At 35.1% G+C, this 72,089-nt stretch overlaps 3 protein-coding genes and 1 pseudogene across 3 annotated transcripts in view; 1 reads left to right on the forward strand and 3 right to left on the reverse strand.

Moving 5' to 3' along the window:
- The first annotated feature begins 676 nt into the window (after positions 1-676).
- Positions 677-31,645, forward strand: LOC129263908 (protein TAMALIN-like). Its single transcript, XM_054901857.2, has 6 exons — positions 677-1,170; positions 10,131-10,192; positions 17,720-17,874; positions 24,841-24,934; positions 26,860-26,926; positions 28,891-31,645. Exons 1-6 carry the CDS (start codon positions 1,105-1,107, stop codon positions 29,146-29,148), a joined length of 702 nt encoding a protein of 233 aa, XP_054757832.2. The 5' UTR covers positions 677-1,104; the 3' UTR covers positions 29,149-31,645.
- Positions 31,646-32,726: 1,081 nt separating this feature from the next.
- Positions 32,727-38,199, reverse strand: LOC129264001 (retinol dehydrogenase 11-like; annotated as a pseudogene).
- Positions 38,200-47,207: 9,008 nt separating this feature from the next.
- Positions 47,208-54,989, reverse strand: LOC129263942 (retinol dehydrogenase 12-like). Its single transcript, XM_054901859.2, has 5 exons — positions 54,704-54,989; positions 51,249-51,491; positions 50,657-50,857; positions 49,840-50,047; positions 47,208-49,066 (listed from the first exon to the last, which is right to left on the reverse strand). The coding sequence occupies exons 1-5, from the start codon at positions 54,933-54,935 to the stop codon at positions 48,859-48,861; spliced, it is 1,092 nt and encodes a 363-aa protein (XP_054757834.2). The 5' UTR covers positions 54,936-54,989; the 3' UTR covers positions 47,208-48,858.
- A 4,450-nt stretch (positions 54,990-59,439) lies between these two features.
- The window catches only part of LOC129264121 (retinol dehydrogenase 11-like), a 13,021-nt gene continuing 371 nt past the window's right edge, over positions 59,440-72,089 (reverse strand). Inside the window, exons 2-5 of the mRNA XM_064098311.1 lie at positions 71,418-71,660; positions 70,192-70,386; positions 65,083-65,290; positions 59,440-60,872 (exon numbers count right to left, since the gene is read on the reverse strand). Of these exons, the coding sequence (XP_063954381.1) occupies positions 60,665-60,872; positions 65,083-65,290; positions 70,192-70,386; positions 71,418-71,660 (854 nt within the window). The 3' untranslated portion in view covers positions 59,440-60,664. The remainder of the gene's footprint in view (positions 60,873-65,082; positions 65,291-70,191; positions 70,387-71,417; positions 71,661-72,089) is intronic.

A 72,089-nucleotide genomic window follows, 5' to 3' on the forward strand; every position in this document is an offset into this window, starting at 1 on the left:
ATTCATATGATTCACTGTAATCAGCTTAATCATTATCAACCGATAACATGAAAACAGTCCCGAATAATTCAGTTTATATGGTTTTTTAATTGTTTGATCGCTTCAGAGTGGATTGGGAATTTCAATTTCAAAAATGAAAAAAAAGTGATGAATGGCCGTATGATGATATATATTCATGATAAGAAACGTGGGTTTGTATTTTTTTTTCTAAAAGATTTTGTTTGCAACACTTACTGATTAAGCATCGAGATTTACCATTTAGCTTACGAAGTCCCTATTTTGTTGTTGCAACCAATTGCATTTCGATAGTTGTCATGGTTTTATGGCATGCGAACGACTTACGTGATTGTGGGGGCAGAAAACATTGTGTAATCGGAAACATTAATTTGTTTACTTCGTTGTGTTTATTTGTTTACGTATTTGATAAGGGCATTATCTTAAATATATTCATATATTGTGTTTATTTATACATATATATCATAAGATAGTAGATGAAAATAATAACTCTCCCTTTGGAATAAAACAAAATCTTTAACTTATATTTCTGCATGGCTTTGCACAAGAGTAAACTGCTTGCGCCCATGAAATGACGGCATCCATTCGATATCACATCCACCATTGTCCACTCACAGACAGATCAGTAAAATGACGTCATATCCTTTCATCATTCCACAGCACACATCCAGTACAGTCAAGGGGAAATACCGCTCCACGGCTCTCAATTTCCAAACACTTATTTTACATGCCGACTGAAAAGACGTGGAAAGCGCGGGAATTTTACTCCCTACCTGGATGCAGCACGATCTGAGCGAGGTTATCAAACACACGTTGTGTTGCATTCGATTTTGAAACCAACTCGGAAGGAAACTCGACCTATATCCGATACAACAACTATTGTTTTTGTCTTTTTATTGAAATAGAAAGGACAGCGGGAGAATATTATTTCGAGATTACATGTCAGTGACTGATATAGAATTTACAGTATCGCGATATCTAACGGCTATATTTCATCGTCAGCTTGATTTACATGAATTTATTGTACAGGGGTAATGTGAATCGTAATTTTGGAGGAATCAGAGGAATATTTTGAAGGTAGCTGTCACAATGAGAACTCTTGAGAGAAAGAAGAAAATTTGCCGGAAGGAATCTCTTTTAAATACGTCTGGGCTTGTAAGTATTTTAAAGTCATATTTTGTTTGTCTCAGCAGTACTTTTAATTTTATTGTAGTCATTCAGTCATTTGATTTCTGCCCTCCAGTATAATAGCCTGCTTAAAAATGTCATTTGATATAGGGGCCTGCTGAGATCAAAAAGTATTTGGTCCTTAACTGCGGTCCTTTATCATTTTCCAATTCTAAGCAGACAATTCACCGTATAGTTTTATGTTGCAATACTACTTTATACAATCTTATCAATGAATATAATTCTGACATTTTTCGATGATATATATGCACTGTACTTTACATGTTTTCTATGCTCCTGAATATTATTCTATATTTTCGTTGGAAAAGAGAGAAAAAAAACCACCTTTGAAACTGAGAAGTTATTTCGATGATAAAAGTTTTGTAACAAAATAAATATAGTTACTACTGGTATTCGAACCCTGGAGCCACCGTTTTTTCTTCCTTTTTTTTTAATTTGGGGGGGGGGTGTGACAACTGACAAGCAAACGCAAAAGCATGAAAATTCTGTCTGACAAGCAAAATGTTTTTGAAAGGAGGAGGTAACGAACGCGTCCGTAGGCTCCATTTCGTTTTTATCCAGTCATTAGTTTGGCCAGGGGCACTCTGAGATGCAAGGTGGTTATTTTGGATATTTATCGGTATGTTCTTATATTGACTAGCATTCCAAAACTAATTAAAGTAAAATTCGTTTTTGCATATGTTTCGGATAGGTCTGTGTGGAAATACAACCCAATGGATGAATATATGAAATTATTGCATAGTGTATACCAAAGGGCGATGTCACTCGTTAGTCATTATAGTGACGAACAGCTAATTCTTGTGTATGCCGATTTCGACATATACCTCTCTCCGACTCCATCATGTCCATGTTCACCTGTTAACGCCCATACCTCAATTAGTAAACAAGATCACCAAACTGTAGACCCTATAACATGATTAACCCACCCGCTGCCGTGAGAGAGGAAGGGGGGGGTGTCATCACTGAGTTGACGGTTGTCCTTTTTAACCCATGCGATGTGAGTTAGGACATCTTCTACACGACCCGACACTACTTTATATGTCCGTTGTGGTAGTCAGTGGGTTACCTGCCGAAGGTCGCCCTTACCTGGTGGGGGTAAATCACTCGTCGGATATTGTTTAGGGGTTGGTTGTTTTCAGGATGCGTGAATCATAAGGTGAAAAGTGAGGCCTGATTAGCGCCTTTTTACCCCAGTCTCCTGTTATTATAGTAGACGTCGAGGGATAGACATCCCCAAAACACACCTCACCTGTCTTCAGTGAAAGTCGGTCTCCTGCAGGTGATCTTCCTGCAGTAGCCATTTAGGGGCCCGTTTCATCAAGAACTTATACGATTATGTTATTTTTATCACCTATACCATAGCATTGCTTGATTTTGATTGGTAAAGCTGATCCATGTTACCATGTATACCATAATGTAAAATATCATAATCGAAATGCAATCATGGTTATTATGATACTAGGTATTAATATGCAATAATCATAAATCAGGACTATATTTATACTAGTGTAACAATAATCAAATCGAAATACCCTCTTTTGTCATTTTAAACTCAAAGTCAAGCAAGAGAGCAAACCAAATCTTTTTATGATTTATGGTTTAAACAAAGCATTCGTTCAAATCAATTTCTCAAATCTAATTCATACTCAATCCGGTACTAAATACAAAGGAAGCCTCCGATATTTGAATATACACACATGCGAAGGTCGAAAGATATTGTTCCTCACTACTCCATCTTATTTTTTTTTGAAGCTCAACCTTTCATTCACCCCGATTTCGCCGGTCCGTCTTTCTCTCGTGCTTCCCCCTCTCCCCCTCCCTATTTAAGCTCGTCTCACACTATATGCGATCCGGTGCGACGCGATTTTTTTTTCTTCAAGAAATCGCATTTTGCATTAGATATGAAAGTTCCAAGAAGTAAAATCATTTTATTTAAAGTTTGGCATATTGTTAAAAAAACAAATCATATTTTTACTTTGCGGCAAGCCCTATAATAGTCGGAGTAGAGTCCAAATCGGCTTCAAGTCGCAGCCGATGATGACGTCATTACGATTTGGAATTGAATTTGTTTTTATTCATCCAGGGAGGCTCTAACTGGACTGAATTTCGATTTCAGTAGTCCTACCACTATTTTGAACTCTGATCCGTAATATTTTATTAGTTGGAATATCAATATCAAATGTTATCATAATTAATTTGAAATTCGGATTGCAACGAATCCGGGAACGAATCGCATAGTGTGAGACTGGCTTTAAGGACATGCTCATGAAATACAGTGCGTATAAAAAAAACGGGACATATTTGAAAAGTCTATAAAATTTTTGTTTCGAATTATGATCTCTATATTTTGGTGTCAATAGGTGCTCTGAGGTCTTATCCTTCAAATGCCATTAAAATAATTTAGTTTCGTTCATGCTTGAGCGAACAGGGAATGTTTTTGTCTGGGGTTAAAAAGGAGGCTTGCGCCAAATGGCATAAAATGATTAATATGATGGTCGGTCTTCTTGCTAATGAACAGACTTCCTCTTAACCTTTTCATTATCTTTGCCATAATTTTCGAATTATGCGGTTAAAATTCATTTCCAACTCTACGTAATTGCTTGAATTGTTCTGTTGTTGTTCCTTTTTGATATGTTCTCTTTTAGCTTTAAATATTCCTTCTTTTTTTAACCGAAGTATGGGAGAGCGTGTTTTTTTTCTTAAAATCCTTTCATTATGTGCTACAAAGGTTATGGTGCCTTTGAACAGTGGCATACTGATGGGTGGGGGCTCGGGGTGCTCCCCCTCCCCCCCCCCCAACAAAAAAAATCATGACAAAGAAAAAAAAGTGGAAAGGAAAATAACAGAAAACATAGTAAGTGAAATGTAATATAATTTTCTGAATTTAAAAAAATTGATATTTTAATAAAAAAGTGGAATTTTTTGCTTGCTCGCTTCACAACTTTTTAATACATTTTACCAGATCTGCCATATCTTGCTCCTTCAAAATTGACTCAATACACCATTGCCATTGAAAGACATGAATCCTTTCCTGTTTGTCCTGTCAAGCACATAATTAAACTTCGTAAAGGATTCAATAACCCCTTGAAAATAGGATTCATATCTTTTTTAGGTACCATGACATAATTTGTTTCACATAATAAAAGGATTTGAATAATTACAAATTCTCCTAATTAATAATGCAAATCTTCTTACTTGGGTTGACAAAGAGTCTTCCTTTCTCACCTATGAAGGAAATTCCAAGGTAAAATAAGTTAAAATGAAAAACAAAATATTTCAGGTAAATAAATAAATTTGTAAATGAAATTTGACAGAATAATTCGAACATTATGGCAAAAATAATGAAAAGTTTAAGAGGAAGTCTGCTGATTAGCCAAAAATCTAATCATCAGATTTCTCATTTCTGCCATTTTGGCGCAAGCCTCTTTTTGAACACTCGACAAAAAACGTCCCGTGTTCGCTCAAGCATGAACAGAATTTATTTTTTTTAAATGGCATTTTAAAGATAAGATCTCAGAGCATCTATTAACATCAAAATATAGATATAATGATTTTAAACAAATTGTTTATAGACTTTTCAAAACTGTCCCGTTTTTTTATACGCACTGTATACTTAGTAATTATACTTGCTTGTAATGAGCTTGATCAATTTGTGACGAAAAAAACTGATAATTGATATTTAAAGAGAGGTGCACATAATCCTAGCCTATCAAAATCATATACGTTTTTTCATTGTATACAAAATTGAGGCAAAATGCATTATCATTAAGAACAATTATATAGATGAATTAGCATGAATAAATCTATATATACAAATAAACACATAGATAAATGAATAAATAAAGAAATAAAGAAACAACTAAACAAAAACATAATTGAATAGACTTTATACAACTGGTCAAATTTGATGAAAGAGAAAAAAATGTGTTCTTTTTTTTTTTTATTTCATTGGTTACATTTTGCCTCATATAGAGTGGCCAACACAATGTCTCTCTGAACTTTTGAACACAGCTCATTCAGTTAGTTGCCAGGAATCGGAAATCGTGTTTTGAAACGTGAAAACATTGATTTTATAGGCAGTTAAACTGAAATCGAAAGATGATATATAAAATAAAAACAACAATTACGAGTGTGTTCCATCGCAACATTTCCAAAAGGGACTGATTGCAAACGAAATGTTTGAAGGAGATAGCAACATATTTACAACATAATATGTTGCCATTTCCCACAAACATTAATACGTTCTACCATATCCTTCATACAAATTCATATATTAAGAACATTGGTGGAGATTAAACATTGGATAAGACGAAGGAATTAAGTTTTATAATTTCACTGCCAAAGAACGAATCCTTACAAGAAAACTTGACCTCAAAAATTTTCGAGTATCTGACGTCATATCCTGACTTGACGCATTAATTAATCATTTTACTCTCACAGATTTAGACAACATCTATTCTAGTGCTTAAGACGTTTCCATAGATATTTCTATACATTCATATTGTGTAATACATGTTTTTGTCGATGAATCAAAATAATTATTTATGCTTTGTACCCTTTGTTTATTACCATGCAGTTATGATATTGCAACGAATTTATACTGTGATTATTTTGAATTATTTTCTGTGGAAATGAATTCATATGAATCTTGAATCTTAAAGACTACAACATCGCTTGTAATGAGCTCGAAACGGTTTGTTACCCCTCCCCCAAAAAATAATAAGAAAGAAAATAAAAAAATGAAAAAATAAACAAACAACACAACGCCATTTACATGATTTAGCAATTATTGCCATAGCGGAATGGTATTCCCGATTATGTATTACATTTTTTTAATGGTGTTATAAATATCGGCGAATGATGGTTTCGGCTATCACGTTCTTGAATATATGTCGGATTTTTTTCATCATTTTTGTGTTGCAAGATTGAGATAATTCTATATATAGGTCGATGATACCGAAAAAAGTACACGCCCTATAAAGTCCGGTTTTAGGTCTACCTATTTTTCACAAACTAGTTTTTGCTAAAAATTCAATCAACAAAAGTATGTGATCGGTGTACTAGGTTTATAAAACCTTGTAACTTTGATCCAATCAAAATGTTGACCATGGGAACGTAAACCTAGATATAATAATCATCAGAAGTTGGGTTTTGAATCACTTTCGATATAATAATAACAGGTTATTCAAGTTCACGAGTACACACCTTTGACTGGAAAAGGAACGCCATCTAGAAAATAAGACTATCAAACACTTGCTGCTATATTATGGTAGTATAGTAGTTGTTGTTGTAGAAATAGGAGCAGAAGTAGTAGTGTAGCAGCAGCAGCAGCAGCAGTAGTATAGTAGTAGTAGTAGTAGTAGTAGTAGTAGTAGTAATAGTAGTAGAAGTAGTAGTAGTATTGTTGTTGTTGTAGTAGTAGTAGTAGTAGGAGTAGTATGAGTAGTAGTAGTAGTAGTATAGTAGTAGTAGTAGTAGTAGTAGTAGTAGTAGTAGTATTAGTAGTAGTAGTAGTATAGTAGTAGTAGTAGTAGTAGTAGGAGTAGCAGTAGTAGTATAGTAGTAGTAGTAGTAGTAGTAGTAGTAGTATTAGTAGTATTAGTAGTAGTAGTAGTAGTAGTAGTAGTAGTATAGTAGTAGTAGTAGTAGTAGTAGTAGTAGTAGTAGTAGTAGTAGTAGTATAGTAGTAGTAGTAGTAGTAGAAGTAGTAGTAGTAGTAGTAGTAGTAGTAGTAGTAGTAGTAGTAGTAGTAGTAGTAGCTGCAGTAGTAGTAGCAGTAGTAGTAGTAGTAGTAGTAGTAGTAGTAGTAGTAGTAGTAGTAGTAGTAGTAGTAGTAGTAGTAGTAGTAGTAGTAGTTGTAGTAGTATTAGTAGTAGTAGTAGTAGTAGTAGTAGTAGTAGTAGTAGTAGTAGTAGTAGTAGTAGTAGTAGTAGTAGTAGCAGTAGTAATATTGGTGTGGAAGGAGTTTCTGTAGAGGAAATGCAGTAAATATTAAACATTTTTGTGAGCAGCCAATATTTTCATTTATACTTTTCACACTTTTGTAATATTATATTGTCATGGCAACTATAACTCCTTACAATCACTCTTTATCCTAGTGAAATCTGGGTTTAACTATTTGTGACAAGTTCATGAAATTACTGTTTGAGTCTTGAAGGTCGATATTCATGCTGTCATGAATGTATGACATGCTGTTACTTGGGTGGAAGGTGTAATTAATGAGCTTTATTGAAACATTAACGTGCCTTAGAGAAAGAAGGATAAATATAATCTTATAATTGTATCCTAATCATAGCAATCGGTCTGACAGACAACAGAATACATGTCCAATTTTACATTGCCTAAGTCAAGGAACTATTACTCATCGAGTCTTAACCCCTCCTGCACCATCTTATTTGAAAACAGTTGTCTTATTTCCAGACCTTTCAGAAGGATTTCTATTAATGCCCCACCCTCTTTTTTCAATGATACGTTCAGTTGTTGTTGTTTCTCTTATATTGTGAATTCTGATAAGTTAAAACGTCAGTCTCTTAACTATATCCGAAATGATAATATCTAATAGTGCATTGTTCATATTGATGCGAGTAAAGAGAAATATAGAAATATAATCTGCAGTCATATTATTTTTGCACTGTTTGTAAAAATTGATTTTGAAAAAAAAAACATTTGGATATCCCAATTCCATGATTTCGAGTATTGGTTTTTGAAATTTCTTAGTATGAACACACCTTTTGTTAGTAATGTTTTACGCTTCTTTTCTTTATTCCTATAATCAATATTGATACACTCTTAAAATGTTGGGCAACATACTGTCCACACAACAATTGGTTAAAAATATTATCCAACTCTGGGTAGTTTTTATCCAATACTGTGTAGTTTTCACCCAAAGCACACATTATTGGTTTAAAACTTCCCAGAATTGGATAAAGTTTTAACCAATAATTGTTGTGTGGACAGTATGCTGCCCAACATTTTTAAGAGTGTAACGAATTATATTCCACTAAAAATAGCGTATCTGCAAAATGCAATACATTCCATGAACTGGCTTATAATTTACCTAATTTTTTAAAAAGAAAATGGCTTATAATCTATTACAATCGTCGTCTGAACTTTATTTTTGATTGAATCGAAAGTTAAAAAGAATCAAATCATGTGTTTCCTGTTGTAAAAAAGATGATATGAAAGTACGAAAAGAATGCAGAAAATACCCTTTCACTTTGTCTACCAGTCAACGACATGGAAGACCTTCATGCCCATCCTCCCTTCCTCTTGCAATCACCCCGGCGCTCATCTCTCATTAACTAAAAAAAATGTGATGGCAATTCACTTATCTATTATTACTCATACTTGCTATTTTGCAATGGTCATCTTAGGGTAGTCTGAATACGAGGAATAATAATAATAATAAAAAGATAATAACAATAACAATGATATCAATAATAATATCAATAATAATAATAATAATGATAATAATAATAATGATAATAACAACAATAATGATAATCATCATCATCATAATAATAATGATTATAATAATAATTTAAAAAAAAAAGAAGCAATCTGAACAGAACAAAACAAAAAATAAAAAATAAAAAAACCCTGATCACTTCTGTTCAATCAATCAAAAATTAATGGCAGCATGATCATTCATGATGTACAAAGTGGTCTCCAAATGTATTCAAAATGTGAAAGGGAAACATACGTAAAATGAACAGAACGTCAAAGCAACACAACAGTCGGCTTGAAATTGAAATATCATTATCTTCGAAGCCATATTTTGGCCTCTTTGTTTCTTCTGAGGAGTAAGAAAATGTGAAAAATGATATATGAGTGCATTTCATTGTAGACCGATGTGGGAATTTGCTTTACAAATAAGAGGGGGCACAAAATGGTGATTGATTTTGTCATGCATAATGTTTTGATAAACAAGCCCCCCCCCAAAAAAAAAAAAAAAATTCTCACTCCCGAAAGAGACCCCAATTGACTTTAAAACAAACAAAATATAATTTTCATCCTCACTTTATACAAAAGGCGGGTAAAGCAATGTTACTCCTAATTGGGGGCATGGTCCTAGGAAGCGGGGAGCTCGGACACCATACGCAGCACCCTCGGGAAAAAATGTTGATATGCTAATGTATATATATAAGACCAAAATCTCAAAATCCCCTTCATTTTGGAGAGAATTTTTATTTTTTATTGTCAAATTTTGCTTGTCACAATTTTTATTACCAAAATCCCCTTCATTTTGTAATGAACTCCCTCCCCCTTGTTTTTTAATTTTTTGTTTGCTTGTAACAAACCAGCACCCCCTCTTTTAAAACTTTCCCATGCCCTTGGGGATCATAATTTGACTATATTGGGGGCAAAATTGGGGCAGAAATACTCTTGTGCGCCCCCAATCCGCGCTTGGTATAAATTTATTATTGAAACCTCATAGCTATATCGCGCGCAATAATTTTGTTTTTAATGAAAGTGAAACTGTAGTTTTTTTTCCGATGCCAACTCTCAAATGAAACTGCCATTGAAATAATTATACTCAATTATACAAATGTCACGAGTAGAAATAAATTATTTATAATATCCAGACTGGCTGTAAATAGATACATCGCAACAATGTAATTGATAAGTGGATTTGATGATATTCAATCTTTTTTTCTGTTGTGCTATGTTTAGGCAGCATTGTGATATGAGTCATGTGAGTTGATAATGTCCCTGTTCATAAAACCATAGGTTGCACATATAGAATCATACAAGTCATGCTTAGGAATTTATGTGAATATGAAATTTATCTAGCTCGAAACCATTATGGTGTATATATTTAGAAAAATCTTCGTTTCACGAGTCAATTAATTTTAGTGTTTTATCTGAATGGTGACTTGGATTTCTCGTTTTCCTCCTTTCTTTCTTTGAAAATAATGGAACAACAGCTCACAGAGGAAACGTTACAGGACAGACTGATTAGAACAGACGAAAGGGAAAATTTCAAGAGGTAAGTGGAGTGTTCTAAAGCCAGTGTAATGATATCCAAGTCCTTAATCATTTGGGAGCGCATAGAGCCGTTATTTATAATGTGTTATGCACTATAAAAGAACTGACTGTTATTATTAGAATGTCATAGAAAATAATGGACAATTTTTTGACATGGAAATTTGATTACCTTTTCGGTTTTAATATGGATTGCACAACTGTGCACAACATACTACACGAAGCCTCTTAATGATACACAATTTAGGAGTTCAGTTCCGTTACGCTTATTGAACCACGTGATTGAACTATCTATATTACATCATGGGTATAGACTAGACACATTTCCATGGTCAGTTACCATGGTATCATAAATATTTCAGTCTCGCTGTTCCATTCTTTTAGAAAGAATAGGGGATAATCAGCCCTTCAAATGGCCTAGAAAGTGAAATAATTTCACAAAAGTGTGAAGAACGCAGTCACTTAGTGGCTATTTCTAGTCTTTTCCAAACTCGTCTGTTTTTTTTTTTTTTTTTTTAGTGTATAGTGCATATACAGCCCGATATCACAGCATTCCCAGCATTACAACTTATTTGGCCTGTGTTCATAGTAAAAAAAACAAGGATCGGGGACTTTGGCCAGTGACGACATAAAAGAACAATGATGGATTAATTCAAGCTTCTTTTAAAAGTAAATGCAGAGAAAAGAGAAAGATGGTGCCTCAGAGACAAAGAATACTCGATCCGTTAATTAAGCATAATTAATCGGACATGCTCTTCTAATGGGCTAAATTTTATAGGGACGACATGGTTAGCATGGTTTAGAAGCGTCAAACCTCGACCCAACCGCAACATAATGAATGAAAGAAGAATGTAATATGTAGAAATAAGGAGACATCATAAGAGAGAGAGAGAGAGAGAGAGAGAGAGAAAGACGCTCAGAGAACGGAAAGGAGGGAGAGAGAGAGGTGGAAGAAGGAGGAGAAAAAGGTGGAGAAGAAGAAGAACAAGAAGAACAAGAACAAGAAAAAAAAAAGAATTCAGATTATGAATGACGTATTTTAAGAATAGTGGTCCTTATGACATTCCCTTTCTGTTGTATGGCCTGCGTCCCTAATGACTAGGGGGCTACACCATTATAGCTCAAAACTTAAAAATAAAGTAATAATGATGAACTAGAGATTACGATTTCACCAACTTGCGATTTGGGAAACAGAACATGTCATTTGTTTTTAAATTGTATGGCGTAATATGCTGCCCACCTCTTCATAATTACGTAAAAAAGGTTTATAAATGTCTAGCAGAAAAAGAACAATATACAGTTAATGCAAATTCAATGTTCTGTTCCCATCCTGGCAAACTAATGAAATCATAATCCTCTTTATAATCGTTTCTTTATTGTTGCATTTTTCCATTGTAATGATTAGTCGCAATAGGGGAAACTCATTTTTTGAAACATCACTGAAATCATGGTATTTATAAACCATTTGTATTTAATAAGAGATAAAAGATAAAGTCTTCTCGTAATTTAACTAGACGGTATATAAAGACTCTCATGCAGAGAATGACATAATTAATGTTCGATGAATAGTAGACACCTGTGAGGCCGCGGAACCGGGGGGGGGGGGGGGCTTCAGCCCCCCACTTTTTTCCAAAACCGTGTACAAAAACGTAAAAATGACCATATGATTGTGATTTTTAGCATGGTCAGCCCCCCACTTTGAAAACCGTTCCGCGGCCCCTGCTGTCTATGTATTCATCAAACACATATAGCTTCTGTTATACTTGACAAATTTCTTTCCAACGTCTTAAGAAACCGCATGATGTTTTTTTTTTACTTGTTCATGGTTAAACAGTGGGCTTAATACGCCTATGATTACTTGTAGTTTGGTTAACCGCCATGTTTTAATTAGAAATGGAAAGGAAATGGGTGGAAATAGGCGGGTTGATAAGTGTGAGTAAACGAAGAAGAGAATGACAGATGTACAGAACCTTTCTTCTAAATGTGGGTTGGTATACTAAACCAATCATAAATGGCTATTTCCTGCATTTTCTAATGAAGCAGGGAAAGAAGAAGCCGAGGACAAAGCGGGATAATAATAATAATAATAAAATAATATTGATAATAATAAAAAGAAGGAGAAAAAAAAGAAGAAGTAGAAAGGGAAGAAGAAGAAAAAGAAGAAGAGAGAGGGAGAGTCTAAAAGCAAAAGAAGGCGAGAAAGAGAGATAAGAGAGAAATAAAGAGAAGCATCATCAACAAAAGAGGCATCGACTCCCCATCAGGTCTGGATGAGCACGACTTACAAAAAAAAATGTCATGTATATTGGGGTTATAAGGCTGGATGTCAAATATTATGTTTCAAAGATTATCATTGATCGCTTGTTTGTTCAAAGAGCGTTATCAAGGCCTGACATCTCACTCGAAATCCTCCTTAACATCTTCGATTCTTTTTTTAAGCGGAAGTTAATTGGTAACCATCACTCAAGAAATCCCTCCCCCAAAATAGTTTCTATCTTCAGCCTTGGGAATGATACATCTCGTCTGAACCCAAGCTCCCTGTCTCAAAGGTTTACCTGTCATAATATACTCAACCCGACCTCAATCTTAGTCCTATTGATAGATTTTCTTGTAAATCTATGGTCAGGAGACACTCTTTATTCCTCCCTTGCTGGGATAGAGATGGTTGATTCTAGATCATCCCATTGAGTCCTTGGGGTTTGGTAATACAATCCCATCATCAAGGAAAGATAGGACAGTCCCAGTGTGTAGGAGTGTCTAATGGTCTCATCTCAAAATCCGAAATATCTTAAGTTCACACCAAAAGTGACTAATCATAGCAAATTGCGCGTCTTTCCCTCTTGAAAGTCCATAAGACTATAATTTACCCTCTAAATGATATGGAGAATACAGTGCGATCCATTAATTTTGTCCTAAAATTCCCATGACCCGATGACGTTGTATAGTCACTAAGCTTTCTCATCACGAATCTTATATATAGTATATACTGCATGAATCCATTGTTTTGTGAATAACTAGAGTTTTGAACAAAAAGAAAAGAAAATAGATTATTCAAAACATTTTCTCCGTCTGAACGTGGGCTATACTGTAAAAAAATCACTTGTCTTATAATCGTATTTCACTATATCTTCTTCGACTTCTAATAAGAAAACGTTATTTGGCGCCACTTTGACGTTCATGGACCGTAGTTCTAATTGTCCCCCTGTCCCCAGCTGTTTTCCGAACAAAGAAAGACAGAAAAACCCCATTGTCCAATACATAGGTGTGAGACTAACAGCATACATATGGCATATTCTGCAATTTTACAAGATTTCAGAATATTATGTCTGCCTATGTCATCATTCTCTAACAGAGTTTAGTTGAATTAAAGTTAGTTGGAAGTTGTAGTATTCACCATAACATTTCATGAATCTATAGCTGAAACAGTTATTAACAGTCAATGTTGACCTATGGTAAATTTAAAAATATATATATTTGTATCGATCCTTCATCTGTTCTATTTTCATCACGAATGATGCAGCTACATCTTCTTTCCATTGAAGATGGAAATGAAATGCTAACTCATTCGTGCTGCTCGCAAACTCCCTTAGGAATAATTTCAGGGCTTTGGTTTATGAATGATTCATGCATCAAATCGAAAGACTGTTCTCTTCCTTCACCCGCAATCGTGACTATTTTGGATGTGACTGCACTAATTAATTTCTCAATTCATACCTCAGTCACATCTCCCCTATACGGCGGCGGTACAGCGAGTCGAAAACAGCCGTTTTAACATTTTTTTACCATACATATAGGTGGTTTGAATAAAAATTAATAAAACGGCTGTTTTCGACTCGCCTTACGGCCGCCGTAGGGGGAAATGTGACTGAAGTCCAAAGCGCTGTACTCAGAAGCGTATGGTGTGTTAATCACAGACTTTGATACATGCGTGCAAATTGAAGGCATGCGTACACTATTTACTGTAAGGCCAGGCAGTGATGACTCCCTATCATGTCTAATGTCCTTGGGGGATTTGTCACTTTTTATTTAATTTTACTGGGATTAATAACCTGGTTTGTACTCATAAACATGGATAACTAATGGTAATATTTAAAACAATGATGATTATGATGATGATGATGATGATGATGATGATGGTAATAATAATAATAATAATAATAATCATATTAATGATAATAGTAATAATGATAATAATAATAACTATAAACAATATATAACAAGATATAATGGAAAGAATAAGAGACTCCGAAGAATATGAATATTAAAACTATTGGAGTGATCACGTAATGTAAAATCTTAAAACAAACAACTCGGTAAAATTGACTAGACCAGTAGTCAGCTGGGTGTAACTGATATGTCTAGTCACACTTCTGAATTATATTCTAGTCAGAAATAATTCTGTTCTAGTAAAATACGACTAGAAAACAGTCAAATATGACTAGAATAACAGTTGCACACAGCTGAACCTATAAACTAATCGTTTTTTACTGATTTGTTTTTAGAGTGTATTTCGTTTTAAAACAAAAGTGATGCTACGAGAATTAATAATCACCATAATGAAAATAAGAAAATGCCCAATCATATCAACATCTTTTCCTGTCACCAGCATTAGTTGACCTTATAGAAGCGATCAAACCATGGAACAGAAAGTACTTTTGGTGTGGAGCTGATAACTCATTTTAGGTGTTTATCTGGTTCATTTGAAATAGATCCATCATGGTGCCAATATGGAAGATCAGAATGACAATCGTATAACGTCAGACACACAAAGACAAAATATTCGCCCGGTAATACTTCATAATCATAACAATTATTGATTGTGTCATGAAAAGTAGGGCATTTATGCGTTTCACTCATGCCAATCATAATATCAGTGGCGTCGAGTGACGTGAAAATGTGAGGGGATGAGTTTGGATGCTATTCGCTCTTCCATAAAAGTTTCGAGAAAGTGAAGCGAGTAAGCCAAACAAATAGACATTTCAGAATATTTTGCCAAAGCTTTGGAAGTCTACTGGGTATATTCAAAGAAATTTAATGATAATCATAATAATAATGCTAAAAAAAATGAATACATTGAGTAAAAAAAAGATTTTATGAAATATTTAGGGGTCTCCAGCCCCAAGCCCCACCAGTATTGACCAATGGTAGTTGGGAACGGTAGCTATAGCCCAAAGAATTTGAAATGTAGTTGTCAACATCACATTTCTTTGCTTTCTATTAAATTTCATTGAATATCCGGTTGATTCGACTCTTCATAATATAATATATCCTTTCTATACGTCATGTACATGTACATGATCTATGGCAAAATCGATTACTTGTTGATTGGAAGATGTTGTCCATGCTCTATAACCATAATAACCGCTCGCTTCGATCGCTTGCATTTTCATCGCAATAGTAAAACGTACAAAACCCCCGCTTTAACATCATTGCCTCATTTTGCCCCTGCAGACAGGATGCTAATACCCACCCCAACCCAAAGCATTACCAATCAGTCTGATCAAGGTTACTTCAAGTTTCGATTTTATCTGAATTTGAAATCTAGAGGGACTCGTGTGTACACTTAATAAATTTGACTAGGAAATTATAAGTCATGAATAATGTCTTTCTGTTTCCCATTAAGACATCCGTCGGATTTCTTGTTTTTTTTTCTTCCAATTTTCCTTTTGAGCTGTTGTATATAGATGACTAATAATTCCCACCAACAGCAGTCGTTTAAATGTTATGACTGTAGGCCTACCTAAACAGAAATAATACTAAGTTTAAAAACAACAAACTAATATTCGATATTACTTTTTTATGCTGCCAGTAATACTTCTTTTCGTACAGTCAATACAATGAAAATTTTATAAAAGTAAATGAAGATAAATACATAATTATGTTAATAGATGAATGGATGACATGACAAATGAATAAATAGATAAACAAAAATAGATAAGTAAGTAATGTAAAATTAACTGACATAGATGATTATACAAAAACTAAAACTAAATGAATAAATATGTAAATCAATAAATAGATAAACAAGCATAGATAAATGAATGAATGAATGAATAACAGCTAAATCGAGTGATAGATAAAAAAATATATATAAAAATAATGAATAAATATTTAGTATATAATTCAATAAATATATGAGTTTTCTCATTTATGAATAAATAAAACAATAATAATAAAAAACATTTCAGATTAAAAAATATACATGTAAATATTACATGAAAACAATATGAGAAAGCAGTTTCTCGTGTTGTTACTGTTGTGATTTCCTTCACGTCTTTGATTCATTCTGCATACAAAGACAGAGGGTAAAACCACGCCCTTTATGGACGTCGAGGGTATACACCCTGACATCTCGTGGATGGGACCTCTTATTACTGAACATGGGTGAATATCAGCAGGTTGCCCTGGCCTCGGAAGGGCACATTTTCCGTTACTATTATCTGCCCCCGTTGGGTATTCCGCCTTACCTGACGTTAACCCCTCCGATCTCCCTCTTATACTGGAAATAGGTGCACGCCAATGGCAAGAGTGCATCCTTGTATCTTTGTATTTCGAAAATTTGTGTATGACAAAATACATGCCCGACAATGCAACGAATTGATGTGACGTAGAGGAAAGTAATTCAAAGTAAAGGAGACCGTATGAAAAAAAATCAATCAGCGAAACCAATATTTTGATTATATATCTGTTTTTGTTTGGCTCAGTAATGATTTTGACTTTTAGTAGTTGTACAGAAGAAGAAGAAGAAGAAGAAGGAGGAGGAGAAGGAGGAAGAGAAGGTGAAGAAGAAGAAAGAAGAAGGAGGAGAAGGAAAATAAGAAGAAAAAGAAGAAAAGGGAAAAGAAGAAGAAGGAGAACAAGAATAATACAAAGAGGAAGAAGAAGAAGAAGACGGAGAGGAAGAAGAAGAAAGGGGAAAAGAAGAACAAGAAGAAGAAGAATGAGATCAAAGATTTTACCGCTATATTAATAACTGGTTGAGAGAGAGAGAATAAAAAAATTAAGAGCATTTGGAGATAGCGACCATATTACGGTCGTAATAAAGAGCAGGTGTTGCCAAATTACAAACAGGCCACATCCGTCCGAACAGGCTGGAGATCCACTGATTGATCTCGTTGTAGACTTGAATATGTTGGCTGTCTTCCCCGTATATCACATCATTGCTCATCCCAATATATCAACCTTAAATTTACTTGATATTTTCTTATATTTGTATAATTTATATAATGTCGGAAAGCAAAACAGTTTTGTACGGGTACAAGTGTGTGAAAGAGAGAGGGAGATCATTATACAATTCCTGTAAACAAGTTGATATAAGCCTCACATAATTATCATAAAGTGATTAGAAATTACCTGCTGAAGTGACAGACACAACACTATAGAGTTTACAATTAGGGCCTCTCTAAGAAAGTAATGCGACAATGTTATTTTTCCCCAATATTTTGATCATCATAATAGGTCAAAAGAACACTTTATTAAGACGCATTCATTTTATATCTCCAATTCGTTCCTATTTTTCTATTAATTCTAGGAGAACGATCATCGTCGAAAAGCAAGCAGGAACGTTTGGATTTGAGCTTCAGACCTATGCCATACATCACAAAGGACGAAATGAATTAGAGCTATGTACCTATGTATGCGACGTTCATCCCGATGGCCCAGCCTACCTAGCCGGAATGAGAGCAGGTAGGTATCGAGATACCATGAAGGGATTCTAAAATGTGATTTAGTCCATAATTATGATACACTCATTGCAATTTTATATCTTGGTGAGAATCATTTGTCTATTGACGCAAATTTTAATATTGCCAACTCTCTTATCAAATAGTGTACGATGCGAATAATGTAATAATATACTTTGCGTTCCTACTGGTGTCCCACAAGGTTCTATTGGTGGACCATTTTCACCGCCGCAACTGGTCCAAATATTTAATACGATGGAATGGAATATTTATACAGATTAATATGTGCGGAGTAGATCGAACTATATCGTCAAGTCAATAATAGTTGTATGAAAGCGTATTGATATTGTTCTAAACACAATTCTATACATTATTAAACATTAAATTTTCAACATTTAATCTTTAATCATGTTAATGCTAGATTATGCATGTAGTAACCCATACATACATGTATTCAATTTTGATTGTTATAGTAATACCATCTCATGTAATTATTCTAGACATATTCCACTTTGAAATCAAACATATCACATCATGTAATTATTCTAGACATATTCCACTTTGAAATCAAACATATCACATCGTTTTCATCTTACATAACTTACTTGTTGCTTTGAATATCGATGCCCATCGATGTGTTTGTGTTCAACAACAACATATTTTGTTATTGACAGCATACTTAGCGAGTTTTCTCATCACATTCACTTTATTCACATACTATTTGTACTTGAGAACATGTCAACGTAAGGGAAAGAAGACATTGTATTCATGTTTTTTGCGAGTGTTCCATTTTGTTGGAACATTTCGCACCAAGGACCAAACTGAATCATCCTCATGCTCGGATAGCCAACTTCCTGTAATATAACTCTTCATGCCTCGACTAATCTTTTGTCATGACACAGTTACCATGGTAACCACAATGAATTGTAATCAAACGCGACAGCTACTGTCTGCCCTATAGAATTTATCGAACCCGCCCAAATCAAACCATAGGCCTATCAAGTGACGCGGAATCGACTTCCATGTTGATTTCCACGCTGTTAGGTCCATAATTTACAAATTACAACTGATTTTGTATGTTGGTAAAATCGATAATTATTCCTGATTATTGATTTTGAACTATGAAATTTCTTAATGGGCGTCGAAAGGGGAGTCAAAACAAATATTATTTTCATTTCAAAGTATCAGAAAGACGCTTCCCTAGTTAGAAACATCTTTTCAAAAATGTCGTGTACAGTAACAGTCACATCCAATGATCGTCAACCTATCTGCTTTCAAAACCACTTAAACTTTCATCATCTTTCGAGGATGATTAGGCGAAAAGAGGTTCATTTAAAGATAATCTATAAGTAAAAGGTGGACGTTGAGAATATGTGGAGACGGTAAGGGCTTAATGATATGGGTCATCTTTATCGTCTTCAGACGGATATTGGACGATTTACAGGTCATTGGACCACTGCAAAATTAGGGCCTGAGTTTCTCTCCCTCATGTGCTGTTAAACAATAATTAGTCACTCCTCCCTCACTGTACGAGAATCTTCTGCATCGATTATTGATCTGGTAAAGATATAATGTGAGGAGAATAAGGCGAGACATGCGAGGACAACTTAGCACGAGAAACTTCGTCATTTGTTAATTGTTTGTCAAAGTTTTTAAAGTTTAGAAGAATCACGGCATATTTTCTTGCTGTGAAGGAGACTGAAGCTTTAGGCTTTGTCTTATCCAACTACATGCATCAAGAGTACACTTTACCCTATACCCACATCTGAAAGAGTTCCGATTGACTGTGACAAATATCACACTGTACAATCACTGTAGTGAGGTTGAAACGAAGAAGACCTTTTGCTTTAAAAATATATCTAGTTAAAAAATTAATTGATTAAATGCAGAAGATCTTAAGGAAGCATGATTAGAGAAAAATGAGAATATGCAGTTAAAATTTCCAGGTTCACCTATGCACGAGCTGTACATGCAGAACAAGATCTGTTTAAAACACCAAAAAGAAAGGACTCAAACTTCAAAGAAACTCTGCTTTGGGGGGGGGGGTGGTTAACGGCTTCAAATTCTGACAGTTTAGGAAATATCAATCGTTTAGATAAATCAGTGAGATATTAATGCATCATCATGGATAAGTAAATTTTCTTTTTACAAATATAAGTGATGGCCAAATCAGGGAGATATGAACCGGTCCTCCATGACCCTATTGTTAATTGAGCTTCTGCTGACAGAGAATCTTGCCTGTTCTGCATTCATTTCTTCGTTGACCAAAGCTCCGTTTGATAATTCTCATTAGATGAAGTGCAAAACTTTGTTTGAATGTTCAAAATACCAATCATTCTTTGGCAAGACGCTCGACTCCGAATGATATTCCTATCCTAACAAAAATAAAGCTCTCGAAGGTAGGTGGTGACGACGCCTTTGCCTATAATAGGTCAGTGAATGCTTGTTGATTCTTTCGAGGCATCGCTCCCAGGACTTCCGAAGGAAGGAAAACTGGCATCCAGATTGTGTCTACTCTCGCTGGCGGGTAACATTCGTGTAGGAAGATTTCAAGACTTTATAGGTTACAGACGTTCAGCTCATGACAGTAAGATGAATATAAGACGCATGATGTTTGCCTCGCTTGGAGAAACTCGGTCAATCTGGAACATGCTGGTTAAAATTATACTTGCGTGACAAGAGGAGTTCCTCAATATAATCATAAATTGGTAATAAATTATTACAGTGAGTTTAAATGGGTAATATAGGAAATAGGAATGAGTAGAGGGGGAGGGAGAGAGGGACGAACTGAAGGAGAAAGGAAAATAGTAGGTGAAGGTGAGATCCCGATGTATGCATGCCATCAGATAACATTGATGAAGACAAGTGAGAGGAAATGCACGGATGCTTACGAGGAAGATTACAGACTATTCTTCCTTGTCTTGAACCTTCTCAAAATGAAACGAAAAGCTGGAAGTAAGAGTTGAAGGCAAGAACTTGGTTATAAGAAGTTAATTTTGGTCTAGATGACACAGAATCCGATGTTAGTGAATTCCTGCTTCCTTCTCCACAAGCACTTGAGCCATGATCTCGTATCATTCATTGACAGAACTGGGTTAGACGAGTTGGAAATATGTTCCCAACCTGTCATACTGAAAACTTATGGAACTTCCATGCATCACGAAATGAACGTCTCGTCACATCGAAGATAGGCCTAAAGATCATCAGCAATTTTCCTGATATTGTCCAGGTATGGGCACTTCCGTATCACATCATTACTTCCGGTCCATCTCCATGATCTCAGTAACTGCTTATCAAAGTTACATGTTACTTGTTCCGGATTTCCACTAATATTTGACCAACATTTCGAAGGATGACGCGAAAGTTCCTTCAAGTGCAACTGGACAGGATCCAAGTTTTTCTTGCTTTCGTTGTGTCAAAGACTTCTTGATGAACTCTAGCAACGAATGTTTGCTCAACAAACACTATTCCCTCGTTAAGCCAGCTTGTGTGGTCTTGGCTAATATTCGGAAGTATAATGTTAAGTAGAAATTGACCATGACGTTGCATTTAAGGCGCAATTCTGTTAATTCAAACATTTCGATGGTTTGCATTGTCATGTTTTCGAATTACAATGAGTATAATATGTCGGAGTCTTGTATTCATGGCCCTGGAAAGCGGGGGTGCTGGCACCCCCAAAATTTTCCTTGGGGGTGCTTTGTGTGTTATTTTCCATAGGCAGCACCCCCTGGAAATCTGGTAGGTATGACAAATGACAGAAATGTAATGAAAATGAACGTTTTGTAGGAACCCCCCTTCAGAATTTTCCTACACAGTGTTGAAATAGTGCTTTAATTTTTTTTTTTTTTTTCAGATCGGAATATTAAATATTTTCAGCTTGCGCTCCGCGCTCGCATTATTGATTTTCTTGAGAAAAAAAAAAGTATTCTTTCTATCTTAATCTAAACAAGCGCATGCATGTTTATTCAAATATACGCCTTTTTTTATTTAAAACATGCTTAAATTATGAAGTTTCAGATCAGAATATCAATTTTTTTCTGCTCGTGCTTTGCGCTCACATTATTAATGTAGGAAGAAACTTAAATATGTTAAAACCCTCAATAATTTCAAACTCTCTGTTAAAAGACATTTCCTCAATCTTGCCTAGGCCGATCAACTGGGATGCAATACTATTCCCCTTTCAGGACTGATGCTATAAACTATCATCTCTTTTTTTATATATTACTTTATATAATACTGTTATCACTTTATACGTCTGTACTTTAACAATATCAAATGGACTGATGATTGTATATGTATTATCACCATTAATTGTTTTTAATTGTATATAATTGTATTGTTTGTTATCCAGGGCCTCATGGAAGATCAACTTTTGTTGAATGAGCTACCCTGGTGAAATATGAATAAATAAAAAAAAAAAAAAAAAAAAAAAAAAATACCCATCCTTTTCCTGATTCACAGAACTTGAATTGTTGAAATATGTATCGTCTTCATGGATAACTGCAGTCCTTATAACAGGTCCCTTTTCGATCAGGCCAGGACGTAGGCTGTATCAAAATTTTCTGCTCGCGGTAATCGTGCTCGCAGTAATTATTTGTTACATCTTGTTCAGGATCACAAACATTGCCCAAATTGTTCAATTATCAGCACAATATGAAATTTCCACAATTCTTGGTTCGCGCTTCGCGCTCGCATTATTCTACAGTTGAAATATGTATCGTCTTCATGGGTAACTGCAAACAGTCTTTATAACAGGTCCCTTTTCAATCAGGCCAGAACGTATATATTAAGAATTTCTGCTCGCGCTGATCGCGCTCGCAGTAAGTATTTGTTATACTGTATACGCTTCTTGCTCAGGATCACAAACATTGCTCAAAAAGTTCATCTGAATGCGCTATAAAACCATCAAACTTGACATGAAAATAATACTAAACATATAAAATTGTATTTTTCCGTATGCTTCACCTGAAAAGTTCTGTCTTATGTGTGTGTGTGTGTTTGAGGGGTACCCATGCATGTGTGTGTATATAAAAGAACAATGAAAAACTCAATTGTGCCTCCCCAACCTATGAGGAGAGATTTCAGCCCATTTCAGCACCCCAACTGAAAAAAATCGTTCCGAGGGCCCTGCGTGTATTTAAGAAAAAATAACCTCATTGACACCAAAAAGAATATATATGTCACTCTCTACAAAATTATGATATTTCTAAGTATGAATAACTTGAAGGATATGGAGAGCAACGTATACAATTCAAACCCAAGTTGCAGTGTTGTCTTATATATATATTTTCTTCTGATAATTGAAAAGAAATTCATAGTGGTAAGGCCATATCGGGTTAACTGTTTGGCTTTTATGAATATGGATGCTGCGGAGCAATGGTGCGAGTCCATGCTAAAATGAATTATGACTTTGTATGACACAAATAGTCCGATTGTATCTTTCCTCATAGCTTAAATAATTTATGTTAATTTACGATAACGGGTCCCATGAGCCATTAGGGGTCAACTTGTCTCGAACATGAACTCTATACCGTATCATTGCACATGCTGGAGAACATTAATTCTTCTAATATTTCCTCTTCTGATGGCTTGGAGATTCCGTGAATTTTTTTTTTACGAAATGACTGCGTATGGTCGTTAGAGAACTTATATCTGCCTCTAATATCATGAACATATTCCATATCGTGAGAAAGCTTCTCGGTCTCCATCATGGATACTACTATCGTGAGAGTGATTAGGAATTTATATGTCTCCAATAAACGAGGAATGGTCCATACGGAAGTGTTCAATGAGGAACACGATTTAGCAGTCTGATTCATGGTCCGCAACTCCAGTATTCATCGTTCTTGATTTGATTTGATTTGACAGCTACAGAAGGATGCTCTCATCTAACTTTATCCTTATTTATCTCCTACTTTTAGTTCTCTTTTGTACCTATATCCCCCTTGTCGTCCTCTTGACCCCACCCCTTACAAACTCTCTCTCTTGATAGATATACACTGTAAAAACTGTGGTGTTAAAACTGACACCAGTTGGTGTAAATAGAAGACCACACTCTGAGGTGTTAAAATTACACCTAAAGATTGAGCATAACACAAGAGAGTGTAAATGTAACAACCAAAGGTGTTGTAATAACACCTATAAGTGTTGAACTAACACTATAAATTTAACACAGGAGTAAAATAACTGGTGTGGTCCTCTGCGTATACCGGTTAACACCACAGTTTTCGCTGTATACTGTTGCGAGTAATCAACATAATCTTCTTTGACATTATGTTGATAAGATAGGAATGTAATATATTACTAGATAACTTTCACTTCAGTGTGCCATTTTATAAAGTTGTTCGTTCTTGTTGAGTATTGTCTATGCAGCAGGGTTCGCCCCTAAGAACATGACTTGTATCAATAAATTCATGCGTAACTTTAAAAACAACTTCATGAAACAACAACAACGGGCTTCGATGATTAAAAACAAACAATGGAATTGACGGTTAAACGTATTTCATGAAAGAGGGGAAAAGTACACTGTGAAAACTATTGGGTAAAATTTTAACCAGCACGAGGGTAATTATGTGTCCAACCAATTTTGGGCAGTATTTTACCCAATGCGAGAAGCATATTGTCCAGAAAGGTTAAAAATAAGCAGAAATTACTTTAGAATGGGCAAAATTCTCATCACACTGGATAAATGAAAATGCCCAATGTTCATGTAACGGTTGCACACATAATTACCCTTATGGAGCATTTTTACCCAATTATTTTTAGAGTGAACTTCATTTCAAAGCGATTCCTCAATTCTCATTGTACTGCTTCACATTTCTTCTCGCTATTTAATGTTAATTTTCTTAAAATTATAAAAGTATATATTCTATAAGAGTGAAAACAAAAATATGTATTAGCTATGATCTTTATACTCAGATGTCCATCTTAAATTGATTTTGTTGCCTTTTCCCCTTTTTTTCTGTTTCAGGTGACATTATTCTGTCGGTGAATGGTATATGTGTTGAAAGATCTTCGCATGAGATGATCGTCCATCTTATTACTGTTTCTCCAAACTCTCTAAGGTAAAATATCGACCCGTTTTTCAATAATAACCCCAATCACTTGACAATAGCTCCTTCTTAATTATTGCTACTTTCCTGTTAAGTATATAAAAATAGTTAATGGATGAAATTCATGTGGTGCGTTGATCATTTTGCTTGTGACATATGCACTAAATGTTGTAAAAAATACAACTGGTGATGCAAAAATAGTAAGAATCAATATTTATTACTGATTAAGTAATAAAATGTTAAGTTTTCTCGGTCACTTTTGCCAAAGTCATCTAAACTATTATTACCTCAAAGGACCAAATTGTGTAAAAGAGTGTTATATACTTTCACCTCTGTATTTCGAACATAATTATGTAAGGATGTGTTACATACAGTGGCGGGTCCGGGGGGTACATCCGCCCCCCCCCCCCCTTGAGAGCCATAGTCAATTTTTCTGATTTAAATATGCCGCTCTTACACAAGTGCCCCTTGAAATTGAGAACTTGTTTTGCTTGTCAAATTGTACTTGGACGAAATTACCTTAACATTATGGTGAAAACCTTTTTTTTTCGCTTGTCAAATTTTTCTCGAAAAATGTGCCCCCTTTGGAATTTCCTGGATCCGCCCCTGGTTACATAGTATTTACAACAATGCTTTGAAGATTTCATATCACAGATGTTCTTATCTTGGGAATGAATACGTTCGATGTAAAATCAGTGGTTCATGTTTCGTCCTCACCATCTTTTCACGAAGATGTCATCTGGGCTTCCTGTGAAGGATTTTTCGCGCCAAATTGGCAGAGTATGAAATAAGGAAATGATCGTCTGCTCAGCCGATGTTGTCAACGTTCATTTAATGTTACCAGCTGAACATTGATTCAATGCCTCGCTCCGATGCGATTGTAATATTAAATCAAACATTATCGTGTGTATAACGTCTGCTTTTAACTATTGAAACGAAATGGGAAATAAGAATATACTAAAATAAATCATGATGGATATTACTGTAATTAGTACATACCAACTCACCTAATTATCAAGAAATTGGAATGGATATATAACAAGAATGATAAAGAAAATATGATTACACAGAAATAGCCAAGAAGTGAGTTCACGTTCGAAAAGATAAATCAACAAATTTTTCGTGGTGACTTCAATGGTAAAATTTAATAATGTTAATAAACATGTTGTAAGACTCTGCCCTTTATCTGCCTTGAAGATGACAATAGGCAGTAGCATATTAAATAAAATCAAATAAAAATAAAATATCAAGTTAAATAACATCATAAAACAAGCAAAACAGAAAGAACACAACTTCGATTGATTGAGCCTTTGATGACAAACATAAAATAAGTTTGTTCTCTCTTGTATTGTTTGTAGCTTTAACTTTCTTGGCGGGAAAATCCGCTATTTTTGCGGAATCATCCCTGCGCTGTCTGTGTTAATCGGATGAACACATGGTGAAGGTCGAACTGTCTGCTATACAATATCGTGAACCTTTTCCGATTGGAATCACGAGAACTTCTTCATGTTCTAGAAAGGGGTTGTGGATTGGGTGTGGCCGAGGAAGAGGGTTATATTCCACGAAGAGTCTATAGATAATATCATCATAAAACATCCTTCCTGATTGCTTTATAGAATTATTTTGCAAAAGAATCACAAAATTCGCATCATTCTTTATTTTTGCAAGCTTGAGAGCCATGAAGTCATGTAGTATTTAGAGTGAGGAAACAATCTGTGAAATTAATGCGTTTGGGAAGAGGTGATTTTAACCTATAAAGCGATAAAGACGAATTCCATTGATAAATCATATTTTTGATAAGTCGCTTATTTTAAGCGATAAGTCATTTTTTGATCGCCTGTCGAGGTGCATAATTTTAGGGTCAACACGCATGCTTATTATGTTTCGATCAAGTGCAATTTATGATATATTACTCTTCAATTACATTTTTTCTTTAGATTGGTACTTCTCTTCGAAGACTGTGTGAAGAAAGTGGAACACAACAAAAAGCTCGTCAAATTAAAGGTACGGTAAAATCCTATGAAATATGTATTTTAATTGAATATAGAGTGTACATTTACTCTAAAGCGTGTTGAATTTAAAGCCAAGATTTCCAAAAAACATCTATTGTCTATAAGACTGCGTTACAATCTTTGGTCTGAAAGATACATGATTTGGCATGTGCCAGGTCGCAAATGCATTAAATTAAAATTGTGTAGGTATATTTTTCATCAGCATTAAAAATAATATTTTATGTATCATTGTGAAAAGAAAGTGCCAAAGTTCGCAAATGTGCCCCTTTGAAAGTGAAGACATTTTTTTTAATTTTTTTTTTGGGGGGGGCTTTTAAACTTTTTTCGTGGACGAAATGTCCTTATTTTTTGTTGAAAATCTTTTTTTTTTTGCTTGTCAAATTTTTCCTAGGGAAAATGTGCCCCCCTCCCTTTGGAAAATCCTGGATCCGCTCCTGCATAGCATCCTGGCAAATCATTTGTAGTCTAAATCAATCCCAATTCTTACAATTGAAAATTTGCGATTGATTGCTCATGATCTGCTTTTTGCAAAAAATTGTTGAAATTCTTAAAGGTCAAGTCCACCCCAGAAAATTGTTAATTTGAATCAAGAAAGAAAAATCAAACAAGCATAACGATGAAAATTTCATCCAAATCGGGTGTAAAATAAAAGTTATGACATTTATATGTTGCGCTTATTTCTCAAAAAACAGTTATATGCACAACTCAGCGATATGTAAATGAGAGAGTCGATGATGTCCTTCTCTCACTATTTCTTTTGCTTTTTATTGTTTGAATTATATAATATTTCAATTTTTACAGATTTGACAATAAGCTTAGACCAATTTGACTTAACAATAAAACTGTTGAAATAATGATAATTTCATATGTTCAGGGAGGAATACAATTTTGTTTCACATGACAAGGAGGACAAATCAGATTTTTTAAAATAATAAAATACAAAAAATAGTAAGTGGGTGACGTCATTAGTCTGCTCATTTGCATACCGATCAGGATGTGCATATAACTGTTTTGTGAAATTAGGCGAAACTTTAAAATGTCATAACTTTCTTATTTTACATCCGATTTTGATGAAATTTTCAGTGTTTATGCTTGGTGGATTTTTCTCATTTTATTCAAATTGGCTCTTTGTTGCGGTGGATTTGTCCTTTAACCAGATCCATAAATATAAGCAAAATTTTGGTCCAAAATTACTTTTGATTGCAATTTACAAGAGTGGCACTTTTTATAAGCCTATACATATTGCCACACTATTTCTTCTTTCTTTCTTTTTGAGGGGGGGGGGGGTATAACATAACATTAAAAAGGGAATTTACTATGCGGGTTTCGTAATTCCTGATTTTTTTCCTATTTGTTTTGCGTCTCAAATCATTTGTTATTAACTGGGAAGGAAGTTAAAAGAGGAAAGTTTGCATGAATTTTACAAATTAAGCCAAACGGGAAACATTTGAAGGTAAAGGAACCTGGTTAAAAAAAACAGACATGTGACCCAGGTTTCGATTTTATGGAAATCGTTAAAAAAAGAAAGCAGACGAGCGATATTAACACATTGCTTCTGATATTTATTTCATTTCTTTTTTACATGTTTGAACAGATAAAACAAATGCTTATTACATACATACATAACAGGTACTATAGCGCGTTACCAATCATAATTATGATAAACAACTAATAATAATAATAATTACCCAGCACAAACCAACTATCCCTTGACCATTGTCATTGTATTTATTTCTGTTGATCTACCTTACATTCTATCAATCAATCTGTTTATATAGCAATATATCTATTAATCTATCCATCTATCTATCTATTTATCTATCTATCTTTATATCTATCTATCTATCTATCTATCTATCTATCTATCTATCTATCTATCTATCTATCTATCTGTCTATCTATCTTTATACAGATTTATTAACCTGTCTGTCTATCTATTTATCTTTGTTGCTACAGAGAATGTTGTATGATAAAAAGCTAGCATATCGCGCCCTCCAAGCCCAAGAGAAACGAGTGATGCTAGGATTGGCGAGATATGAACTCAATAGCATGACATCACTAGCCTCGGATGACAGCGGTTTCTATTCATCACCGGGATCATCCCAGCTCAGCAGCAAGTCACAGTCAATGAGCTCCATCAGTTCAGGAGGGTTCAATTTATCACAGATTCCTGGCAACGAGAGTCTAGAACAAATTGCTCTGTTGGACGTCTAATAAGTTTTGAAAATGGACACTACTGACTTTGCTCAAATATGAACTAATAGTTGACAATCCGATGAAAAACCAATGGTGACCGTCACAAGAATGAAAGTTTCATGAACTTTTGTGCTTTAAAGTCTGATCGTTGTGAAATGATACGACTAAGTATAAATAAGAAGAATGGACATACGATAATGCCCGTTCCTTTACCATGCATGCATGGGTAGATTTCTCAACATCAGACCTCCCATCATTGGCATAATTATTGTTTGATGAACAAAATTCAAAATTTTTCGAGGAACACGCCCCCTCCCCTCCCCAGGTCGCCGCCCCATCGTATTGTGTCTGTTTTGTTTTACGCAAAAGGGGTGATCTAATTTTTGACCCTATAAAAGACACTCTCTCAAATCATAACGCCAAAAGGGTGATTACATGTTTTTTAAAAGTATATTGACAAGAAATGTGTCCTCACAAATTTTGCCCCCCCCCCCCAAAAAAAAAAAAACGCTGGTAACATCTTAGCAGAGCTTAAGAAGCTAGTTATTATGTTTATTATATTGTTCTGTTCGTCTTCTATATTTGACATGTTTGAAGGGTATCGAAATAAGATGTACATAATCATTTCCTTATTAGGTAATATTTTCATATCCTTTTGCCATGTTGTAGGAGTGTGGAAGCATCGCGATCGTCAACAACATGAAGAAGAAAAAAGGAACGCTTACGCGTTGCCATTATTATTACGTGATTTGTGCAATATAGGTATTTCAGTAAGTCAATTTACCATTAGTTTCGAATCTGCAAGCGTTCTTGCCTGTTCAGTATTTTATTTATACCAACTGAATGTCTACATGCAGATTTATATTTGCATTTTTGTTACAATACATGTATTTAACTTGAAGTTCCCATTATATTATTATAAAGTTGTAATCACTACACTGAGAATTTCAATTGTCCGGCAATTATAATGTTCTGGTTGTGTTTATCTGTATCTGTCTGTTCATCATGGTCTTTAACGGTTTCCCCGTCTTCTCTCTTCTCTTTTGTCAATTATTATGTTTTGTTTGTTACAAAACAGAATGTCGAAAAAGAACAAGCATGATTAAACAGGTATATCGTGATCATTCTACATGACTTGTATTCGTATTAAGGCATGTTGGGTTCTTGAAAGCGGAAATCTTTTTTTTTTGACGTCAAATTGGATCTAATTTAAGCAGAAAAGAGAACTAAACATATCGATAACATTTTAGCGAAATTCATTTAAGATAATGGATTCACGATTTTCTTTTAAATTTGTATTATGATGTCACACGCGAGCTGCTCTCATTGTACACAAAATTATGTGGAGAAGCTCGCAAGTATAACGTCACAGAATTAAGAGTAAAACGTAATTCTGTTATCCTTGTATGACACTACCCCTCACATAAAGAGATGGAATCTATTTTACTGCAATTGAATGTCTCCGCCCAATCCTCCACTTCGCAGGAGGCAATCGAAGATCACCAGGCTGTGGTTTAAAAAATCGCCATAACACCGCCAGCGACCGTGTTGACTCCGCATGCTAACCGTCACTGATATTTCCATCTGCCATGAACCTTGAAATTTTCTGGGAACCGCCCCAAATCAAAGTAAAACAAGAAATCAAACTTTAATATTCGTGGTTCTTTTGGCGGTTTGGAGTGGTCTGTGTTCAGAACGCAGAAGGGCGAATACATGATTTTACCTTGATAACACGGGATACATCAATATAATATGGGGAGCGTGTCATCAACATTTCAGTCTGACAAGTTGTCAGGTCAGACAACTTTCTTTGATAATGATTGGCTGAGAGGCAGTGTTACCATAGTTTCTGTCAGATATAACAGTACTTGTCGGATAAAACGTCTGACAAGTACTTTCTTGAAACGCTCCCCTGATCATATTGATGAAGCTTTACGATTTGGTGGCGGAGTTAACACGGAAGTATATCAGCTTCATCAAGGAGCCAAGCGGTGGAATTGCGCTTTATAATAATGATAATAATAATGATAAAAATAATAATAATAATAATCATTTGTATAGCGCCATCTATGTAGAAACACTCTATTCCGAGGCCCATTGTTATTATTATTACCCCGGCTTTAGCTCGAGCTGCCTTTCAGCGCTCGTGCATTTAAGGAATTAATCCTCCCGGGTACCAATTCACTTCACCTGGGTCGATTGCAGCACAGTATGGATAAATATCTTGCGTTTGAAGCGTAGTAGATAAAAAAAAAGCTGAAACCAAGTGTCATTTCGACGTCACACATGAATAAATTTAGGCATTTCTTAGATGACGGTTCATGATGTGACTGCCCCATCCAGTGTGCCTCCCTTTCCAAAATAACCTGCGCGTCATGTTTTATCCAATTTAAATTATGTTTGTTTATCTAAATGAATAGGGTCTATTTTGTGTGAAAATGTAATGTAAATAACGATGAAATGTAAATAACTATTTTAGTAACAGATGATATAAATAAAAACTGAGTTAATGTTAGTTTTTTTGTTTTCTATTCGCTTGTTTTTGTTTTTTTTGTTCGTTTGCGTGTTTTTCTTTTGGGGGATGGTTCTTTTTTATTATCATTCGGAGATGAGTTTATCAATGAAACTTATTTGGAAAAGAGAAAATGCTCTCATTCCACACTGATATGGGTGGGAGTATGTGTGTGTGTGTGTGTGGATAACGAACACCTTTTGACAACCTATCAATAACCACATATAATTTCTTTGGCGATATATGAAAAGAGATAAAAAAGTAGGCACTACCCTAAATTCTGATTTACGACCTGAATAATCATAACGTAACATCAAAAACAAACAAACAAACGATAAACTCGCTAAAACTATTGGAATGAATATTTTGTTACAGTAAAATAATGTTCTTTCATTTGATGTATACACTACAATTCTTTCAAGCTAATGAGTTAGTTTTGTATTTTCTTCAAAATATAAATTTTATTTGGCACATATCACAACGATATAAAAGTAAACTTCTTAATTCATTTCTAGAAAATGCCAATACGAAATTTATATCACCCAAAATAACTTTATAGTCATGTACATTTTGTGGACATCTACAGGAAACTTTCTGATAATTAGGCATGAGCAGAAATCACAGGGGGGACGCGTCCCCCAATACTAAAAATAGTAGGGGGGGGGGACAAAATATCAAATGTCCCCCTACTATTTTTGGTCTTTTATGATGGAGAAAATACATCATTCACAATCGAAATAATACATGTTTATTGAAATAAATGACCTTACATTTTGGGTGAAAAACTTTTTTTTTGCTTGTCAATTTTTTTGGTTAAAACGACCTTACATTTTGGGTGAAAATCTTCTTTTTTTTGGTCAAAGTTTCCAGCCCTTGGTCCCCCCTACCTTTGGCAATCCCACAACACATTTCTTAAGGGGTTAGAATTGAAACTTTCCAGACACACAGACACTCCGTACTTTCTTTTAATTATCGAGCTTTAGAAATATTAACTCACCCGCAAAAGGGGACAATTAGTGAACTTTTTCATTCATGAAAGATGAAATAAAAGTTGATATTGAAATTTAAAATGAGACAGAAAACCTTATTCTGGTAAGATATCAGGGTCGACGCCAGTCGCCTTGCAGGTGATATCCCAAAGTTGTTTGGCAACTTGCTCGTCTTCAGCCAACTTAGACTCCTTTCCCAGGCTACAGTTGGTAAAGTATCCGCCAGAAAGTTGTGTGATTGATTCGTCGATAGCACAATAGATAGTGGTTTGGGCGCCATCCTTCTCATTTCGCAAGAATCTGAGCAGAAACGATAAGCACATTTTGTTAGGATATTTTAGGTTAAGGATAGAATGACAATCAAATCGACAAAATAGTCGACAAAGAGCTCAGGAAGGCACGACGAGAATTCATATCGGATCTATCGGTTCAAGTTAGGATTTCTGGAAATACATTAAAACCAGACGAAAGGATAACGTTGGGATCCAGAGTCTTAAGACTGGAAACCAAACCATTACTGATGATCAAGGAAAAATCAGACATACTGGCTTAGCAATTCCAAAGCGTATTCTCCAGAGATGTTGGCCAGACTCCTAACCTACCTCAAAGGAATTTCCCAGAATTCCTGAGATTGACATTGCAACGAGTGGTATCATAAAATTGTTGAATAAACTGGATACCTTAAAAGCTGCAGGTCCAGACAACATACCAAACCGTATCCTCAAGATTGCAGCTAGACAATTAGCTCCTGTTCTGCAATTCATATTTAGGCAATCATATGACCAAGGACTTCTTCCTGATGATTGGTGTAAGGCCAACAATGCAGCTATCTATACAAGAAGCGCGCAAAGAGTGAAGCAGCCAATTATCGTCCCAAGTCCTTTACTTATGTATGCTATAAACTGATAGCATATAGCCATGATAGCCAGCTGATGAAACATATTTCCACGAACTCAATCATTTCTGATTACTAACATGCTTTCCTACAGGTTAGATCATGTGATACACAGTTGATTGCTACAATCCATGATCTTGCTTCAATCCACAACTGTAAGGAAACGTGTGACATCGCCATCCTTGACTTTAGAAAGACATTCGATGTTGTTCCGCATCAGAAACTGCTGCAGAAACTACAAATGTTTGGTCTCCGCAACACGAATCTTGAGTGGATAAGATCCTTTCTGATGCGTCGCTTCCAAAGGACATTGGGAAACAAAAAACATCAAATTGGTTACCAGTCTTGAGAGGTATACCGCAGGGTACAGTTTTCGGCCCGCATGTTTTCATCATATGACCTTACAGAAACGATATGTTTTACAGCAAGGCTGATTAAGCCTACTGACGACTGTATACTCTACAATACCATATCCAGCCCCTCCGATGAGAAATTGCTACAAAAGGGATCTTGACAGCCTTGTCAAGTGGGCTAGCACCTAGGGATGAAATTCAATGCATCTAAGCGCTCGGCTATGAGGATATCTGGAATATCTAGGAAGAAAGATCCAGGCCATACGATATCACTCTTCTAGGAATACAACTTAGGGAGGTTAACAGTCATGAATACTCGGGGATCTACATATAAAATAATCCGAAATGGGATAAATAGACACAATATGCAATATCAAATAGTAAAAAGGTCTTAAACTTTATCAGAAGAAACTTCAATCACTGTTCCAGAAAGATAAAAGAGCGTCTTTATCACACCTTGGTGATACCCCATCTCGAGTATGTTTGCATTGCATGGCAACCAAGTACAATCAAGAATCTCAAATCTTTTGAAATGGTACAAAGACGGACTTCTCGACTCGTGATGGAGAAGTACAGTAGAGAAACCAGCATTACACATATATGTCGGAGACACTGGGCCGGAACTCCATAGAGGACGGAAAAAAAAAATATCATCTTCTTTAAGATGATACATGGAGAACTCCACCTAGATCTACAAAATACACCTCAAATAAGGAAACACGACTGAGACGCCCAAACGATGAACAATTCAAGGTGAACTCTACCTTCATATCAACAACACAATTAGCCAGCTCCTTCTTCCCCGAAACAATCACCATTGGAACAATCTCAAAAAAGAAAATATGATCACTTTAAGAAGCTCTGAAACCTACAAAATCCAACTACAAAAGGCCCTCCAAAAACCCAAACCCCCAAACCATAGGTAATACCATCACTCTAGTCAGCCCCGAGCAACACTTCCTGGCGGAGGACTTCGGGGAAAACGTCTCCAAGGTGCATCTCCATGATAACATAAAGAGACGACATCTAACAAAAGGGTCTATTAAACTTTCTGCCACATCGGCCTGGTGGTTCCCCATTGGATGGTGTGGATGGATTAGGAGGCAGTGTATTAATTTAAATATTGCATAAAATAACGTATATCATACCTACATGGCGTAGTGGTATAATCAATGCACTGTGAAGTAATTGTTTCCGTCTTAATTTATTGGATTTAAAAGCGAAAGAGTGCATGATCACTTTTGTTTTTACAAGAAAAGGAGCTGTTCCTCATTCTAAAAATAATAATTCAATCAGTGGTGTTAATCTCTTTCATGTGTCTTAAAATTATAATGTTCCAACAAAATAACTTGTCTCATAATCTGAGAAATGACATTTCAATATTAAGTAATGGCCTTCCCATATTTCTTATTATTTGCTATATAGCCCAATCGTTTTCTCATGACCCATCGGAAGTTCCTTTGTTCTTTCGGCAAATTATAATTTTTTTTACAAAGACATTATCCAAATTTTGTATTTTCATGTTGCAGAAGACTGAATTACAAAGCCTAAATATACATAGTATGAACGGCTGATTACAAAAAAAGGAAACGAACTCACATTAGAAGGGGCATTCCCACCAAGTAGAGAAAACGTAATATTCCGGACCGTACGGTAACTCGACTGGACTCCCAGATGTTAGTGTATACAATCCCGGGATTTACTGAATACGCTGTGACACCAGTCCCCGATAGGCGGCGTGCTAACACGTTAGTGAAGTGAATATTTGCCACTTTACTTTCAAGATAGCGGTTCAACCCAGATACTCCTGTTAGTGGTAAGATACAATTCTCATTGGTAATTTAAACTTGCCGTATTACAAACTGATATCGATCTCATTCTGTAAGGTCAAAGTACAAACCTAATTTTGTAACGCACCAAGTTTGGTATACATTTTTAGCAGCGGGAAATGGGAGGGGGGGGGGGTAGGGCAGGTTTTAAATATTGTAATAACATTTTTGGGGCATGAATGTCAGATTGGAACAAATATTACTACATGTTTTCTCCAAAATTGTGATCGAAGTAAAAGAGCAATATTTTTGTAATTTCTCCCAAAGATTAAGAAGGAAATTGAATATATACTCATCTAAAAATATAGGCCTACTCATCTAACAGGGTAGGCATACTAGTAAGAGGACAGAATAACATGAGTTCAACTCTGTGTAAATTGTGGTGTAAAAATACAAATTATATATCCAAATATTCATAGGGTCATTTTAAGAGACAGGGGGGGGGGGGGCTTCAGCACGGGCGGACCCAGGGGGTGGTGTAGCTACCATTACATGGATCCACCCTTAAACTCCATCCTCAAATCCAATCATGATAACAAAACGGTGCTGATAAGATTATTTAATAATCATGATTCGCGACGGAAATGGGTTAATCAAAATTATTGTTATCATGTACCATTATGATGTTTATCATCTTTTATCCTAATACCCTCATTGTCATTACCTTTGCCTGATATATCTGTGTAATCAATTTGTTTGATCCTGAGGTGACCGAACGATGATACATTGATGATCCGACTGGGGGCACTCTTCTTAATAAGCTCAATCAACGCCAGAGTTAGCACGAAATGACCAACGTGATTCGTTGCCATGGTGGTATCATAGCCTTCTGGCGTCAGACCACGGTCGGAGAAATTGACCAGTCCTGTTTGTGTTAGATTTAAATACACATTTAATTAGCCAAAGGATAAAGGAGAAGGAGAATTTTAAGAAGAAGATGAAGAAGAAAAAGCTTGAAGGAATATATAAAAATGCAAGAACTTTCTCGATGATGTAATTTTTTTTACTATTGCTTGTTGAATTTCTTCCATTTACCCAAATCAGCTCGAGTTGGACTTAGCCTATAAAAAAAATGTTTAGTGTGAAATTCTCAAATGAGGCTTCCTTTTCTTCATTCTATGAGTTTTGCTGGATTTCGCACCCTAAACAAATTTTAAACCTATAACTTAACTGAAACTTTAGAATGTTAAATTATACAAAATCAGTTCTATGATCAACTACCTGCATTGTTTATGAGAACGTCAAGTCTCTCCTCTCCTTTTAGAATTTCGTCTGCGCACTTTTTGACTGAATTCAAGTCTGATAGGTCTATTTGCTTGAAGATGACATTTTCATTTGATGATCTCTTGCGGACATCGGCCACTGCTACTTTTGCTTTTGTTGGGTTGCGACATCCCATGATAACCCTAGCTCCTCGGCTAGCAAGGTCAATAGCAGTCTCTCGACCAATACCAGCATTGGCACCTGGAAGATAAGAAAAATCTGTCATTTTTTTTAAACCGTGAATGATAACTATTTTTTGGAAAGAAAAAACAAAAAACATGAGAATAAAGATATCATGATGCCTATTTTAACTATAGCCGAGCTTTGGTAGCTGTATCACAGCTGTGATGATTACCGGGGATGGTTAATGGATCAGATGCATAAAAATGCATTGATGGCGAGCAATTGCTTCAAGCACAAGTAATTGCTAGCCAAGTAAAAATCATGCCTCAGCAAATGCTTAATTTCATATGCATAACCCTTGGCTAGCCCTTGAACCCTGAAAAATTGTTGGGAGCTAGCAGTGAATTGATGAGAAAATTTTCAAAATTTAAGAACGAAAAAGCTGTTTTGGAGCACTTTGCAGCATTAGTAGGATGCTTATGACAACATGTACTTCATATTTTTTTATTTTTCAAAATTTCGGAGGTGGGACCAACTCACTGGAGGCAAATGCCCCCCTTGGTGCCGTCACTGGTCTGGGGTAGAGCCCCCGGAACCTCGTATCTTTAAACATTGCAGATTGCAAAATGGTCTGCTCTTTCATTTGGAATTTGATTATTGTTGAAATGAGTTTAAATGTTTACTACTATTTCTTTCGATCTTGGTGATAACTTAGCATTCATGTTCATGCGAAATTGCCGCGAATCCAGAAATTGTCTAAGCGGACCTTTATATCCTTTTACTTGGTCATAAATACATATATTTTACATTCCCCAAATTATAAAGTAAATAAACAAACCAATGAAAATTACATCTTTGAAAAATTACCTGTTATAAGAACTGTCTTTCCTCTCAGGCTGATGCGACTGTTCACTCGACGGGTACCTGGATGCCATCTTAAGGTTAATCCTCTATTGAAATAGCGATATACAGCATGCGATGTGAACACGGTGAAGACGATGCTAGGTAATATACCAAGGGCGACTTTAACAGAAAGAGAAGAGTTGTTAAGCCATTCCAAAGACTGTTGCAGAAACATCGTCCCGTAATCTTCAACGAGCTCCATGCTAATAACCCCAAATCACTGTATATAAGCTGGGCAAGTAAACGTGGCTATAATATAGGACCTATGTTTATTTTGAATACGCGCGTTAACGAAAAAAAAGCCAATAGAAATAAATATGAATGGATATTTTATGTTCATTGTGCTTGATGGTTAATCCAGAGGTCATGCTATACAAAATCACAGTCAGGCCTGTGTAACGTTATTGCGGTACATGTATGCAGGCCCCAGTCGCCGATCCGTGGGGGAGTGGGGATGGCGAGGGGCCTTCATTACCCCCTCCCCCCCCACCACCACCACCACCATAAAAAATACAACTCAAATAAATAAATTGAAATAAATATTGTTATAATTAAGAAACAATAGGAAATAAAAAGGAAATAAAAATCAAATAACAAAAAACACGAAAAGGCAAAAGTAAGAAAGCAGTAAAGAAAAGGGAGATGGAAACATGATTGCATGGAGAGAGAAAAAAAAGAAAAGTTAAATAGGAGGAAAGAGAGGGAGAAAAAGGAAATGGAGAAGAGAAATTATAAGGGAGGTCATAGAGGGTGGAAAAGGTAAGAAAACGGGAACGGAAAAGGGAGAGAAAGAAAAAAAAGGAGAAGGGGAAGACAGATGGGAAAGAAATGGGGGGGGGGGGGGGACGAAGAAGTAAAGCAAAGGAATAGAGGCGTAGATGAAAGGGAAATTCATAGAAAGAAATTGAAGCAACGGACGTGATATGGAGAAGGGGATAGAAAAGCGGAGGGAAGAAAAACGAAAATGACAGTCTCTCCCCACGAGAGTAAGTTGAAATGAAGAGTGAGGACTCATTAAGCTTAAGTGTTATTCCTCGTTTCCCCCTTATTTTTCCACAAAGGAATGGGGGGGGGGGGGTGGGACACTTCGGCTCTTGCTTTGGGGGAGCGAGGCCTCGTCCAATCCCCCTGTAATATTACAGGAAAGAGAGAAATAAAGAAATTGGGTGGGAAAAGGAAATACTAGTAACAGAAAAAGAGGGATAATAATCAGTTGAAAGACAGAGGCTTTCTTACAAATTATAAATCTAGAAACGCAAAAGCAATTGCCTTCTCTCGTGAATAGTGGGGATGTGGAAATATGACATAGGCGTATCCGGGGGGGGGGGGGGCGAAGCAGCTGCGGTATGGTGGTGGTGGTAGTGATTTTTAACCTGATTGCTAAGAAAGCATGAATGCTTGTAAGCAAGCAACCAGAGGACCGACGGCTTAAGGTCCTCTCCGAGGGACCTGGTAATGATGATTAATGCCTTACCAAAGGGCACTAGCGCACCAATTGGGAATCGAACCCGGGTCACCGGAATCCGAATCCCCCGCTCTACCGACTGAGCTATTGGTGGCTCAAAATAAAGAGAATAAAAGAGAATAAAAGGGGGTCTCAGGGAATTAAACAAATGAATACAAATAATACGAAAAGGGAACTAAAGGGTAAAATGCACAAGAGAAAGTAAACGGATGAAGTTAAGTGCAGAAAATAAAAGCAGGAGAATATGACAACTTGAAACCTCTTAGGTCACTATATCAAAGAAAAAAAGTTCATTCGCGCTTCGCGCTCTCATTGCCCGTTTCATGAGAAAACATATCATATTCAAAATGATGACAATGCACTTAAAATGTCTCGTTTTTAACCCTCAATAATATAGAAAGAAAATATACTTCTGCTCGTGCTTCGCACTTTTATTGGTTCCAAGATAAGCCTCCTAGTCCATGTATTCTACACCGTTAGAAAATTTCTACTTAAAAAAACAAAAATTCCGGCAGCAGAGTCTCGAGAACACTTGTAATCTTACTGCACCCTGTAACCTTACATTGTGCAAAATTACAGAAAATTAATTTTTCGTGTATGTAAACTATTTCCCCCCTTTTTAAAACAGACCTGTTGTGTAAAATTGTAGAAAAATTGTATAAAAAAATCCTGTAACAACAATTTACAGAATGATTTCGTTATTTTTTTTTCTGTAAAATCTTTTTTTTTTTCTTCTGTAAAATCTTCTGTGTTTTCTAACAGTGTAGATTAAAAAAAGTGATTAGAATGTCCTGTTTCCGTGTTTGGTTTAGTCCTGAATAGTAAAATAAATAGCTTGCGTTTCGCGTTCTTATTTTGTGTATACTTAAATGGGTTATAATCTTGTTCAAGAATTTGTACTAATAGTCCAAAAAAGTTTTATTTTTTAGGAAGGCTTATTCCTTTAGTGACAAACATGTACTCGTCTTCGCGTGTATTGGATGCTAGAGGTAGCAAATGAAGACACCGACGCTCTCGTCATTGACCTCATAATTACTAACCTCTAATTGGACACAAGCGTCACGAAAAATGATATCGATAAGCCATAATGATTGCGTAACGCCAAGAAGACAAACATCAAGGAATTCAAGAGCGATCATCGTGAAATTTATTTATTTTATTTATTTATTTCAAAATATTTATTCAGGATAAAAACTTGTATCAGCACAATGGCTGTTTTACATCATGGTCCTGAAGGACAAAATATAATCAGTAAAATAAATTCAATATTCATAAGATTAATATACTAGCAACAAAGCGAATTCGCAAGTTCGCAAGATACAACATCAGACAAAAGGTGTACGCTGTAAAGAACCAAATTAAGATCACTGTCAAACATGAAGGTTTTCATCCGTGAAGACTTTAACATCGATCAGACAAGAAATCATCAGACAAGCTCTGAAAACTGACGCGATCACGAAAGCGTGGAAGATATAGACGGCAGGATCCACGTCAGACCGTCAAGAACGTCACAATCCGAACCCTGTAGCAGATCTCGACAGACTTTAACATGGCCATGGGACATATGGGGAGCGGGGAGCTATTTTTTTTTCTATGGGGTGCTGCGTGTGTTATTTTCCATAGGCAGCACTATGAGGCGCCGAATGTACCAATATTATATAGAACAATTATTTGTTATATAATCATTATTTATTAAATAATAACTATTATTTATATATAATTTACATTTTATTTGTAAATAACTACTATTATATAAAATATCATTTCTAATTATTTATATATAATTCCAAGTAATACTTCATTATTTGTAAATAATAATAGTTCGACATTCCATTATTTATAAATAATGATTATTTGTTTTTCATTATTTATAAATAATGATTATTTGTTTTTCATTATTTATAAATAATGATTATTTGTTTTTCATTATTTACAAATAATGATTATTTGTTTTTCATTATTTATAAATAATGATTATTTGTTTTTCATTATTTATAAATAATGATTATTTGTTTTTCATTATTTACAAATAATGATTATTTGTTTTTCATTATTTATAAATAATGATTATTTGTTTTTCATTATTTATAAATAATGATTATTTGTTTTTCATTATTTACAAATAATGATTATTTGTTTTTCATTATTTATAAATAATGATTATTTGTTTTTCATTATTTATAAATAATTTGTTGAGTTTTCCATTATTTATAAATAATGATTATTTGTTAAATAATGAAAACGTCTACTTCATTATTTATAAATAATTTTTTCGAGTGCACCATTATTATCATTATTTATAAATAATCATTATTTAATGTTCGAGTTTTCCATTATTTATAAATAAAGATTATTTGTTAAATAATGAAATATCTACTTCATTATTTATAAATAATAATTTTGTTTCAATATCCCATTATTTATAAATAATCATTATTTATAAACAATTTTTACAGTTTGCCATTATATACAAATAATCATTATTTATATACAAATAACCATTATTTATTAAATAATGCCATTATTTATTAAATAATGCCATTATTTATTAAATAATGGAAAACTCGCTATAACATGCAAATGTGGGACCGCCCATGATATGAATATTCATGATGCGATTTCCTTTTTCGTGATTTTTCTTCACAAATTTTTGTCCATTTCCTCTTCATAATGACATTTCTTGAAGCAATTTTCTAGGGATATGGTCTGATTGTAATATTCTTCATTTTCTATATAACTTCGTCTTCGTAGAAATATCAAAAAGTGTAATTTTATACGATTTTTCCTACAGTTCACAATCCCCATAGGCGCGCGTGTACGGTAGGGACAACCGGTGAATCGACGGAGTGCTCTTCATCGAAATACTACGTTGGTTGGTCCCCGGAAGTGGCGGGCGGAATTTAGCCCGAATCCTCGATGGAAGTCGATCAAGTGCATATGAGCTGAGAGAGTGAAATATCAGTGTACTTGTACAGGCCCTTCTACTTTTTATAAATATTTCTTGTTGCTTTTTTTGTTAAGTTAATTTTTCCTGGTGTAGAGATAAGTTTCAGTTCTAATAATGCACTTCAAATACATTTTGGAGTGTCTGTTTGAGGCGTTTGGGGCGATTTCACCCTAGCCCCAAAATGCTCGCAACGACAATACGGGGGCATGATGACCCCTAAATTTTTAAAAACTTATTTTTCTATTGAAAATTATCACAAAATTCACCAAAAGTGTGCACGAAAGCCTTCGTATTTCACTTTTAAAACTCCAAAAAGTGCCCAAATGACAAGCTTGGTCGCTTCGCTGTGTCGCTTTCAACTTGAGAACGTTTACGCGTCTGCTTCCCCCCCCCCCCCCCCCTCCTGCGAAAGAAATTCTGTATACGGCCATGCTCTAAAGAGCCTGGCACATTGATTTATGTATACTTTCATTTTCATTATTTTTATCTCATTATCAACATGGCCTTACGCAGAATTTTTTACAGGGGGGCCGGGGCCGGAGCATGACGCGCGTAAACTTTCTCAAAAAAATCTTGAAAGCGAGACAGCCACGGGACCAAGCCCAAATGACAAGCTTGGTCGCTTCGCTGTCTCGCTTTCAACTTGAGAACGTTTACGCGCGTCTGCCCCCACCCCCCGAAAGAAATTATGTGAACGGCCATGCCCAAAAGAGCATATGGCACATTGATTTATATGTACTTTTCATTTTCATTATTTTTATCACATTATCATCATGGCCTTACACAGAATTTTTACCGGGGGGGGGGGGGGGGAGCAGCTAGGACGCGCGTAAAGTTTCTCAAAAAAATCTTGAAAGCGAGACAGCGACGCGACCAAGCTCAAATGACAAGCTTGGTCGCTTTGCTTTTTCAAGATTTTTATGAGAAAGTTTACGCGCGTCCTGCTCCCCCCACCCCCCCCCCCCCCCCGGAAAAAATTCTGCGTAAGGCCATGATGATAATGAGATAAAAATAATGAAAATGAAGTATACATAAATCAATGTGCCAGGCTCTTTAGAGCATGGCCGTATACAGAATTTCTTTCGGAGGAGGGGGGGGGGGGGGAAGCAGACGCGTAAACGTTCTCAAGTTGAAAGCGACACAGCGAAGCGACCAAGCTTGTCATTTGGGCACTTTTTGGAGTTTTAAAAGTGAAATACAAAGGCTTTCGTGCACACTTTTGGTGAATTTTGTGATAATTTTCAATAGAAAAATAAGTTTTAAAAAATTTAGGGGTCATCATGCCCCCGTATTGTCGTTGCGAGCATTTTGGGGCTAGGGTGAAATCGCCCCAAACGCCTCAAACAGACACTCCAAAATGTATTTGAAGTGCATTATTAGAACTGAAACTTATCTCTACACCAGGAAAAATTAACTTAACAAAAAAAGCAACAAGAAATATTTATAAAAAGTAGAAGGGCCTGTACAAGTACACTGATATTTCACTCTCTCAGCTCATATGCACTTGATCGACTTCCATCGAGGATTCGGGCTAAATTCCGCCCGCCACTTCCGGGGACCAACCAACGTAGTATTTCGATGAAGAGCACTCCGTCGATTCACCGGTTGTCCCTACCGTACACGCGCGCCTATGGGGATTGTGAACTGTAGGAAAAATCGTATAAAATTACACTTTTTGATATTTCTACGAAGACGAAGTTATATAGAAAATGAAGAATATTACAATCAGACCATATCCCTAGAAAATTGCTTCAAGAAATGTCATTATGAAGAGGAAATGGACAAAAATTTGTGAAGAAAAATCACGAAAAAGGAAATCGCATCATGAATATTCATATCATGGGCGGTCCCACATTTGCATGTTATAGCGAGTTTTCCATTATTTAATAAATAATGGCATTATTTAATAAATAATGGCATTATTTAATAAATAATGGTTATTTGTATATAAATAATGATTATTTGTATATAATGGCAAACTGTAAAAATTGTTTATAAATAATGATTATTTATAAATAATGGGATATTGAAACAAAATTATTATTTATAAATAATGAAGTAGATATTTCATTATTTAACAAATAATCTTTATTTATAAATAATGGAAAACTCGAACATTAAATAATGATTATTTATAAATAATGAGAATAATGGTGCACTCGAAAAAATTATTTATAAATAATGAAGTAGACGTTTTCATTATTTAACAAATAATCATTATTTATAAATAATGGAAAACTCAACAAATTATTTATAAATAATGAAAAACAAATAATCATTATTTATAAATAATGAAAAACAAATAATCATTATTTGTAAATAATGAAAAACAAATAATCATTATTTATAAATAATGAAAAACAAATAATCATTATTTATAAATAATGAAAAACAAATAATCATTATTTGTAAATAATGAAAAACAAATAATCATTATTTATAAATAATGAAAAACAAATAATCATTATTTATAAATAATGAAAAACAAATAATCATTATTTATAAATAATGGAATGTCGAACTATTATTATTTACAAATAATGAAGTATTACTTGGAATTATATATAAATAATTAGAAATGATATTTTATATAATAGTAGTTATTTACAAATAAAATGTAAATTATATATAAATAATAGTTATTATTTAATAAATAATGATTATATAACAAATAATTGTTCTATATAATATTGGTACATTCGGCGCCTCATACAGCACCACCTGGAAATCTGGCAGGTATGATAGATGAAAGAAATGTAATGACATTGAACGACGTTTTTTTAGGAACCCTCCGCCAACTTCAGAATTTTCCTACTGCTTAAAATAGTGCTTAAATTCACCCTTTTTCAGATCGGAATATTAAATATTTTCAGCTCGTTCTCCGCGCTCGCATTATTGATTTTCATAATTAAAAAATGTATTTAGAATGCCTATACCTATCCTGTTCATGATTACAAAAAGTGTTTAGAATGTCCAGTTTTTAGGTCGGAATGTAACATATTTTAACTTGTGCTTTGATTGTTGAGATATGTATCGTCTTCATGGTCCTTATAAAAGGTCCCTTTTCGATCAGGCCAGAAGGTATATCAAAAATGTATTTGTTACATACACATCTTTGTTTAGAATCACAAACATTGCTCAAAATGTTCAATTTTCCTGAACCTCGAGAAAAGCGGGGAACCACCCTAAATAATCAATGTTTACTTTCCGTGCTTCTCATGGCAGTTGAAATTTTCCGTGTTCAAAAAGCAGTTCACCGTGCATGCCGTGTTATGAACGTCGAAATCATGATATATTTATTTATTCATTCATTTATTAGAAAATATTTATACAGGATAAATATATCAGATCTATTGCTGTTTTACATCATTGTCCTGAAAGATTAAAAACACATAAAGTTACAATATTATGATAATGATAATACTAATAATGGTCTTTATCAAGCATCAGAACATTCTTGGCAGCCAATGGCTGGATTACAAATGTTTTTAACACGGTCAAAAGATTCACATATAAATTTGATAGAACAGTGTACTACAAAATATACAAAATACAATATATTTTTATATACATATGAAATATAATTAATCAATATACACAAAAAAGGGCGAACTCCATCCAACCTTGCAAAGATATCTAGAAAAAGGGAAACATTTGATTGGTGGTACGGTATGAGGTTGATTAAGCAGTTTGAAAAACAAAGATATTAAACTGACAAAGGAGAACAAAAGCGTAACAATGGGCACAGTAAATGGGATTGTTGGTAATTGGATTAAAATGGGGGTAAATAAAACGGTATAAAGATACAAAAGGCTCTTTGCAAAGCTGAATGGAGCACTGAACTAAAGTATGAGACATTGTTCGAAACTTTAAACTAAACTCAAAACGTAATCAAAAAGACCCATGCAGCCGGCCCCAGCAACAGGCTGATCCGAATGAATAGAGAAAAGAGAAAGAAGCATGATGTTGGATATCCCAACGGTTTCCACTCTATGATGGAAAATACATTTAAATGTATATATAAAAAAAGAAGTATCCACACATGGATATTACCCGCATCACTAGTCCGCTGGTCAGATTTTCCTCCCTGATTATATACATGATGAAGCTGCACGATCTGGTGGCGAAGTTAACACGGAAGCATGTCGGTGTCATCAAGGAGCCACACGGTGTCATTGCGTTTGAAGTACAGAAGCTGAACCCAGGTGTCATTTCGACATCACACTTTGAGAAATTTAGGCATTGTTCAGATGTTCAGGATGTGACTACCTCATCCAATGTGACTCCATTTTCCAAAATACCTCTGCCGGCTTTGCGTCAAGTCTTATCCAAGTTAAATTATGTTTGTTCTTTTTAATCAAAATGAAAAGGGTTCATTTATCTAAAGATTATTGAAAATAATGATTTATATAACTATAACTATTTTAGTAAAAGATGATATAAATAAAGAAAAAAAATGAGTTAATGATATTTTTTTTCTATTCGCTTGTTTGTGATTTTTTTTTTGGGGGTGGCGAATTTATTCTAAGATGAAATTTTAAATAAAACTGTATTTTGGAAAGAGAAAATGCTCCCATGCCGAACTGATAATTTGGGTAGGCGTGTGTGTGTGTGTGGATGAGGAACACCTTTTGCCAACTTATCAATAACCACATATAATTTCTTTGGCGATATGTGAAAAAGGATGGGAAATTCAAAAGTAGACACCCTGTCCTCCTTTTCTGACCTAAATTCTGATTTACGACCTGGATATCATTACGTAACAAAACAAACACAAACAATAAACTTGCCCAAACTTAAATTGAAATGACTATTTTATCACACTCAAATAATGTTCTTTCATTTGCTATATATATACATTACATTTCTTTCAAGCAAATGAGATGTTTTGCATTTTCTTCAAATAATATATTTCGTTTGGCACATATCACAACGATATCAAAGTAAACTCCTTCATTCATTCATTTCTAGAAAATTCCAATACAAAATTTATGTCACTCAAAGTTAATTTATAGTCATGTTCATGTGTTGACATCCACAATCAACTTTCCGATAATTAGGCAACCCCAAATTTCTAAGGTTTAAGGACGTTCCACAGTTATGTTTGTGCGCATTATGATCTGCGCATATTTTACACTCTGCGCGCTGACGTCGCAATGAATGAACAGGTGATTAATTAGCTGCAGGTTTGAGCTGATTTTTTTCATCTTCTGCACTTTAACTGCAGATCCTATGTGTTATTTCTTGAAACTAAAAAATGGAATTATTCCATGGACCATTCAAAAAAAATTCTCTACAATTTCAAAATACTTTACTCTGCAGTGCTGCCAAGAATCACGAATATTACCCCGAGTTTAAATAAATGGTAGAGTGGTTTTGATTTTTTCTTCACATAGATACAAAGCATTCGGCGCATTTTTGGTGTTTTAAAAAGCACATTTGCTCTAATAAAAATTCTGATAGTTTAAAAACAAGCACATGAACCCCTATTTTTTAATGTTTGTACCTTTTAGGTATACCTTCCTCTACAACTCTGCAAATTTTGGTGAAAATGACATGGATTTTGAATAAAGTGCAGCATATATTGTACGTTTGTAGTTTGTTACTGAAATTTCAAATTTTTTAGATTGGGATTTTGTTATCTTATACGCCATTTTTAAGAACTGGCAGTGCTGTTAAACCTAAAATTGCAAACAAATAGCACTATAAATAGATTCTCCATTCTAACGATACAATTATTAACTCTCTTGCGAAATTTGATGACTTTTTCATGTATTTTGAATGAGTATTGGAGGTTTAAACTCATTGTAGTAATCTTGGGCGGTCTAAAAATGCCAAATTCTTTTGAATGCGCAATTCTTAAGAACATCAATTTGGGTGAACTTTGAAGCTCTGTAGCAAAAAATCAAGCACATGGACCTATGTTAATTTTTGCATATTTCGAATATTAAGGGTCTAAAGTATCTATGAGCAAAGTTTGGTGAAAATGACATGGATTTCACTTTAACTGTGGAACGTCCTTAAAATGAATAGGTCTTGATTAGATTTGGAAATATTTTGTTTAAAAGGGATATTTATAAACATCAATTATATAATTTATATTTAATTCAATTCAATGTTCTTTTTAATCGCATAGAAATATGCACAAGTCTGTACAGACATAAAACACAATATTTTACATTCAACAAAATAATAATTGAAATAAAAAAATGTAATATACATGCAGGACAAAAGGAGGAAAATGGTGGGCTAACTTGAATTTGAATGAAAGAATGCATGATTTCAATGATTACGGTGGGGTAGGCATTGGAACTATCCAGGCACACATATTTTCTTTTGATTATGGAGCTTTAGAAGTATTACACCTTCACCGAAAAGGGGGACAATTGAAATATTTCATTCATAACAAATAAAAAGTACATATAGAAATTAAAATGAGACGGAAAACCTTATTCTGGTAAGATATTAGGGTCGACGCCAGTCGCCTTGCAGGTGATATCCCAAAGTTGTTTGGCAACTTGCTCGTCTTCAGCCAACTTAGACTCCTTTCCCAGGCTACAGTTTGTGAAGTATCCACCAGAAAGGTGTGTGATCGATTCGTCTACAGCACAGTAGATAGTTGTTTGGGCGCCATCCTTCTCATTTAGCAATAAGAGTCTGAGCAGTAAGGATAGTTGTATTTGTAAGGATATTTTGGGGTTTAGGATAGAAATAATCAAATTGACATCTCCATGATGAAATAAAACGATTATGTAGATCTAACGTGGACTGAAGACGATATCAAATAAAAGAGTCTAAATTTTCTGCCACACCGGTCTAGTAGTTCCCCATTTGGTGGGGTGCACGGAGGCGGGGGTGGTGCCTCAATCTAAATAATGCATAAATAAAGTATATAGGCCTACGTGGCGCAGCGGTATTCTGAAGTAATAGCTCCCGGGTTCATACCTTAGTCTTGACGTGGAAATAATTGTTCTTTTACTGGATTTAAAAGTGAAAGATGGATCATTTCTTTTCACAAGAAAAAGAGCTGTAAGCCCGTTCCTCATTTTATACATTAATTTCCTCATTTTAAAAATAATGATTATTAATCAGTGGAGTTAAACTCTTTCATGTGTCTTAAAACTCTATAGTAAAAAAAGGAGAATAAGATGTCTCATAATCTGGGAAGTGACATTTCAATATTCACAAATCTTTCGCTTATGTAGGGTTATTTGGTAATTTGTCTTCCCCTTTATTTATTCATTGCTTTTCCCCAATCATTTTCCCATGACCCGTCTGAATTTCATTCGTTCTTCTAGCAAAGGATTTTTTTTTACAGACATATCCATATTTTTTATTTTTATGTTGCAGAGGAATTAGCCCAAGCTGAATTATAAAGCTTAAGTATGAACAGCCCATTAAAAAAAGAAAAGAAAAGAAAACGAACTCACCTTAAAAGTGGCATTGTCAGTGATAAGATATCGCGGAACATTCCGGGCTTTAAACTGACCCTGCTTGACTCCCAGATGTTAGTATATACAGTCCCAAGATTTACCGAATACGCTGTGACACCAGTCCCCGATAGGCGGCGTGCTAGCACTTTAGTGAAGTGAATATTTGCCAGTTTACTCTGTTTGTAACGATTAAATCCAGATACTCCTGTAAGGATGAAATACAATCCTCCTTGTTGATTTAAACGTGCAGTATTATTAACTGATATCGGTAATCATTTTGTAACATCAAAGTACAAACCTATTTTGTAACACACCAAATTTGGTATACATGATTAGCAACTGGTTAAGGCGTGCTAAATGTTGTAATAACATTTGTAGGGCATGAATGTCAAACATAACATGTTTTCTCAAATATTGTGATCAAAGTAAGAGAGCAATATTGTTGTAATTTTCCCCAAATATTAAGAAGGAAATTGAATATATACTCATCTAAAAAGGGTGGGCCTAAAAGGTAAGATTAAAAAATAACATGTGGTCCACTCGGTGTGTGTAAAAAACATAATATCCATATATTCGCAAGGACTTTTTTAGAGGGGGGGGGGGGCAGACCCATGATAAGGGGAAGGAGGTGTAGCTACACTTACATGGATCCACCCTTAAACTCCATCCTCAAATCCATAACAAAACGGTGCTGATAAAATTACCTAATAATCATGATTCGCGACAGAAATGGGTTAATACATTATCATCATCATAATGTGTATCATTACATGTTTATTATCATCTATTATCCTGATACCCTCATTTTTATTACCTTTGCCTGATATATCTGTGTAATCAATTTGTTTGATCCTGAGGTGACCGAACGATGATACATTGATGATCCGACTGGGGGCACTCTTCTTAATAAGATTAATCAACGACAAAGTTAGCATGAAATGCCCAACGTGATTCGTTGCCATGGTGATATCATAGCCTTCTGGCGTCAGGCCCCGGTCGGAGAAAGTTACCAGTCCTGTTTGTGTAAGATTGAAATATACATTTAATTAGCAAAAATGAAAAGAAAGATAGGAAGAATGAGAAGAAGAAGGAGGAGGAGGAGAAGAAGACGAAGAAGCTTGAAGGAAAATATAAAAATGCAACCTCTCTCTCAATGATATAAATTTCCGTGGGCCTACTTGTTAATGCTTGTTGAATTTCTTCCATTTACCCAAATCAGCTCGAGATGGACTTGGCCTTATAAAATTTCAGGTGTGAAATTCTCAAATGACCCTTCCTTTTCTTCATTCTATGACTTTTTCCTGGAATTTCCACCAAAAAAAAAAATCTTTCACTTCTAGCTCGAAAACAGACATGTGAAAATTTTTAAGATGCAGCCTATACGATCAATTAAAAAAAAACACAACCTGCATTGTTTATGAGAACGTCAAGTCTCTCCTCTTCTTTTAGAATTTCCTCTGCGCACTTTTTGACTGAATTCAAGTCTGATAGGTCTATTTGCTTGAAGATGACATTTTCATTGGATGATCTCTTGCGGACATCGGCTACTGCTACTTTTGCTTTGGTCGGGTTGCGACATCCCATGATAACCCTAGCTCCTCGGCTAGCAAGGTCAATAGCAGTCTCTAGACCAATACCAGCATTGGCACCTGGAAGATAAGAAAAATCGGTCATTTTTTTTAAAACCGTGAATGATAACTATTTTTTGGAAAGAAAAAAAAACATAGATGAGAATAAAGATATCATGATGCCTATTTTAACTATAGCCGAGCTTTGGTAGCTGTAACACAGCTGTGATGGTTACCGGGGATGGTTAATGGGTAAGATGCATAAAAATGCATAAAATGCATTGATGGCGAGCAATTGCTTCAAGCACAAGTAATTGCTAGCCAATTAAAAATCACGCCTCAGCAAATGCTTAATTTTATATGCATAACCCTTTGCTAGCGCTTGAACCCTGAAAAATTGTAATTCTCAAACAATTGATGCTAGCGCGAAGCGCAAGCGGAAAAAAAAGAGATTTTGGACCTAAAACGGGACACTCCATTCATGTTTTGTAAGTCATGAATAGGATGGGTGATTAAGTATTTTCCAACATTGATAATGCGAGCGTGAAGCGCAAGCAGAAAATTATTGATATTCTGATCTGAAACTTGATAATTAAAGCACGTTTTAAATAAAGAACAAGCTGCGTATCTCAATATCAATAAACATGTGTGCGCATGTTTTAGATTTAGACCTAGAATCAGGGCATTCTGAATACATTGTTTAATCATGAAGATCAATAATGCAAGCTCGAAGCGCGAGCTGAAAGCAATTTAATATTCTGATCTGAAAAATGATTAATTCATGCACTTCTTCAAGCACTGTGTAGGAAAATTGTGAAGTGAATTTGAACCACACTTAATCGATGATGCGAGCACGGAGCGCGAGCTGATATTAAAAAAAAAAAATTATTTTGACCTAGGACCGGGACATTCTAAGAAAATTTTGTCATTATATGAAAATGATGACTATCTTCTTATTATTCCTAAGCGTGAGATGAAACTTGTCGATATTCCATTCAGAAAAAGGTCAATTTAGTTATTAGGAATTCATAAAGATGCTATTTTCTTATTTATTAATCTAATATGCTTAATGAGAGCATGTAATTTGTTGATATTAAGATATATATGAAAACTGGACATTTTAAGCATTTTGTAATTATGAATATGACGCATGGATTAATATATGTTTAACAATTAAAGCGAGCGCAAATCGCGACCCCAAATTTTTTATAAGCTTAATAATGAAAAGGGGATATTAAGTAGCTTGTCATAGAATTAAGCTGATAGGCTTACGTTTTTACACTGTCACCTGAAAAGGGATATGTTGAGAACTTTATGGAATACTCGTAGACAATAAGAACTTGGCAAATCAAATAATGCAACCCCGCAGCGTGAGCTGAAAATGTTGATATTTACACCATAAAACGGACATTTTACAGAGCACTTTAAAAAATCAATTTGTAAATAAAAAAAATAATGTAAGATCGATATCGGAGCTGAAATATGTTTTGTATATTGACTTCAAAACTTGATATTTTAAGCTCCAGCCTATTGAGCAAGATATGAATCTCAACGAACAGTCAATTCGAGCGCGAAGCGAAAGCGAAAATATTATATAGTGACATGACATATTTTTTTTTTTTTTTGGGGGGGGGCAAGCCTTCCCCTCACCTTATTTTATTCACTCGTCTTCCTCCTCTTATTTTCATCTTCTTTTTCCTCCTCTCTTCCCCCTTTATTTTCTTTCTTTCTTTCCTCTTTTTCTTTGGGCCCTTCGGGTTTCCCTGGAGATCCGTCTATGTGTGAAAAACTTATAGGCATAGTGATTGTTATGATTTTCCCGTTTCAAATCTGTGCTCTCATTTTCTGAGAAATTATGTAAAACACTTTAAGCAAGAAATGTAAATGAAGATGTAACTAAGGCCCTACCAAATGTATTTTTTTCAGCAGAATATTTTTGGGGCAACAAGCCCACCCCCCTGCCCCCGTAGATACGCCCTATCAGAAAGCAATTAGTTAGCGGTTTGAACAATAGCGACGTCACGCTGGTGTGAACACGCTCACAGAAGAGGCAGAACTCGAAAGCAAAGGTGTGTCAGTGCAAAATTATTGTTGTTTTTATCATAAAACATCTTTTCCTTAGAAGTGGTGTCAAACTTGTAAATTTTCAATAAATTTACATATTTGGCACTCGGCATTCTCTTCATGGTTAAATAGAATGCCTAGAATGTCCAGTTTTCTGGTTAGAATATCATCGTGCTTTGCTCTTGCATTATTCGATTGGTGAGATATGTAGCCGCTATTCATGGGTCTCTAAATGCAGTCTATAAAAGGTTCCTTTTCTGGTCAGTATGTAAAAAAATTCAGCTCGCACTTCGCGCTTGTGTTAATTCTTTAGTTAGAGTCACATCCTTTTCCCATGATTACAAAAACTGCTCGGAAAGTTTAATTACATGAAATTTCCAATTGAATTTAGAACTCGTGATTCGCGCTCGCAACATCTCGCAAGAATGCCCTTTTAACAGTAATTAGGTCCATAATTGACCGAAAAGCGAATTTTACAACTTCAGATTTGAATAGAATTCCGAACCACTCGGTCGCGAAAATAAAACCTATATATATATCTTATCAATCAGAAATCACTTAAAAAAAAACTTTGCTCAAGTTAAGTACTACAAAACACACAACTTCTTCACACAGATGATAATCTCATGGTGAAAATAACCGTTTGCACCAAAATGCCCTTTGGGGCTTTGCCCCCCCAAACGAAAATACGTTCCGCCGCCCCTGAGGAGCTGTGCAGGATAGAGGTCGGGTTGCAAGATGACCTAAATATATTTTTCTTTCCCAGTTAACATAGTTAAAGGAATAGTTTTCACTCTCTCATCTCTTCTTTATTTTTCTTCCTCTCCGACCACCACCCTCCCTCTTCGCTCTATATTTTGAAAATCCGTTTGTGATGCCGTCCCTATATATGACTGTGTAAAAATGGTTTGCTCTTTCAACTGCTTTATTTAGATTTTGAAGGTAATTATTGTTGAATTGAGTTTAAATGTTTATGTACTAGGCCTACTATTTCTTATGATCCGTGATTGATAACTGTTCATGTTAATATTGCGAATCCAGAAATTGTGAAAGTTGGACCTGCCCATTTTAGAAGAGCCCCCATTTTTGTTTTTGTTTACCTATAATTACTCGATATACGCTTGATAGCCCTTTCCATCATGGGGTGCATTTATATCCTTTTCACTGGGTCATAAATACATATATTTTACATTCCCCAAATTAAGTAAATAACATATTTGAAAAAATACCTGTTATAAGCACTGTCTTTCCACTGAGGCTGATGCGACTGTTCACTCGACGGGTGCCTGGATGCCAGCTGAAGGTTATTCCTCTTCTATGAAAGTAACAATATGCGACATACGATGTTATTACAGTGACCACGAGACAACCAAGGGCGACAGAAAGAGAAAAGCTACGAAGCCATTCCAAAGAATGTTGGAGAAACACCGTCCCGTATTCTTCAGCAAGCTCCATGTTCATATAAAAGCACAGTCTGTAAGCTACGCCTGTAATTGACTCATGCTCAGTTCTTTCCAAAAGGATCGTTCCTATTACATTTGTAATATACCATTGTATGACTTTTGAATTGAATTGACGGCAAAACAAAAATATATGATTTCCTGTATATGAACAGGAAGAAGCCACTCGACCCAAAATTATATTTGTGTGCATTGTGATTGCATGTCAATCCCGAGGTCATGCTATACAAAAGGTGGAAATCAAATTTCAAAGATCGGGTCTGTGTAATGTTATCGCTATGGCGGTACATGTATGCATGCCACAAGAGCTGATCCGTGGGGGGGGGGGGGGTCTTCGTTACCCCCCCCCCCCCAGCCAAAATATAGTATAAAATATGTGATATGTATACACACTTAAAATATTGGGCAACATACTGTCCACTGTATTGGGTAATGTATATGAAGAGCTCACTTGCATAAGGGATTAGGTCAATTTTTCATCAAATTTGATTTGTATGTCTCAATGTATAGATTTTTAGTAGCTCTATAACTGTATAAGATGATACCAAAGAAAAGTTGAAATTCCTATTAAAAAGTGAACTAAAATGGCAAAGAAAAGCCACTTTTTTTTCAAAAGGGGTTAGGTCCATTTCAGTTTAGTTGCAAAAGGGGTTATTTGGGTCCACACAGATTTTTTTTGGAAAAGAATATCATAAAATATATGAAGACAGGTATATTTCTTTTATACCCAATTTCATGTTCTCATGGAAGGGTATCATAAAAATTAAGTTTCGCATAAGAATATTGCAATATGGGAGAATTAAAAAAATGATTTTCTTGGAGTGGACCTAATCCCTTTTGCAACAAAACTCTTCTGAAAAACTCATTTGTCAAAAGGGGTTAGGTCCGTTTTTCATAAATGTTATTGTTTTCTGTCTCTAAACCTCTAAATTTTTAGTCACTTTGATGATACGAAAGAAAATTTGAAATTCAAATGAAAACGTGAATGAAAGTGGCAAAGATATAGAAAAAAATTGAAGACAGGTAGATTTCTTTTATACCCAATTTTATGTTCACATGATAGGGTAGTACATCATGACAATTTAGTTTCTCATAAGAATATTGCAATAAGTGAGAATAAAAAACATGGTTTTTCTCGGAATGGTTCAAAGGCGACCTAACCCTTTTTGCAATTAAACTCTTCATATGTTGGTAAAAAATTATATACATTCTTGGCAATTATTATCCAATTGAGCAAATTTATTACCCAATTATTAGTTTTTATAACCATATTGGACAGATGTTAACCAATAGTTGTGTGGACAGTATGTTGCCCAGTGATGGTTAAAAATTGGGCATTTTTGGCCAACGTTTTTAAGAGTGTATATAGTGAAATAATAGAAATAAAAATCAAATAAAAAAAAAAATAACGAAACGGCAAAAGGAAAGAAAGAAAGAAAGATAGAAAGAAAAAAAGAAGACTGGAGAGAAAAGAAAAGTTAAAGAGAAGGAAAGAGAGGGATAAAGGAGAAACAAGGAAAGTGAAATGTGAAAAGTATTGGGTAAAATTTTAACTAGCACGAGGGTAATTATGTGTCCAACCAATTTTGGGCAGTATTTTACCCAATGCGGGAAGCATATTGTCCAGTAAGGTTAAACAAATAAGCAGCAAATACTTTAGAATGGGCAAAATTTTCATCATACTTGATAAATAAAAATGCCCAAAAGAAATGCCCAATGTTGGTTCGACACATAATTACCCTCATGGAACATTTTACCCAATATTTTTTAGATTGTGAGAGGAGAAATTATAAAGGAGGTAAAGAGCGTGAAAAAGGAGTAAGAAAAAAAGGAACATAAAATGGAGAGAAAGAGAAAAAACAGAAGGGGAAGATAGATGGGAAAGAAAAGGGGGGGGGGGGGTGGTAAACGAAGAATAGAAGCAAAGGAATATGTATATGAAGGGGATATACATAGAGAAAAAAGGAAGCAACGGAAGTGAAATATGGAGAAGGGGGAGAAAAGCGGAGGAGAGGGAAGGGAACGAAATTGATAGTCTCTCCCCATGAGAGTTGATTGAAATTAAGAGTGAGGAATCGCTAAGCCTTTTAAGTGTTTTTCCTATATTTTTCCCCACAAAGGAATGAGGGGGGGGGAGCATTTTGGCTCATACGGATCCAGGGGAGTGAGGCCTCCCCCCCCCCCCCCAAGTAAAATTACGGGAAAGAGAGAAGGAAAGGAAGTGGGTGGGAAAAAAAAAAGAGTAAAACAAAAGTAATTGCCTTCTTTCGTGGTAAAAGGCCCAATGAAGCGCCACCTTGATTGATTAATTGATAGATTGATTAATTGATTAATGATGATTGATCCATTGATTATTGATTGATAAATCAAATTATTAAGATATTTATTTATTTATTTATTTATTCATTCATTTTTTTATTATTGATTTATCAATAAATTGATTGATTGATTGATTGATTATATTTGTCAAGTATAATCTCAAAATACATAGATATGTTGGTATAATTATAATACATCAATACATGCAAGCTACCCCCTGGTAGCTTACTAGTAATTACACTGATATATGGGAGACAACTGTACAGCTAGGTAACGTTAAACAATAAGCAAGAAAAATGATAAATCATATATAAAACAACGAAAAATAAAACATGAGATGACAATTTACACCAAATAGAATAAGGAGAATAACCGTTGATGATAACGTTGGTTATATTGCAGTTTACAGAAGCATATAATGCTGGTGTTATCATGGTCATATAGAAAGTATTATTTTCTAACAAGAAATGGGGATGAATATACCAAAAATAGAAAATAATAGATGTTTCTTTTTTTTAATTGACAATTTGTCCGATACTCCTACATGTCCTATATACGTGCGAAATGATTATATTTCTTGTATCATGTCATTTCTTTAAAGGACAAGTCCACCCCAACAAAAAGTTGATTTGAAAAAAGGAGAAAAATCCAATAAGCAAAACACTGAAAATTTCATCAAAATCGGATGTAAAATAAGAAAGTTATGACATTATAAAGTTTCGCTTAATTTCACAAAACAGTTATATGCACATCCTGGTCGGTATGCAAATTGGCAGACTGATGACGTCACCCACTCACTATTTATTTTGTATTTTATTATATGAAATATTCTAATTTTCTCCTCCTTGTCAAGTGGAACAAAGTTTCATTTCTCCCTGAACATGTGGAATTACCATTATTTTATCAGTTTATGGTTAAGTTAAGTTGGTCCTTCTTGTCAAATCTGTAAAATTGAAATATTGTATTATTCAAACAATAAAAAACAAAAGAAAAAGTGAGTGATGGACATCATCGACTCTCTCATTTGCATATCACTGAGTTGTGCATTTAACTGTTTTGTGAAAAATAAGCGAAACTTAAAAATGTCATAACTTTCTTTTTTTACATCCGATTTCGATGAAATTTGCAGCGTTACGTTTGTTTGATTTTTCTCTATCCATTCAAATCAACAATTTTCTGGAGTGGACTTGACCTTTAAAGGGTTACATTTCAAGTTCCGGATTATTGATGAATAAACTGAGTAATACTACAAACAAGTGGAATGCATCTGGCGGTCTCACCTGCATCACGTGATTCAATATAGCAGCAGTGCTGACTTTGAAAACTACTATAAAATAATTATTCACAAAAAACACCATTCATATAATGATACAATACGACGTTCATTAATATTTGACCTTGATCATGTGACCTAAAACTTGTCAGTGATACTTGATTACCCCTATATCCATATTTTATACACTATATCTATAGACTTTAAAAGTCATGACAGCAATCTAATAATTACCTCTAAAATGGCCAAAGTTCAATGACCTTAAATGACCTTTGACTTTCGTCATGTGACCTGAAACTCGCATGAGATGTTTATAGACACTTGATTACTCTTATGTCTAAGTTTCATGAGTCATGCAGATTCATAAACTTTCGAAGTTATGATGGTGATTCAACAGTAACCTCCATTATGGCAAAAGTTCATTGACCTTTGACGTTGGTCATGTGACCTGAAACTCGCATGAGATGTTCAGTAATACTTGATGACTCTTATGTCCACGTTTTATGAACTAGACCAATAAACTTACACAGATATGATGGTAATTCAACAAATACCCCAACATGGCCAAAGTTCATCTACCTTAAATGACATTTGACCTTGGCCATGTGACCTGAAACTCGGACGGGATGTTCATAGACACTTGATTACTCTTATGTCTAAGTTTCATGAGTCAGATTCATAAACTTTCGAAGTTATGATGGTAATTCAACAGTAACCTCCATTATGGCAAAAGTTCATTGACCTTTGACGTTGGTCATGTGACCTGAAACTCGCATGAGATGTTCAGTAATACTTGATGACTCTTATGTCCACGTTTTATGAACTAGACCAATAAACTTACACAGATATGATGGTAATTCAACAAATACCCCAACATGGCCAAAGTAAATTGACCCTAAATGACCTTTGACCTTAATCATGTGACCTGAAACTTGCACAGTATGTTCAGTGATACTTGATTACTTTTATGTCTAAGTTTCATGAATCAGATCCATAAACTTTCCAAGTTATGATGGTAATTCAACAGATACCCCAAATTTGAAACTCCAGCAGGATGTTCAGTAATACTTGATTAACCTTATGTCCAAGTTTCATGAACTATATAGGTCCATATATTTTCTAAGTTATGATGACATTTCAAAAACTTAACCTTAGGTGAAGATTTTGATATTGATTCCCCCAACATGGTCTAAGTTCATTGACCCTAAATGACCTTTGACCTTAGTCATGTGACCTGAAACTAAGGCAGGATGCTCAGTAATACTTGATTAACCTTATGGCAAAGTTTCATGAACTAGGTCCACATACTTTCTAAGTTATGCTGTCATTTCAAAAACTTAACCTTCGGTTAAGATTTGGTGTTGACGCCGCCGCCGCCGTCGCCGTCGGAAAAGCGGGGCCTATAATAGTCTCACTCTGCTTCGCAGGTGAGACAAAAATGTTTACATACAAGTATATTTGTGCAATTTCATTAAATTCAATATATTTCTCCCATTTTGCGACCCTTCCCGCGATATACCATTTTATTGTGAATAAAATATCTATACTGAGTACATAGCAAAGAATTATACAAAATCCAAGCATACCACATTAAGTTAACATATATAATTATGAATCTTAAAATCTTAATCGTAGCTGATGATTAGTAAATACAATAAAAATAAACTTAATAGAAAACATAACCAAAATTGGCTTAAGGTTTTTCTTAAATTAAACCTATTTCATTTCTTAGTATACATAGCCCACAACCCAATTGGTAAATGACCAAAGCCTATTAATTATGTTGCTTACATGGAAGGAATTCAATTTCACTTCTATGTAAATGTACATTATACAGGAGTGGCATATGGTTTTAAAGACACCAAACCGATATCAACAACGACAAGTCCACCTGGCCGCGGCACCTACAGTGGCGGATCTACCGGGGGCGGGGGGATTTTATAGTGACCCCCTTTTTTGCTAGTAAAAAAGTTTCTCGGTACTAAAATGAAGAAACCTCCCTGTTTTGCTTGTCAAATATCTCGGTACCAAAATGACCTTCATTTTGTTGTGAAACCTTTCTTGTTTGTTTTCTTTTTGCATGTCAAATTTCTCGGTCAAACACCCTCCGTGGAAAGAAAGCTAGATCCGCCCCTGACCTATTCTAGTAATATGTTAGGATCAATGCCAGTCTCTTTGCATGTGATATCCCAGAGTTGTTTTGCAAGTTGTTCATCTCGAGCTAATTCAGACACCTTTCCCAGACTGCAGTTGGTGAAGTATCCACCCGAAAATCGTGTGATGGATTCGTCAACAGCACAGTAGATAGTGGTTTGGGCGCCATCCTTCTCATTCATCAATATTAGCCTGGGAAAAAAAAAATAATATATATATATATAAATTAGGAATAGCAGTATCTGTGTAGACATGGGAGTGGAGTCCATGCTCGCCCTAAGACCGTATTCAAATTTTAGCGGGCCCCTGTATTATCAAAGCTATAGATGAGAAGTTACCAATTTATGCAGAAGGATCGAGGTTCGAGCCATGGTCACGTGTTTCGGCTGACTGCGGTGGACGGTCGATCCCAAGAGTAAATCTGATTGATAAACGTCTGTAAAATCTAAGCTCTTGCGAGGGGAATTAACATTCTCTCTGTCTGGAAAGTAGCATTTCAATTTTACAAGACAATTAGTGATACGGTATTGAAGGGAGAGTTATATATATATTTCATTATTATTTTTTTTTTTTGGGGGGGTTGCTGGTTTGAATTTGACACGCAAAAAAGTTTTCACCTAGAAATTAAGCTCTTTTTGATTAAGAGAAATTTGACAAGCAATAAAAAAAGTTTTCGCTACAAAAATTATTACGTGACATTTTTCCAGGGGTGCTACCTATGATGAATAATACACGCATCATCCCTAGTGTTTGATTGGCTAGGGGAACAAGTTAGGTGGTCATGTTTGATGTGGACGCGAATGCTTCGAAAATGCCGTCTAGAATTTTACTTTTATAATGTTGTATGATATTGTCTGTATTTTGTTGGAGTTGGATAAATCATTGAAACTCGAAAGGAGAACAATTTGAACAATTCTGATGTCATAATTTGAACGAATTGGACGTTATTCAAGGCTGGATTCTGAGCATACCCCGTCAGATCTAATGCTACAGTCCCATCGGTATCATTTTGCTGCATGCGTATATTCGTACGGACAGTTTTTACTGGTACTGACAATGAACTTTTATTCAATGATCATCCTATATGGTACGTGAATATTGATTTTATTATCATATCAACTACTTTTATTGTGACCAGTACTTCACCTTCCGGGAATTTGGAATTATGCCTTTGAAAACGAATGCTCATAATGGCGAGCCAGGTTCATCTGATTTCAAATATAAACTGCCAAAACATTTGACCAAACGAAGTATTTCAACAGCAGTGAAATACCTATATGCATCAAGTACCCACAATGAGAATGATATTATTGACCAGAATACGGCTTTGACAGAGGAACTTGGAAAGATATACCCATCTCTTAACAAGCATATATGTCGGCATTTTATTCTCATCGATCATCATGATCATGGCAGCAATGATGTCCTTGAACTTGAAGACGGCAATTGTCATGTAATACCTATTAGACAACAAAGCCGTCCAGATTCCACACATTCCACCATCTCTATTGAATCTGAATTATCTCACTTAAAGGCGCAGTTAGAGTCTATTGGAAAGACTGTTGATACCCTCAACGCTACATCAGTGAATTTTGATAATAAGAAGGGATCACCTACTCACGATTTCTCGCAAGATCCTATTGAAGAGAACAATACATTGAGAGACAACCCTATTATAACACACGATTTTCAATGTGGTACGTCTTTTGATCAACAGTTAGCAGATTATCGTAGCAAACAAAACCAACAATATGAGTTGAAAAGTCGCTCTGCACCTCATCAACAAAGGGCGAATTCTTCTCGCAATATTGATGTCTTGTTGATAGGGGACTCTATGTTATTGAAAAATGATCCATCTAAACTATCTAGGCGATTAAATGTGTCTTGTAAATCATTTACTGGAGCAAAAATTCATGATGTTTCGGAGAAAGTCATTCAGCTAACTAAGAAAGATGCAGTTAAGGAAGTAATACTACATCTTGGAACAAACAATATAAATTCAGATGATGAGGATCAAATTGTCACTAAAATATCATCACTTTGCGAGGAAATTCTCACGAAGACCGAAGTTAGTGCGATCACACTGTCTAGATATATCGTCACCAAGAATCTCATACTCAGTGGAGTAAGATCGACGCGGTTAACGCACGGCTAAAACTTCTGACCAATGAGAGAGAATGGAATATGATCAACAATAGCGCCATCTATCCCGATATTCACCTTCGGTTGCGAAAAACATCATACGCCACCTACGACGGAATTCAGCGAAATTAGCTGATCGATATTCCCCAGATTATCGACGAAGCAACCATCAATGGAAAGCAAGAGATCGAATCTTCCCCCGAGACTGGATGGATTCCCTAAACACAGCGAGGAGACTACTGAACCCGAACTCTTACTAGAAGATAATGAAATTAAAACTCAACCAGCAATTACAAAAGAGCCAAATGTTTTTACCTTTAATGCAGATATTGAATTTTTGAATAAAGCTGATGATGTGAATAACAAGCCAAAATTTAATAGTAAAACATTATTTCCCCCATTACCAACAGGAGCGAAATTTCTTCTGCTAAACATTCGCGGTCTCGTAAATAAAATGGACAATCTTCGTCATTTATTGTTTGATAACTGAGTTGAACTTTTATGCTTAAATGAAACGTGTTGCGACGAGACAATCGGTGACAATGAACTTCTCATAGAAGGTATGCGGATCGAACGCAGAGATCGAAATCGTTCAGGCGGAGGCGTTGCTATTTATATTACAGAATTCTTGACTTATTTCAGAAGACATGATTTAGAAAAGACTCCTCCCTTGAAATGATCTGTTTGCAAATTCAACTTCCATTCCAAAATAATATTATTGTATTTTGTATTTACAGACCTCCATCATGTGATATAACATTTTTTGATAGGTTTGGGACAATACTAGACTCTGTGACTTGTCCTCGTTCATCAATAAGTGAAATATTTGTTTTGGGTGACATTAACTGTGACTACTCGAATTCCAGCTGTCACTCAAATAATTTTCGCCAATTGGATTTTCTTATGAAATCATATAACTTTTCGCAGATCATCGATTTACCTACCCGTGTAACTGATAGAAGCGAAACTCTTATTGACACTATCTTTACTACCAATGTTGATACTATCGTTGAACATGGTTGCATACTTACATCGATAAGTGATCACTATATGGTGTACGTTATTCGAAAACCACATTCCACGGCACATGTGCATAAAAAACAAAAAGTTTTGAATTACAGATCTTTTAAGCACTTTGATTCTGAAGAATTTCAGTATCTATTATCTCAAGCCACATGGGATGTTCTTAATGATACTAAAAATGTTGATGACTACTGGGCTAAATGGAAGACTATTTTCATATCAATAGCTCACTCTCTTGCCCCTGTTAAAAAGGTTAGGGTGAGAAATAATCCCGATCCTTGGATCGACTCCAATATTCGTAAATTAATGTACAAAAGAGATAAGGTATATAAAAACTGACACCAGTTGGTGTTAATAGAGGACCACACCCCGAGGTGTTAAAATTACACCCTAGAGATTAAAAATAACACCGAGGCGTGTAAATGTAACAACCAAAGGTGTTGTAATGACACCTATAGGTGTAAAACTAACATTACCAATTCAAAACCAGTGTAAAATAACTGGTGTGGTCCTCTACGTACACCGGTTAACACCACAGTTTTTGTTGTGTATCACCAGAGTAAATATGGTCCTCTATGCCAGATTGCCAGGGTGAGTGGTTATCATTTATTAACCACTGTATTTCAATGTTATTTTGGTGGCATATTTTAATCATTGTTTGGTAAATTTCACTTCATGGATGTATTTCATTTATTCGTTGGAAGAGTTATCCATAACGATGGAGGAACTGAATTAGTGATTAGATGACTTGAATTCAGGCAATATTGATTAAGTTTAATGAATGGATGTAGACAACATGTTTATCATTTATTATTACGAGTCTACTTGACGTCATATTGATGAATGTTTTATCTTAGAGTCACAAGCAAATATGTGTATATTTCTATTTTGTGCGTTTTTCAAACATATCATCATTCTTTTCAATTGTTTAATCTTATTGGTTTTTGCAGGTTTTATCTTTTGTTCTTGTATTTGGAATTTTGTATATAACGATCCATCGATTATTAAACTAACCGAAGCACAAGGAATGGTGTCGTGTTTTAAGTGGCGTGTTACATACACACACACACACATATATATATATATATATACATTCTTTTTTTTTTTTGGGGGGGGCGGGGTATTCAGGGAAAAAAAGCTGTACGGTAATTACGTTCGTACCACCCGAAGCCATGAAAGTGACTCCGACGGGCCTGATTATAAAAAAATTGAAATTCGTACAGAAAAAAAGACTCACTTTAAAACGGGCATTGCCATCAAGTAGAGAAAACGAAATATTCCGGACCGTACGGTAACTCTACTGGACTCCCAGATGCTCGTGTAAATGGCGCCTGGATTTAAAGAATACGCTGTGACACCAGTCCCCCGGAGCCGCTTTGCTAACACCATAGTGAAATGAATGTTTGCCACTTTACTTTCAAGATAGCGGTTCAAACCAGATATTCCTGTAGAGTGAAAAGAATCGGGATATCAATGGAAACGCTTGTCTGACATTTTATCCGACAAAGTCTTTTTGCTTCTCAGCCAATCAAAATTAAGAGATGTTATCCATTACAAGTGCCACGGAACGGTTGTGAGGGGGGGAGGGGCTGACGATGCAAAAAAAAAAAATCACAATTTGATGTTCATTTTTACGTTTTTGGAAAAAAAGAGGGAGCTGAAGCTCCCCCCCCCCTCCCCGCGGTTCCCCGGCCCTGAATTCTGACAACCTGTGGACGAAAATGTTGATGGAATGTTCCGATAGAGATCTTTGTGAACGTTTCCCTATACATCTCTCAGGTTAGGATACCCCCCCCCCCCCATGACAGCCAATCCAAATTTGACGTATGCTTTCTAGAAGACCACTTTCTAGGGGAAAGCGGGTAAGTTGTGACACTTTTTTGCATTTTGCATGTTAGAATTGATATGACTAATAATATTGTAGAAATAAGTACCTTGCCTTTAAGTTTGATTCTTGGGAAATATTTACATTGTGTATGCATTAAGATTGACGATGTACACATTTTTGACAAAAATACTATTGTAAATGCATTTAATAACTTTTTCGCTGATGTTGGGAATGACATTGAAAGAACATTACCAGTTGTACAGAATCATTTTTCAGAGATTTGCATTATTCCGGTGAAACAGTTCTAGGAATGTCTTTATGAATATTCATTAGGTGGGCTGATGATGTCATATCCCCACTTGTTCTTTTGTATCTTATTATGTAAAATTAGGTTTATTCAAATTTTCTCTACCAAGAACTAAAACAATTGGATTGACAACTGACTAAGTGCACTAGTTATTATTGCCGCTACTATTTCATCATAATGGAGACACATCATTTACACATACTGAAAAAATGAAACATTTATGATTACATGTAATAAAATAAGAAAAAAGTAAAGTGGGGATGTGACATCATCAACCCGCCTAATGAATATTCATGACGATTTACACATAACTGTTTTCACAAAGTATTGATAAACTTTAAAATTCAATAACGTCATGATTTGTTATCCGATTTTGATGAAATTTTCAGCATTTTCCTTTGTGAATTTTATTCTTTTTATTGAGATATAAATATTTTCAGCCCGGACCATCTCTTTAATGCGATATTTTAACATTCACACATTTCGTGTGCATCAATCATGTAAAAGATTATGACAAGAATGAGAATCCATACCTAGACTAACAATATTGTTATTTCTTTCTTATGTTTAAAGACGTGTGTGGGTAAAAAGCACTGATCTATTTCACACCTTTTTTAAATACTTTTTTTGGCTGAAATTTGTATTTTCTCTCAAAAAAATACTTTTTGTTTCATAATTGAAAACAATGTGGTGGGGTTAAGGGTTATGCAATGGGTCATCAATACATGACACCACCACAATGTCTGACTCATTCATTATTGGCCTGGGGGTGGTGGCTCAACTTGCCCCTATGCATAACTTACCCCGCCTTCCCCTATACTGTCTACTGAGAACATTTCCAAAATGACAGTAAAGACAATTCTTTAGTCCCCATCCCGGTGGAGATATCTTTTGGATGAGGAGGGTGTGTCCTAGAAGTTCGGGCGTCACACCAGGTGAAATATAGCAATTTCTGAATATCGTGTCAAAATCCATCACAAAATTTTATTTTATTCAAGCGGTAACACATTTCGCTCGCACGCAGCTTTACTTAAATTGTGCCTCATAATATATGTAATATGCTCTGCCCCTCATTTTAAGGAGAAGAAAAAAAAAATTAGATAATTTTTTTTATTTTTTATTTTTTTATTAAAATATCTTTATACAGGATAACAGGCTCAGATTGACTGTTTTTCAGCCTGGTCCTGTTAACATAAAATAACAATATATACATAATAGATAAAAGAGTAACTTGGGTTCTGTACAGTAATGAGTGAATTCAATAACATTTAAAATCAGAATTATCACTAATACAAAATTGTTCAAAGATAAATACACTACCAGTCACAATTCCCAGTCTCACCACTACCTGCCTCAGCCAGAGAACAATAGAATCAGTGAACCAAATCCATTGCTCTCCGGCCGAAACAGGCAATAGTGATTCAAAGAAAGGTGACTGGTACTGTATTCATTTTTCGAATTGATGAAATGGGAAAACTATCCTGTAAACAATACAATAACTATGAAATACAAATTAAGATGTATGATATCATTGACATAGTACATACAAAATTCAACAAAATTTATGAAGGAAATTAAGAATATAATTATCATTGAGCATATCATACTAGACTTAAGGATAACATTTTACAAAGGACAGAAGGACAGAAAAAGAAAAAGAAAGATAAAAAGAGAAGAAGTAAAAGAAAAATGAAGAAAGGAAAGAAGAAAAAGATGATATATAATAGTAATTATAATTTTTGTCAAAATCCGTCACAAATTATATTTTATTTTGAAAAGGTAACATTTTTATCTCGGTCGCCACTGTATCTCATACGCTATGCTCTAACCCCTCATATTTTAGAGCTCATTCCGCCACATTACCATATACTTTTTCAATATAAGGCGGAGAGGAAGAAGAATTCCTCTTTTATTTTAAATGAAAGGCTGCGCTACGTGATTGTTAAAAGTATTTGGCTCTTTCGACGCTGGTTGTTTTTTCCACACATGCATGCACTATTTTATAAAAAAAATATCCCAGCTTTTCCAAGCGTGAGAAAAATTCAACATGGATCATCACCTACGTAAGTCATTGATTTTGCATACAAAGAAAAATTATCAAATATAAGGGTGACAGCAGGAGCTCACAGAGACGTGAACATGTTGAGACTGTGACCCACATTGGAGAGAAATGTGTACACAATATACAGTTTGCTTCGATAAGACATCATAAAACAATACATAAGTAAAGGAAATTTAGAAAAATAAAGTGTTATAAACATACAATAAAAGGTACAATGTCATTGGGATATTACACATGCACGTGTAAAACTGATACTTGTCCAATACTCCGGGCTAAAAACAACAATATCTAAATAGATTGGCCCGTATTCTGAAGTCGGGTTTAACTTAAACTCAGGTTTAAAGTTGTGGTTTAAGTATGGAGAGCCAATTGTTACATAAATCACTATACAGTAGAGATCTCATACTTCAGCTCGTTTGGCTCTCAAATCATTCATAATTGTCTAGGAAGTATAAAAAGATTATTGTCTTCACCATCGATGAATCAGAAAAGAGAACAGTAAACATAAGAAATATACTACTTAATAAAAATTTTTGATACTTTTGGCTTCCCATACTTAAACCACAACTTTAAACCTGAGTTTAAGTTAAACCCGACTTCAGAATACGGGCCATAGAGTTTAATTCACCGAGCAAAATGCCCAAAAATTTATCAAAATCTGATAACAAATTTAAAGTCGTCATGAATATTGATTAGGTGTCCCCACTTTCTCTTTACTAACGTAATTACGCGAATTCGCATTTCATATTTTCATACATGTGTGTATGACATGTATGATATATCTCCCTTATAATGGAATATGTTTCAGCAATGAATATATAAAGGAATTAAATCAGTTGTCAATCAATTCCTCAATTCTTGGAGGAAAAAAAATGAATAAACATTATTTTCGTATGATAAAATACAAGAGAACGGGCGGTGATATGATATCACCATTTCGCTAATTGAATATTCATGAAGACATGCATGGAACTCCAAAGTAATGTAAACCTTAAAAATGTCATAACTTCGTTATTCCTTCTCCGATTTAGCTGAGATTTTCAGTATTGCAGTTGTCTGAGTTCTCTTCATCAGTTCAAATCATTTTAATCTCAGCCTGAAGTATCCCCTTTAACTTTGAGGCCCTATAAATTATTTAAAAAAATCAATGGTATTTGAGTTGTACTGAATTGCGAAGTAATATACTACTAAAAAAAAATCAAGATAGTTACTAATCAATCGGTGTTTTCATTATCATAATTCATTTAAACCAGCTTTTTGCATATTTTTGGACAGAATAAAATTATCGATTTTTAAACAGAATTTAGTTGAAATGGCATTTACAAAAAATCATAATAAATAACAATGAAATTAGAGGGCCGAATGTTTAATACCTGTGGGTAGTGAATATAGCTGACATTTGATTCCTGAGCAGAAAAGAGTACATCGACAGGCTCATATAAAACAAATCGGCATTTTTAAAGGCATCTGACGCGATCAAATTTATCTCCTGAAACATTAAAATAGCTCTAATTTTTCCGCCAGTCAAATAGATCTAAAAGTTAAGTGGTATTTCTACCCCATTCTGGAAAAGGAAGTTTAGTAATTGACCTTCCTAGAATCAATGTTAAACCGCTAATCATATACATACATTTTAGTCAGTCAGCTGTATCAAATTATGAATATCGGGAAATCTTCGGTTGGTTCGAATGAATATCCGAATATGAATATATATATGAATAATATGTAAGCGTCGCGACGACGCGCCGTGGTGTAGCGGTTCTAATCAGAGGGTCATGTGTTCGAATCCCAACATAGCCTAGTATCCTTTGGCAAGGCGTCAATCCACAATTTGCCACTTTCCAGCCAGGTGGTAATACCCGTAGGATGCGAAAGCCTTTGTAGTATTCCTCACAATTGAGTCTTGGAACTATTGTAGGAATGCTCACCAGGGAGTGGAGAAGGTGCATTGTATGCGGGCAAGCCAAGATCCGATGACTGGGGTAATAATATATCTGTAGTGTGTTATGAACTAAGCTAAACATCAATGGTTTGAATGTGCTTGGTTTGTTTAGAATGTGGTTTGAAAATGTCGTTCAATGAGTGATTGCAATCCCTTTTTTGTCACTCCTGTTTCTAATATTCCGGTGATACTTATTAGCAAGCTTACCTTTGCCTGATATATTTGTGTAATCAATGCTCTTGATGGCATCGTGTGCAAAGGAAGATACGTTGATGATCCGACTTGGGGCGCTCCTCTTGATTAGATTGACCAAGGTCAACGTTAGCAAGAAATGTCCCACGTGGTTCGTTGCCATGGCAATATTATAACCTTCTGGAGTTGGGCTACAGTCAGAGTAATCGACTAATCATGTATGCAAGTGATAGATTGGACAACAATTTTAATAACGGCAGCAGGGGCTAAAGCCATGCAGGGCAATGACAATAGTATAATAGGATTATTTCTAAATAGATGCATGGCGCGCAGGTCAAAATGTAAAATTTGTTCAGCTCGCGCTCCGCGCTCGCACAATTGTTAAGATAGATACCCATCATATTCATGGTTACAAAATGTGCTAAGAATGTCCAGTTTTGGGTCGAATTATCAAAACGTTTAAGCTCGCGCTCTCATAAAATGATTCGTTAGACACCCATCCTGTTCATGATCACCAATAGTGCTTAGAATTTCCAAGTTTCAGGTCAGAATATCATATTTTTAGCTCGTGCTTCGCACTCGCACAAGTTTTTAGATAGATATTTAATTCATCTTGTTCATAGTTACAATATTTATATTGACACTCTTTTAGAGCTTCATTGAATTTAAAAACAGGCAGCGGGTCTGTGATGTCATATATATAAAATATTCCAACTTGAACATCTTTCTAATAAATAATTATCTATGAGAGTCATAGATGAGTTATTTGAATCAAGTGGGTCCATTAATCAGGGGTGAAAAGAGTCGTCATAAACAATGTCTAAGTCATTTGTATAATCAAAGTGATCAAATCAATGTTTAATTCGCCCACTATATAGACTCCTTTATTTTCATTTTAAACTTTGTTGGATAAAAATATTGACATAAAAAATATTTGTATGTTGGTCTCCATGATAAAAACATAATTATACTATTTTTACGTTTAGGTTTACTAATTTCAACAAAATAGAAGAAGACATGGATCAAGAAATGAACGAGATAATGGGATCAGCTCTCGATTGCGAACTGGCCACATTATGCTTTACAAAATCAGTGAAGACTTTTGTTCCTTTTTGTGTTGTCTGGTTTGGATTTTCTTTGTTTTAAATCGGATTAAGGATAAAGTATTTTGGAGATGGTGAATAGTCCCAAATGACTTAGAATGAACAGCTTTCATACTACAAAATATTGATAGTTCTAACCTGCATTGTTTATGAGAACGTCAAGTCTCTCCTCTTCTTTCAGAATTTCCTCTGCGCACTTTTTGACTGAATTCAAGTCTGATAGGTCTATTTGCTTGAAGATGACATTTTCACTGGATGATCTCTTGCGGACATCGGCTACTGCGACTTTTGCTTTGGTCGGGTTGCGACATCCCATGATAACCCTTGCTCCTCGGCTAGCAAGGTCAATAGCAGTCTCTCGACCAATACCAGCATTAGCACCTGCAAGACGATTGAAATAAATGATTATTTACTATCATACTTTTTAACCTGTGTCTTCATGAATATTTTACAAAATGGAAGCGGGTAAAGCGCGCTGACTTGGGCTGACTTCGTATACATCTATAGGAATTTAACAATTTTAACACGGGGCGAATCATGTAACAGAGGCTCTCAAGGATGAGCTGTGTACAGAGAAACGCCAGTGTTGACCTTTTGATGGGGGGGGGGGGTAAATATATTTGAGGTTCTTGAAATACATCGAGTTAATTAGAGGCAAGGTGTTTAAAGGTGTGATCTTTCAACTGATTGTATTGGTTGGGTACAATTGAAATTTACTCGAGAATTATCATGAACTTTAACATGAATCTTGAATAATGTAGTTGTTAAATTATTATTCATGTTAAATTATTATTCATACATTGTACGCGC

This window comes from Lytechinus pictus, chromosome 1 (genome assembly GCF_037042905.1).
Source record: "Lytechinus pictus isolate F3 Inbred chromosome 1, Lp3.0, whole genome shotgun sequence".
In the NCBI taxonomy this organism is placed as follows: domain Eukaryota; kingdom Metazoa; phylum Echinodermata; class Echinoidea; order Temnopleuroida; family Toxopneustidae; genus Lytechinus; species Lytechinus pictus.

What these genes read in the sequence shown, in the direction of transcription:
- LOC129263908 (XM_054901857.2), top strand. Translation starts at nt 1,105, where the DNA reads ATGAGAACTCTTGAGAGAAAGAAGAAAATTTGCCGGAAGGAATCTCTT. An exon ending in GAAAGGGAAAATTTCAAGAG is followed by an intron (nt 10,193 to 17,719) that starts GTAAGTGGAGTG and finishes TATTAATTCTAG; the next exon opens with GAGAACGATCATCGTCGAAA. An exon ending in AAAAGCTCGTCAAATTAAAG is followed by an intron (nt 26,927 to 28,890) that starts GTACGGTAAAAT and finishes TTGTTGCTACAG; the next exon opens with AGAATGTTGTATGATAAAAA.
- LOC129263942 (XM_054901859.2), bottom strand. Translation starts at nt 54,935, where the DNA reads ATGAACATGGAGCTTGCTGAAGAATACGGGACGGTGTTTCTCCAACAT. An exon ending in CGTTCTCATAAACAATGCAG is followed by an intron (nt 50,858 to 51,248) that starts GTTGTGTTTTTT and finishes TTACACAAACAG; the next exon opens with GACTGGTAACTTTCTCCGAC. An exon ending in CTGACAATGCCACTTTTAAG is followed by an intron (nt 49,067 to 49,839) that starts GTGAGTTCGTTT and finishes CTTACTGCTCAG; the next exon opens with ACTCTTATTGCTAAATGAGA.